This window comes from Sorex fumeus, unplaced genomic scaffold (genome assembly GCF_029834395.1).
Source record: "Sorex fumeus unplaced genomic scaffold, SorFum_2.1 ptg000122l, whole genome shotgun sequence".
NCBI classification, from domain to species: Eukaryota; Metazoa; Chordata; class Mammalia; order Eulipotyphla; family Soricidae; genus Sorex; species Sorex fumeus.
The window spans coordinates 224,312-296,400 of record NW_026606179.1 but is presented as its reverse complement, the minus strand read 5'-3'; positions in this window follow the sequence as shown (position 1 = coordinate 296,400).

The window sequence follows — 72,089 nt, the reverse complement described above, 5'->3', positions numbered from 1 at the left end:
GTATTAACTGGAAGAAGGACTCGTGTTGCTTTTAAAATTATCATGGGTGGGGCCCAGGATATAGGTCAGTGGTAGAGCACTTGCTTTGACTTGTAAAAAATTCTGTGCCTGATTCCAAGCAAACTCCCCATCACCCCCAAAATAATAGTAAAATTGTCCAAGAGCACTCATTAGTACACACTAAGGCATGAACTCTTAATTCCAAGTTTATAGAATAAAATGTATTAATTAGCTCAAGTTTATCCATTTGTATCCAGTCCCTTACTCCTCTAGAAGCTCAGAGCTCTTTAGCAATACCCAGAGGCCATTACACTGACTTCCTGTGCAAATGACTCCACTGAGCTGTGATTTAATGCCTTGCTCTCAGCTCTTACCAGGGGTCGATACACTGAACAAGTGTGCAGAGAAGGTTCCTGCGTCTTTCATAAAACTGTAGACGCTTGTCTGAATTTGGTTCATGGTTCTTCTCGTGGAGATCCCTCGATAGATTCCCTTTACATACTTTGTGAGAAGGCTTGGTTCTAAGATGCCTGAGTGTGCTTCCTGATAGAAGAAGTAGAATGAGGTCATTTATCTTGGTTTCTCTTTGCCTTTGCTGCTGGGAAGCTTAGAATCAAATTTTGTGCTCAATTAAGACAACTCCCTTTAGCCAAGTTTTTCTATCTTGTTGAACAATACCACCATCTATCTATTTGGCTGAAGCCAGAAGATCCAAACAACATTCTAGAATTTTCTGTGTCCTTCTGGCAGTTATCCGTGCTGTCTCTCTTTTATGTCTGAATTGCTCATATAGCCTCAATGGACTCCCTGAATCTCCACTCTACCCACAACAACATTAAAAGGGAGAGGTGTTTAATCATTGTATGATCGAGACTTAAACCTCAAAGCTTAGTAACTTTTCCCACAGTGATTCAATACATAAATATAAGAAGAAAAATAAATAAATAAATAAATAAATAAAATTATGGAAAAAAAAATCTTTCCTCCACATGACCAGGACAAAGCAGTGCTTCTAATGGAACAGCCTGATCTTGGTACAGATTTTTCCATGTTGACCTTCAACTCTTTTTTTTTTTATTCCCCAAATCAAGCAAGACAGTACTTGGGAAAAGAATGGAAGGGAGGGAGGGAGGGAGGGAGGGGCAGGCGGGCAGGAAGGAAGGAAGGAAGGAAGGAAGGAAGGAAGGAGGGAGGGAGGGAGGGGCAGGAAGGAAGGAAGGAAGGAAGGAAGGGAGGGAGGGAGGGAGGGAGGGGCAGGCGGGCAGGAAGGAAGGAAGGAAGGAAGGAAGGAAGGAAGGAAGGAAGGAAGGAAGGAAGGAAGGAAGGAAGGGAGGGAGGGAGGGAGGGAGGGAGGGGCAGGCGGGCAGGAAGGAAGGAAGGAAGGAAGGAAGGAAGGAAGGAAGGAAGGAAGGAAGGAAAAGCCCAACTCTTCCCCTTCTCTGCATAATCCCTCTCAACACTTACAGCTGCATCTTCCCTCAAGGCAGCCACGCTCTCAGTCAGCCACACCCTCCTGCCCAGGCCCCAGGATTCTGCCCTACACTCTTTGTGCCAGCCTCCCTCGGTTCTGATTAGTGTCTGGAGCCTTGCTTCAGGGCCTGTCCACCTAAGCCATCCTTTTCCCTTCCCCTGTTCCCTCAGGTGAAAGGGCCCCTGGCGGCAGGCCACCCTGCCTCCAGCTCCATCCTGAGAATGGAAGCTGGGTCCCAACCTGTCTCCTCTTCCACAGAGAATGGAAGGTGGGTCCCCAACTGTCTCCACCGCCACGTCTCCCACTCCTGGCATCCATGGACAGCACAGTGCCTGGCCCACAGCAGACCATGAACATTTGTGAAAAGAAATAATAAACGTAGCATCCTTCCACCCACGCCGCTCCCAGTTCCTCAGTATTTAGCAACTGCTGGTGCCTTACACCTTTCATTGTTTCCATGACCTTCAGCCAACCTGCATTAGATGGGTGATCAGAAACAACTGCTTCATTCTGTTTAGTAAATCCATGCAACAAATCCTGACAAGGGCAGGACCTAACTCTTCACCTTTGGATTTTCGTCCCCCACCACCCCCACTTCTGACATGGGGCTGATTGAACGTGGCGGCTTACAGCGGTGGGGCAGCCTCGCAAGCCTCTGCTCTGTTCTCGGAACAAGTCGGAGCTAGCCTGTGGGATGATGAGAGATGCACCCTGGACACGTCAGGCGCATCAGCCCCAAGGATCCCCAGAAACAACAGATGCCAGCAGAGAACGGCTGAGAGTAGCCCAAAACAAGCAACCTCCCTCTTCAGACAGACAAACGTGCAAGAGTGGAGTCGTGCGCCTCCGCCTCCCTGTGCTGCGGGTGTTTCTTACATCACACCTCGGTGCTTTTCCCTCTGGTAGCTGACCTCAGATGACACCTCCCCACACCACACACAGGATCATAAGTCAAAGTGGGTTGAGTTCATGCCCAATTCAATCAGCTAATCAGTGGCTGAATAAATAGCAGTACTCCTACATAAAAAAAAAAAAAAGTTGAAGTGGGGGTCAGAGAGATAATGCAACAGGGCAGATACTTGCCTTGCATGTGGCCAATCTGGGTTTGTTTTGCAGCACTGAACATGGCCCCCTGAGATCCACCAGGAGTGACCGCTGAGTACAGTCAGGAGTAAGTCCCTGAGCACAGCTGGGTGTGGCCTCAAAACAAAAAAAAACAAACATAAAAAGAAGTCAACGTCTTCAGAAGGTTTGGGTTCTTCTGACTGTTAGTATCGAAACACCTCCTGATCAGTTTCTTCTTTTTAAAAAGTGTTTTTTTTAAAAAAAAAAAAAAAAAACCCAAACTTTTGGACCCAGAGGGATGCCTCATGCATGGCTCATGCATGGCAGTGTTATCACCAAGGGACAGGACCAGGGAAGATCACAATGACCCCCAAGGGGGACTTATGTGGGGGCAAGAAGGAGCATCTGCTACTACATGCTTTCAGGGTCAGCAAGCTGGCCTGGACATTTGGGGACACTCGGGCTGAGGTGACCACGAAAGAACTGTGATGTGCCCTACCCAGAGTCAGGGAGGTGAGTGTGGGCATCTAAACCAGGGGGTCTGCCTGGCAGTGCTCAAGGATGTCACACATGGAGTCCCTGAGGAGGACAGTGCCTACATGCGTCCACTTCCCTCCGGTCAGCTCCTCCCAGAGCCCAGGTCTGGCACTCAGACACAGTCTTGATGCCTTTGGATGGTCCTGGACCTGGAGTTCTTGAAAACCAGGGGGTTAGCAAAAGAGAAAGGGGTCATGTGCACAGTGCAGTGGCAGGTGGCAGGAAGGTTCCCGGGACCGAGAAAGAGGGGGCCTGTGGCACCAGTGGGGATACTCAGAGCTGTTCTCCGTGACTTAGCCTGGGTCTTCTCCTGCGGAGACTGTCCGTCGGGCCTCCTTCAACGCCCCTGGGCTCCCCCCAGCCTCCCTGACAGACTCTTCAGGCTTCAGTCTCGGGTGAGTGCTTGGACTGGGGTCCCCACTGACATGATGGCAACCTGGATGTAGGTGCTCAGGGAGGCTTAGCAGAGCTGCCAATGTGGCAGGGCACCACCCCTCACCCACCCCAAACCTGTCCCTGATCCCCAGGGAAGCTTGTGCAGACAGAGCTCCCCGACGGCCAGAAAGTCTGGGACTGGACCAGCTTTCTCGCAAACTTTCTGGAGAGGTTCATGATGCTGCAGCTGCCTTGAGTGGCCCCGAGGTATGGGTACACTAGCCATGCAAGAGAATTTCCTGGGAACCCAATGCTATGTTGGGTCCACCCCTGCAAAGGCTGATACATGTTTGTTTAGGACAGAGTCTGAACATTGAAAGTTTAAACAATCCCCGTGGCCACCATCCTTCCCCACACTGACCGAAATTCTACTGAGCAACCTGGATTGGTTGCAATCCACTGGTTTGGTTCAGGTACCGCCTAGGGCTTCAAATCGGGATTCATACACACTCCAAGCCCAAACACTACTTACTGGCCAGGCAGTGCTGGGGATTGAACCTTGGCCTCAAGGATGCAAGTCAAATGCTGTTCTGTTGAGTGAGGTCACCCATTGACCGGGGCGGGGGGGGGGGGGGGGCGGGCGGTGTGGGCAATGTGGCTGAACAATAGCTTAAGTCAGGAGAGGTGGTGCAGGTGCTGGAAGCTGATGGTCACCTTGATGGTCTTGAGCTGGTTATCCTTGAGGTCAATCTCCTAGTGGAGAGACAGGCTGAAGATGGAGAGGGGGAGATGGCAGGGAACAATAGTAGATTTGGTTAGAATGTTTGCCTTGCACTTGGCAGACCAGATTTGATCTCTGGCACCACATATTAGGGACTTGATCCCTGAGCACCACCAGGAATGATTCCTGAGCACAGAGCCAGGTGTAAACTCTGAGCATTGCTGGGTGTGCCCCCCACCTCCCCCCCCCCCCCGCCACGAAAAAGCAAAAAAAAATTGAGTAAGGGAATACCTTCCAGATTGCAGCAAGATGGAGCCTGCAACCCTCGAACCCTCTTCAAGTGAGGCTGCAGCGGCAGGCGGTGTGTGTGTGTCATTGTCCTGGGTGAATTTAAATGTGCAGTCAAGTTAGCCTTGGCCTGCTGGGGCCCCAGCCTGGTTCAGGTTCAACGACACTAGTGGAGTATGAAGTTGGAGCCCAGGCTAGAGACTTTTAATTAGGTTTTTTCCTTTTCTTCTTCATACCCTTCAAGACAGTCCCAGAAAAAGGACTAGAGGTACTTGCCTTGTCCGCCCTCATTTGGGGAGAGGATGACTATAAAGGAGACCAGCATCCTTGTCAATGGACTTTAAAAGGCCAAGCAGCTCAGCAGGGATGAATGGTTTTTAAAAATATATTATTATTATTATTATTATTATTATTATTGTGAGTCAAACCTTCTCGAGTGAGAGTGACCACAGCTATTTAAATAATAAATAATAAATAGGGCTTTGTTAGATAAGTAACCTTGATCCAGTGGGAAATGGGGAGATGGAACTCCGAAAGGCAATTCATAGAGAGGAGCGTCATTCCCTGGATCCCGGCTGAGCACAGGTAACCTCTCCCGGTGAGGGAAAGATAAGAATCTCCGAGTGGGCCACAAGCTAAATGAGAATCAATAATGCTGTCTCTAAAAATAATGAAGTTAGTGTGCTACAGAAATAGCAACCATGAGATCAGAGCCCTTCTTCTTGAGGATGGGTGGGCTTGAAGGAAGGTCAAGCGAGCCTGGCCTTGAACTAAAACCACCAGGATGCGGAAGGAGAAAAGAGGGGCTTGGGAACGGTTGAAATTTCTTCCCGTTCACGCTTTTGTCGATGTAAAAACCCTGAGGCGCAGCAATGCTGAGTGAGCGCCTCACAACCTGAGCTTTGCTAAGAGTCCAGCGACTCAAGATCTTATTTTCTTTTCCTGTGATGTTTGTGGAGGGGGTTGGGCCACACACAGCTGTGCCAGGGTTTACTCATGACTCTGTGCTCAGGTATCACTCCTGGCAGTGCTCAGAGGACCATATGCAGTGCCAGGGATCAAATCAAGGATGGCTGCTGTAAGGCACGTGCATTACCTACTGTGCTATCTCTCTGGCCTGAGGCTCAAAATCTTGGAACAGCCTGTCCCTTACGTTTGGATACAAAAGAAATGCCACATGACTCAGTGTTAATCCAGGCCCTGCATGTGTAAGGCCTTGGATTTATCTCTATCATTGCAGGGAGGGAAGGAAGGAAGGAAGAAAAGGAAGGAAGGAAGGAAGGAAGGAAGGAAGGAAGGAAGGAAGGAGGGAGGGAGGGAGGGAGGGAGGGAGGGAGGGAGGGAGGGAGGGAGGGAGGGAGGAAGGAAGGAGGGAAGGAGGGAAGGAGGGAGGGAGGGAGGGAGGGAGGAAGGAGGGAAGGAGGGAAGGAGGGAGGGAGGGAGGAAGGAAGGAAGGAAAACCACTGAAGACTAAAACATGACCACAATGCTTTATGCCCCCCACCCCCAAATATCAATAATTCTCTACCATTTCACGCCCAGTCACTGTTCAAATTTCCTGTCAAAATAAATCTTCACAGTTGATTTTTTTTCAAAACAAGAATGAAGCTTCTCCCAATCCTCTCTTAAGTCTGGTTTAATCTTTAAGTGTTCCCTCCCTTTGTTTCATGCTGTTCCTTTGTTGAAGGAAGAGTTGGGTCACCTGCTCTGTAGATGTGCTACTTGTAGATCTGACGGATTGATTCCTGATGGCGATTTCAAACACCTTCCCGGCTCTTCACTGTGTCTGTGAACTGCCAAGCCAGATACCCCTTGGGTGCCGTGTTGCCAACAGCCCTCCCTATGCGGTCTTTCGCTGCATCACGCCAGGAGGCTCACTACCAGTGACAGCATCTGCCTGAAGTACACCCTGTGCCATGCATGAGGGCAGTGATTCTTATCACTGCATGGCTCCAACCCAGAGGATGCCTAACACCAAGAGTGAGCTCTAATGGACACTCGGACAGTGGGTGGTAGTGATGCAGCAATTGTCAGGACTGGGGAAGGGCTCACTGTGTACAGGGACAAGTGGGGGATGGGAAATCTCTGTACCTTCCCTTCAATTTGGGGGTCAGCCTATAACTGCACTGGCTGGAGAGATTGTGAAAAGGGTCGAGTGCTTGCTTCTCCTGCTGGAAGCTGGGTTTCCATTCTCAGCACCACACCGTCCCGACCACTGCCAGATGCAACCCAAAACACTAAAAATCAGTCTTTTCTTTCTCTTTTCTTTTTTTCTGCTAAATGAAGCAATTGCTTTATAAAATACCAGGGACAAGGAAAGCAGTGTTGAGGGAGGAAGTCGAAACAGAATGTCAAAAGAGGGTTATTGGACTAACAGGGGTGTGTGATATTCACATCTGGCTCTGCTTTTTTTGTTTTATTTATTTAGTTTTTCTTGTTGAGTTACACCCGGCAATGCTCAGGGGTTACTCTTGGCTCTACACCCAGGAATTACTCCTGGCAATGCTTGGGGGACCATATGGGATGCCGGGGATCAAACATGGATTGGCTGAGTGCAAAGTGAACACTCTACCCACTGTACTATTGTTCTCTTGTATATTTGAGGATTTCTCTTACAAAACCCAAACTTGATCCTGTGCCTCTAAGATGTAGCTGACAGTGCTGATTCTTCTTTTTTTTTTTTTTGGTGGGGGGTGTGTGGGGAAGCTTCTAGGACACACCTCGTGATGCTCAGGCTCAGGGGTTATTCCTGGTCTGTAGTCAGGAATCACTCCTGGTGGTGCTCGGGGGATTATATAGTATGCTGGGGATTGATCCTGGGTCAGCATGTACAAGGAAAACACCCTACACATTTACTGTGGCTCTGGTTCCCAGACACGGTTGCTTCTACCCAGAATTCAGGCCACTGCTGCCCCATTCTTTCACTTTCCTCAAAAAATCTGTTCTTTTTTGAGAAAGTTTGCTGGGCTCCTTGGTCAGACAAGGGAGGTGTAGCCTGGGCACAGCATTGTCTGCACAAGCCAGCCGGCTGCGCTTAGAGACATTTTGGCAAAGATTTCCACTGAGGAAATGCTCAAAAAACATCCCTTATGCTTGTTTTTGTCTTCAATGTTCACACCAAACCCATGAAAGCATTCCCACCCCCACCTCATAAGTAAATGTGAAGCCTAAATTAGAAGTCACAGAGCTCAGGTCTTTGGCTGACAAAGGTCAGTCTGTATAGTACACCCCACCTTCCCTAAAAAGCCTAGGTTCTTCCTTTTATTTCTGTATTTTGGGATTCTTCTTTGCCACACCCAGCTGTGCTCAGGGATTAGTCCTGGTTTTGCACTCAGATCATCTCCCAGCAGGCTCAGGAGACCATACGGGGTGTCAGGGATTGAACACGGGTCAACCATGTGCAAAGCAAGTGCCCTGTCTGCTGTACTATCTCTCTGGCCCTTTAGTTTAGTTTTTTTTTTTAATAGGGGACACTCCTTGTCATTTTTGTGCTGGGGTGAAGACTGGAACTTGGGGCCACCAGGGCCACCCAAGAGGTGTGTACTGAGGCAGAGGAGCACAGGACACCCGGTACCTAGCACAGGTGAGGCAGACCACCCGTGGTAATGCTTCCCCTGGCTTTTTGATTGTAAGCATTTCCTAGAGAACAGGTGAAAATCACAAGAGGCCTGACAATCTCCATTTAAGGAATTTTCCAAGCTCTGTTCACGGTCCATTAATGCCCATTGCTGTCTGGGTCTGGATGACAGAGACAGAGAGCTCAGAAGGAGCTGCCAGCAGGGCCCCTCCACTGACTCCTGAAGAAACCATCAGTGTCTATGCCATGTGCTGTGCTGTTGTGTGTCCACTACACTTGAGTGAAGAGATTCTCAGAAGCACAATGCTCTGAGGGGTGGATGCTCCGGTGCCTCCTGGGGGTCTGGCTATGCCAGGAGGGCTCTGTGACCTCCTCTCACCTGGGGAACACTCAACAGGTGTTTGTGGAGAGCACTAGGTTAACATGTTGATGCTGTCACTCTGTTAATTAAGCCACGTCAAGTGTGAGCCACCAGTGGTATTTGCCTGTGTCAATATCCACTCTGTCCTTAGGTTTGTGGTGTCGGTGCAAATGTCATCGTTCAAATTTAAAAGGTTAAAGCAAACCCAATTGACCCATGGAGCAGGTTGTGCGACCTTCAGGATGTGCTTTTGCCACCCTTGAACACAGGAGGTAAGCAATGAGAAGGGGGCAGTTGGTTTATCGTCCCTCCAGGCAGTTGGACCTGAGCACTCTGAGGCATCCATAAAAAAGACTGTGACCGGGGCTGCAGGGTGGGGAGATGAACTTTTTGTGGAAAAGTAGCCATTTATTAAGGTGCTTCTGAAACTGAGGGCATGGTGGTAGAATGTTGTATTCGCGAAACCTTAACACAGACAGTATTGTGAATCACTGTCCTCCCATTGTTCATCAATTTTTTCGAGCGGGCCCAGTAACATCTCCATTATAACAACTGTTACTGTGTTTGGCATATCGAATACGTCACGGGGAGCTTGCCAGGCTTTGCCGTGCGGGCAAGATACTCTCGGTAGCTTGTCAGGCTCTCCGAGAGGGGCAGAGGAATCGAACTTGGGTTGGCCATGTTGGCTGCATGCAAGGCAAACGCCCAACCGCTGTGCTATCGCTCCAACCCATTGTGAATCATGATAAATAATAAAAATTAAGAAGATTAATAATAATTTATAGTATTTATTATTAGGAAAATAAGGAGCGATAGCACAGCGGTAGGACGTTCGCCTTACAAGCAGCCAACATGGCCGACCCGAGTTCGATTCCTCCGCCTCTCTCGGAGAGCCCGGCAAGCTACCGAGAGTATTCGATATGCCAGACACAGTAACAACAAAGTCTCCAATGGAGACGTTACTGGGCCCGCTCGAGCAAATCGACGATCAACGGGAGGGCCTTTACCTTTTATCTTTTAATAAATTAAGAAAAATAATAATAAATTTAATTATTCCTCCTAAAGAAGAAGGGAAAGGAAGAGGAAGAAAAGAAGGAAGAGGAGGAGGAGGAGAGAGAGGAAGGAGAGGAGGAGGAAAGGCAGTAACAGTTCCACAGCTTAGCTGACTCCGTTTCCAGAAGGAGCAGCTCTGAGGGTCCCACCTCTAGGCTGGTCCATTCATTCTGAAGCTGTCCAGTGACCCTGCCCACGTGCTCCCTGAAGGACACGGTGGTAAGAGGGTGTCTTACTCGTCAGAGCCACAGTCTGTGGTGACAAGTGAAGGACAGAGCATGAACAGGTGCTGGCTTAGCTGTGAGAGGGTTATCTTAGGGGAGAGAAGGCAGAGAAGGGCAGTCTTCCTGAAAGAGGTCAGCCTCCAAAACTGACCCCTCAAGGGAGCTGCTTCTAGCAAGTTCCAGACTAGCATGCGCAAAGGCCCACCAGTGAGACAGAGAGTGACCTCTCTGAGGAATCATAGAGATGTTGCATGACACCTAGAAACAAAAGGCAAGAGAGATGGGCTCACCAAGGACCTCTGTGTCCTGGTGGAAGTTAGGAAGCAGACCTGAAAGCCTTGGACCACCATTGCTAGGTGTGCCAGGCAGGGTTTGGTTTTTTTGGAGAGGCACTTCAGGGTCAGTGATTTCTCTCTGTGAGCAGAGCCAGCCCCTGGCCCTGAAATCAGAGCTGACCTTTTGGGTCAGTACAGTGAGTGAGTCACTTGCCTTGCTTGCTGCCAACCCAGATTCATTTCCTGGTACCACCTATAGTTTCTTGAGCCCTGCCAGGAGTGATGCCTGAGCACAGAGCCCGCTGCACACTGCTTGGTGTGGCCCCCCAAGCCAAGATCAAACAAACAAAAAACCAAAACCACCTTCTGGGTAGAATAGCCCCCGTCGCCTCGCAAGATTACTTGTTGGCCAAAGGAACAGGGAGGCCCGTTTCTGCCCAGCTCTGAAAAACAAACATGGTGATTCTCCAGGAACAGGAGTGACAAGCCCCTGAGGACAGAGGCTCCTGGTATGCCCCCCACCCCACCCCCAAGGCTCCTTCGATATGCCCAGTTCTCCACCTTGCATGAAGCGGAAGTCATGCTTGTGGATGGATTCACAGAGGCCCCCACGCCCCTTTTAAATAAGGTTTTCCTTCTTTTCTAGGCCTGTGAACTGAGGAAGTAAGACCCATATTGAAACCATAGTGATCTGTGACCAACTTTCAATTTTGGAACTCATGAAAAGCTCACTTCCCAAATGGGATTCATCTCATTTATGTATTTGCTGTTTTTCTTGGGGATATATATATATATATATATATATATATATATATATATATATATTTGGGGTGTTTTTTTTTTTTTGGTTTGTTTGTTTTTCAGGGAAGATACCAGAGATCAAATCCAGAGCCTCATTCAAGGAAGGTATATGTACTCTGCCACAGAGCTACATTCTTTGACTGTAGTTATCTTATTATTTTGCTCAGATAAAATTAGTGAGAATGTGGGTCACTCAGAGAGTATGTTAAAATGCAGGTTCCTGGGACTCATCCTCTCCCTTGGAAATTCTAATTTGGTGATGTATCTGTCAGTTAGTATTTGTTGGTTCTACGGTAATAACCAAAAACTCTGTGCATCTCCATGACTTAATAAAAACAGGTCATTCACTTGTTGGCTATTATACTAAACCATAACAATTTAACTTGACCCTTAGGTTCTACTGCACTTTCTTTACATAAAAACTTAGGTTGATGGAATGGCCTCCCTGAAGGAAACCGGTTGCAGCAAATATGTACCATCTTCTGGGTGAAGAAAAAGTGGTCTAAGTGGTGTATGGGCTACGTATTTGTGTGTGTATGTGTGTGTGTGAGTGTGTTTATGTGTGAGTGTGTGTTGGGGTGGGGGTGGGGGGCTCCCAGGTGGTGCTTGTGATGCTCAGGGGTCACTGCAGGCAATACACAGCCCAGTTGTATGTCCTGATGGTTCAGAGTTCAGATCCAGCAGGGCCCCCAGCCAGTACTCAGGGATCCAACTCAGGGTTTAGCAAGGCATGTGCTCCAATGCTTTGCACTATCTCCCTAGTTCTAAAGACTAGGCTGTTTTGTTTTGTGTGATGCCACACCTGGCAGTGCTTAGGACTGGCTGTGCACTTAGGGATCACTGGCAGGACAGCACTATAGCACTGTCCTCCCGTTGTTCATTGATTTGCTCAAGCAGGCCCAGTAACATCTCCATTGTGAGACTTGTTACTGTGTTTGGCATATTGAATACATCACAGGGAGCTTGCCAGGCTTTGCTTTGCTGTGCGGGTGAGATACACTTGGTAGCTTGCCGGGCTCTCTGAGAGGGGCGGAGGAATCGAACCCAGGTCAGCTGGGTCGGCTGTGTGCAAGGCAAATGCCCTACCCACTGTGCTATCCCTCCAGCTGGCAGGATATGGGGCTGCTGGGAATCCAACCCACTTCAGCCGAATGCAAGATAAGTGCCCTACCTGTTATACTATCATTTCAGCCCAGGATAGCGCATTTCTAACACTCTTTGGGTGAATCTGTTGCAGGAGGCAACACTGAGGATTTCTGGGCTACCATGTTTGAGGCTAAAGAGAGACATTAGCTGAGTCAGTTTCTCAACATGCAGTTGGCCAGTCTCCTGCCTCTCTCCCCAACACCTGAATCTTTGTTTCCAATGTTTCCTTTCTCTTTATTGTTTCCTCTTCAAAGCTTTCCGTGCTCCACACTGCAGCCCTCTAACTCCAGTCTTTCTCCCAAAGCCCAGCTTTGTTTTCTGCTGAAGAATACAAATGCATTTGGATTAAAATCATAAAAATTATAATGTGTGTAAACAGACAAGTGCAGGTTTAGCTGTTCTCCTTGGCTGAGTAGGTTATTTGCATTTGAAGCAGGCAGGTTTTATGAAGCAGAACCCAGTGAGTGGTACAATTCTGAACAGTTGTAAGGGACAGTGACAGAAGCTGTCCTCACCCTCCCCCCCACCCCCGACTGTTCTAGACTGGTCTCTACATGTCTGTTTCTTTTGCTGGACGGTGAGGTCCTCGAGGACTTGGCAATAGCTTTGCCTTTCTTCTATACACCCTGAGAAGTGTCTGATGAATGAATGCATGTTTGTTACATGACATTATTGCAATCCACTTCTTTTCTTTTTGACGCATGGTCTGGGATGTTTTCCTGATTCCATACAACCCAACAAGATGGTGGCCACCAGCCACACATGCTAACAAGCAGTTGAAATGTGGCCAGTCGGAATTAATATGTAAAACTCCAGCATAAAGCATTGTATTTCAGTGATGCTATTTTGGAAATTTGTGCTGGAAATATTTAAAATGTAAATGATTATTTCATGTTTAATTATTAACATTATTAAAACTTAGCTTCACTCATCATTTAAGGTTTTCTTTCACTTGCATTAGTAGCTACCAGAAAATTTTATTTTATTTCCCCCCCCCCCCACTTTATTTAAGCACTGTGGTTTACAAAGTTGTTCATGATGATTTGTTACAGGCATTCAGTATTTCAACACCAATCCCACCACCACTATCCCCTTCCTCTACCATTGTCTCTAATTTTCCCAACCATCTCTCAAGCCTACCCCCATAGCAGGCTCACAATAATTTATTTTATATTGCTTATTACCAATAAATCGCTAATGGAATAATTTAAAATGTTTTTTTCTTAGATGAAATTTGTAGTATCTCATTATGGAAACATTGAGTCCTTGTACCAGAATTTTTTTTTTCTTTTTGGGTCACACCCGGCGATGCTTCAGGGTTACTCCTGGCTCTGCACTCAAGAATCACTCCTGGCGGTGCTCAGGGGACCATATGGGATCCTGGGAATTGAACCCGGGTCAGCCGCGTGCAAGGCAAATGCCCTACCCGCTGTGCTATTGCTCCAGCCCCCTGTACCAGAAAATTTTAAATGCATACTTTGACTTGCGTCACATTTCTTTCTTTTTCTTTCTTTTTTTATCTTTCCTTTTAAAAAATTTATTTAATTTTTAAAAAATCATGATTTGCAAAGTTCCTGATAGTTTTGGGCATACAATATTCTGACATCAATCCCACAACCAGTGTCAGTTTTCCTCTACAAGTGTTCCCATGCTCTCTCCTCTCTCTTTCTTTCCATACCAATTGGTGCTCAGGGCTTATCCACTCAGGACTTACCCCTGACTCTGTGCTCAGGGATCACTCCTGACGTACTCAGGAGACCATATATACTGATGTGGATCAAGCTGGAATCTGCCACATGCAAGGCATCAACCATCTTAATCCCTGTACTTTCTTTCCTGGCTTGCATTATATTTATAATGAATATGTGTATTTATATTCATTATAAATGGCTATATATAGATATATAGATATACATCACTGGAACGATAGCACAGTGGGTAGGGCATTTGCCTTGCACGCGACTGACCTGGGTTCGATTCCTCCATCCCTCTCAGAGAGCCCGGCAAGCTATTGAGAGTATCCCGCCTGCACGGCAAAGCCTGGCAAGCTCCCCGTGGCGAATTTGATATGCCAAAAACAGTAACAAGTTTCACAATGGAGACGTTATTGGTGCCTGCTCGAGCAAATCGATGAACAACAGGAGGACAGTGCTGCAGTGCTTCTGATCACATCTGCAAGTTTTTTTTTATTTCCCTTGAGGGATTTTATTTTATAGAGTCTGTTGGGCAAGGGGGTTTGGGGAGTGGTTCTCCCAGGCCGTGCTCAAGGACTGCCCCCAATAATCATTGGCTTGTCACTGCTCTGTAGATCCCAAGGAGTCAGGACCCAAATCCCAGCCCTCAGGTGCCAGGCTGCACTTTAACCTTCTGGGATGTCTCCTCAGTGCTGGGAAAGTCTTATTTTAAGGAACAAAAAAATGCCTGAAAGTCAGTTTTCCTCCCTTAGACCCAGCTCTCTGGGACAGTTTTTTTTCAGTCCAATTTCTTTGTTGAGGAGGCTTATTACCAACTGCAGAGCACAGTGGTAGGGCATTTGCCTTGCACGCAGCCAACATGGCCGACCCGAGTTCGATTCCTCCGCCCCTCTCGGAGAGCCCGGCAAGCTACCGAGAGTATCTCACCTGCACGGCAGAGCCTGGCAAGCTCCCGTGACGTATTCGATATGCCAGACACAGTAACAACAAAGTCTCCAATGGAGACGTTACTGGGCCCGCTCGAGCAAATCGATGAACAACGGGAGGACAGTGACAGTGACAGTGACAATTCAAACTATTGTTTATATCAGTACCAGGTTTGTTTGTGGGGAGCTGGGAGATAGCACAGAGGTTAATTAAGGCATTTCAAGCAACTGACCTGGGTTTGATCCCCAGCACCACATATAGTCTCCTGAGCCCACCAAGAGTAATCCTCGAGCACAGAGCCAGGAGTAAGTTCTGAGCTCCTCTAGGAATGATCCAACCAACCCCTTCCCCTCAAAAAAGCGTTTGCTGTTGTTGTTTCTGATTGGTTAAAACATAAAATCCCTGTTCTAGAATGACAGCTCTGGGGTTGGGGGGAATGTTGGGCACTATCCCTGGCAGTGCTCAGGGATCACTTCTGCTGCTCTGGGACCATATGCAGTGCCAGAGATTGAACCCAGCTAAGCTTGTGCAAAGCAAGTTCCTTAACCCTGTACTACGTCTCAGGGCCTGAATGAGGTTTTTTTTTTTTGTTTGTTTCTTTGGGAACCACACCCAGAAGTGCTCAGGGCTTACTTTTGGCTCTGGATTCGGGGATCATTCCCTGAGTGACAGTCACGAATGATAGAATAAGGAAAGAGAATAAAAGCCTTGTGTCAGGGAGTCTCTGGGCCAGAGTATTAAAGAATCTTCAATCAAACTTGACCAGAAGAACCAGTGCAGCTGGGTAGCAGATGCTGCAGCCAGCTTCCTCGTCTTCCTGTGGCCAGGCCTGTGTGGCCGCCCCTGAGTGTGGGGACTCTGCACCTTCCCTCTGACACACAAAGTGCAGCAGGTGTCCTTGTGGTCATGTGTTCGTGGTTACAGTGCAGAAGACATTGCTACAGACTCTTGCTGGCTGGGAGGAAACAAATGCTCATGGTGGGGTTATCTCCTGTGAGTTTGCAGGCCAAAATTAGCATAAGAGTAAAACTTCTGTCCTCGGCCAGAAGAAGCTGCATCCTGGCTCTCAAGAAGCACTGAAGCACACGCCTTCCTGAGCACCTTCCACGGAGCTGCAGCCCGCTGACAGCTGGCTTTCACCCAATGACACAGCCCAGCACAGCCCAGCACAGCCGCACGGGGTCTCCTGACAGATGGGAACTGAGAGAAAATCAATGCATGTTGTCTCAAGCAGTGAAATTTGTGGCAATATTATTACACAGTAATAGAAAACTATTACAGCACGAAAGGAGAAATGCAGCTTAGTACCTGACCTGCAGTGGGCTGTCAGTTGAAGTTTGTTGAATGGAAGCGCCTTATGAGATGGGGTTTCGGGACTGGAGTGATAGCACAGCAGAGAGGGTTCCTGCCTTGAACACTGCTGACCTAGTTCGATCCCCAGAACTCCATGTGGTCCCCCAAGCACTGCCAGGAGTGATTCCTGAGTGCAGAGCCAGGAATAAAGCCTGAACACTGCTAGGCAGGGCCCATAAAACAGAAACAAAAGATGAAGGCAAGCTCTCTGTCTCTCTGACTCTCTATGTCTCACTGTCTTTCTCTGTCTCTCTGTCTCTGTCTCTCTGTCTCTGTCTCTCTGTCTCTCTGTCTCTCTGTCTCTCTCTCTCTCTCCTACTTACTACACAGTAAAGAGAAAAATCAATGAAACTTAAGTCACCAGTAGATCTACAGACTGTGACCATCTGTGCTCACATTGTGCTTTGTCCTTTGTGCCTGTGTGTATCAGCTACTTAAAAAGCTACCAAGGATGGGTTACTTAAGGAACAAATTTATCTCTTGCAATTCAGAGGCGCAGGGTGCTGGGAATGGGGGGATTAAAAAAATTTTTTAATTGAATCATAATATTGCCACAGCCCTTACAAAGCTGTTCATGATTGGATTTCAGCCACACAGTATTCCAACACCATTGCCTCCACCGGTGTCTTGACTCTCTTTGGTTTCTGTTGTGATGTTCCTTTTCATTTCTGATTCGGTTTATTTGCACTCTCTCTCTCTCTTTCTTTGTGAATCCTGCTAATGGTTTATCAATCTTGTTTATTTTTTTCAAAGAACCAGCTCTTGGTTTCATTGATCTTTTGGATTCTTTTTTTGGGAATCCAGCTTGTTGTTTTCTGCTCTAAGTTTTTTTTGTTTGTTTGTTTTGTTTTTGTCTTTTTGCTTTTTGGGTCACACCCGGAAAAGCACAGAGATAACTCCTGGCTTTGCACTCAAGAATTATTCCTGGTGGTGCTCAGGGGACCATATGGATGCTGGGACTCGAACCCGGGTCGGCCGCATGCAAGGCAAATGCCCTACCCGCTGTACTATCACTCCAGCCCCTCTGTTCTAAGTTTTATTATTTCTTTCCTCCTGCCTGGTTTGGCCTCCTTCCATTGGTCGTTTTCTAAGACCTTAAGCTGTGAAATCAAGTTTTTCATGTGGGCTCTTTCTTCCTTTCTGATAAGCGCTTGCAGAGCTATAAATTTTCTCCTTAACACTGCTTTAGCTGTGCCCCACAAGTTCTGGTAGCTCGTGTCTTCATTCTCACCTGTTTCCAGTAATCTTTTGATTTCTTCCTTGATTTCCTCTCTGACCCACTGGTTGTTCAACATTGAGCTGTTTGATTTCCAGGTGTTTGATTTGATTCTCTGTTTCTGTGTATGAATCACTTCTATCTTCAGTGCATCATGGTTTGAAAAGATAGTTGATACAATTTCTACCTTCCTCTCCCAAACCAAGAAAATAAAGACATGTGCTTTGTACATGCTCTCCTGTGTCTGTGTGTCTGGGAAGCGTGATAACACCTGCCCAGCTACTCGCCTTGCTCAGCTTCTTGTCTCCTCCCTGGCTCCCATCTGCCCTTTTGAGGGCGTCTCTAACCGTGTGAGCTCCGTCTCACTGCTGAGGCCCCCTGTTTCTAATTCTCTCACCAACTTTGTCATTACAGGTGGGCTCTGTCCCACAGCCCATCCCTAGCCTGCAGCGTAAGATTCACCTGTGGAGGAAACAGTTCAAGAGAGATTGCTGGTTGGTGTCCAGGCCCAGCCTTGGCTGTCCTTCTCCCTCCCCCGCCTGGCCGTTCACCTCAGGGGATAGATGGAAAGGGGCTTGTCTTGTTCAGCCACCTTCTGGTTCTCAGAGTGGCATCCCAGGAACAGGGCGCTGGCGAAGAGACTTGTCAGCAAGCCCCGTTCTTAGGATCCAGAGTGACCTAGCAGCGTGTAGTGGCACAAGCCCTACTGCAGGTACTGACACTTGCTAGAACCTGGGACCCTGGGCTGATGACGCAGCAGTCCAGGCTGGGGTCATGGGATAAAAATGCTCCCAGCCGCTGGTGTGGACGGAGGCTGGTATGTCCACGCCACGCGGGCTCTCGGGGAAATCCTCTACAGGCATCATCCTAGTCAGAGCCTCTCAGTTTGATGGAGGCCTATCTACATCGGGGGGATTCTGGGAAGACATCCCTGTGCTTGGGCTCAACTCTAGAGACACGGAATCCTACTACTGGCAAGAAATCCCACTCGTATGTTTCCTCCCCAGTACAGTTCACAGGGCAGTTGAGAAACCTGCCTTTAGCTTCTGTCTGATTCTTGGGGTTGGAATTCTACAGAAAAATTCCAGTGACTCTCTCTGCCTCGATTTCTGCATCTGTAAAATGGGGTTGATGGTTCCAAGGCTGCTATCATGTGAGCTAAGTGCAATAGAGAGGTGAAATCTCAACACTGCTCTTAAAATTGGAAACCAGATGAGCTTAACACCACCTTAAGACTATGGGAAACACAGTATTTTTCTCAGGAAATGGGTCAGCAAGTGAGATGGGGGTTCAGGGGACATCACTCCCTAGTTCCACCTAATTTATATATATGCCAGTCTCACTTCCTCTATTCCATCCAGTTCTACTCTCCCTGAACTTTCAACTCAAGCTCCAAACTATGGTTAGAACAGGCTCAGCTGAGTAATGCAACAATAGCAAAGACCCAGCATGACCACGCAAATACCTTAAAACTGCAGGGAAGAGGCTGTCCATCATTTCTCCCTCTCAGTTCAGTCACTGTCCACCCCATTTGGCCTCTAACCACTAACATCTTGTGACCCTCTTCCTCCTCCCTAGCTTCCTGTCTTTACATTTAACTTGTTTGTTTTCTCCTATACTGTTCTTCTGCCCTCTATCATCTTTCTAATCTATATCTGCCTTGCCTAGAGGGAGTCATTGTCACAACCTAAAATTTCATCAGAGGTTTTGTTACAAAACCCCATGCCCTTGTTGGGTTGGGGCCATAGCTCAACGGTAGAACATTTTTCTTGCATATGTAAAGTGCTGGGTTAAATCCCACTCAAATTATTATTTCTTGGGGGAGGTCCGTGTTTCTTGGAAAATTGTTTCTATGAAAAGGAATTCTGGGCACATATGCTGCCCGAGCCCATGTACTGCTTGCGCCCCCATGGCAGAGAACATGCGGTGAATGAGCACATGTGTTGCCCGCATCTCCCCTCTTGAGATGTGTACTTTCATGCTTTCATGTCTAATGCTGGGATGTGTGTAGGGGCTCTCTTCACCCTTGGAGAAGCCCACGTTCTCTCTTGAACACGTCTCTCTCTCTCTCTCTCTCTCTCTCTCTCTGTCACTCTCTCTCTCGCTCTCTCCTTCTCTCTCTCTCTTTCTCCCACTCCACAACTCCAAAAACCCTCCAAAAATCTATTTACTTAAAAAAAAGAAGGAAAGAAAGAAAGAAAGGAAGGAAGGAAGGAAGGAAGGAAGGAAGAAAGAAAGAAAGAAAGAAAGAAAGAAAGAAAGAAAGAAAGAAAATGAATTCTGCTGTAACTTCTCCTTTCTTCTTCCCAAGAACTAAAAGAGGACCGACTTGAAAGTAGGTGCTCAGGGCTAAGGAAAAAGTAGATTTTCCCTGAGCTGGGAGCTGGCTATCCCATTCCTTTCAATCTCAGCTGTGGGTGCAGCTGGCTACACTGGGAGCTTATTCCCAGAGGCAGAGTCTCAGGACAGTCCTAGGTCTTCTAAGAAGGGAACCTGCATTCCAACATGTGAATCCCTCGTCCAGGCACCTGTGTGGCCCAGGTCACCTGGCCTGTGACTTCTATTTGCTCCTGAATCATCATAGCCCACACAGGGCTCTGTTACTTCCTCAGAGTAGTCCAAAAAGGGCCAGAGGGATATAGTACAGAGGGCAGGGTGTTCGCCTTGCCTGCAGTCAGCCTGGGTTTGATCCCTGGCATCCAACCCACAAGGTCTTTAGAGCTCCTCCAGAAGCGATTCCTGAGTGCAGAGCTAGGAGTAGCCCATGAGTATTGGTGGATGTAGCCCAAAGACGAAAAAGAAAACAAGAGAAAAAAAAACAAACAGAGTAGCCCAAAAGGATGAAGGCTGGAAACCTACTGAGAGCAGCAAGTTCAGAGAAGTTGGACGGACCCTCATGGAAGAGAGGCCCCTGCAGAAACAAAGGCTGTGATAGAATATGAAAGAAGACACTGATGCTCTAAGTTCTTTCCGTTGTTGACAAACGTCCTTAGGCACAGAGGCTTATCTACACAGAAAGCCCCAAGTGGGCACAGTTTTATAGGGAAAACCCTATAAAACTAACCACAAACACATGTGGTGTACATTCTCCATCGCATCGTGACTTTTCCAGGCACACCCTTTCTCACCCCATCATATTTCCTCAATAAAGATGTTTGACTTCACTATTCATCTCCTTCCTGAAATTAGTTTCTGTGACAGTAGACAATGGGCCTGGAAAACTGACTAGAGGTCAGGGCTGACTTACTTTTACTATAATCCTTAGCTTGTGCTGGAAGGCACAGCTCCTTGAGAATTCGGGGGTGGGGACCAGCTCCATGCTGTGAAGATCAAATGGATTCAGGTGTAACTTGACAACTGGTCAGTGGAGCTGGTGGGACAACAGCGTCCAACCCCCTTCCCGCACCTGCCCAGGGAGATCAAAGTGGGCCCAGCCTGAGGACAGCAGTGAGCAGTGTTTTCTCTCCCTGTCTCTCTGTGTCTGTGTCTGTGTCTCTGTCTGTCTGTCTGTCTGTCTGTCTGTCTCTCTCTCTCTCTCTCTCTGCACTATTATCCCTCTCACTCCTCACTTCACCCATGTCACCTCAGCACTAGGTGAGACATTCAGGAGTCAGGGGACACGGAACATTTCTTGAGTCACCCAAGAGACCTACTTCTTTGGGGGAGTTACTTGCCGCAGGGACATCTCCCAGGGCTCTCCTTTTCCCCTCTCCAGGCAAAGAGCATTTTCCTCTCCAGCCCACCAGCCTGGCCCCATCCTTCCATAAACTTGGTAAGAGCAGTCAGTGCCAACCTTCTTTAAAACTATAAAGTTTTATAGTTATGGCTGGGCCTGCAAAGGAGCTGCCCATCATGCTCCCCCACACCCCGTAACTCAGACCCTCTTCCCAACTGCCCTGAAAAACGCTGAAGCCACATTTGAATCTCCCACAGGCAGTGTCCATGGACCTCCAACCTGAAACAACTCATACCACATCATTCTTCTCCCCAGAAGGTCAAGTCTCCCAAAGAGAATGTTTCCTCCTCTTTCAATCCTTATTTCCTGCTATTAATGCCTGCTATTAATGCCCAGCACAAACTCTGTGCTTTTGGGGAAAAGAACAAGTCCACCCTCGTGGGAAAAATCCTAGGGTGTGGGATTATTCTGGTCACACACAGGCACACACACACACACACACACACACACGCACCCACATACACACACTCACAGAAAGAGGAAGTGACTTCTACTCCGTGGTTAATGACAGCCACCACCCACGAGCAGATCTCCTGCCTCCTCGGCCACATCTAGTTCCTGGGATTGGGGTTGAAATTCTGTCACCACGAGGAAATTTGCTCTGCTTGTGACTCTGATGCATGCGTCTGGCAAGCCACTTAATGTCTCTGCAGCTTAGCTTCTTGACAGTAATTGGGGACGATAATAGTTACCTACTTCATAGGGATATTCGGCAGCTCAATTAGCAAAAGCTTCTGCGGTACTTGAGTTCCAATATTAGTTGTAATGGAGTATGTCTGCCAGCGTTGGCTGAGCTGTGGGCTGATGGTGGAAAATGTTCTTTCCAAGGAAGAACTGTAAAGACAGGACTCAAGGGACAGGGTGGGGGTGGGGGGACGAAGCAGGGAGTGCACGTAGAGCAGGTAATGAGCCCGATGTTCCCAAACGTGTGCAATCTCTCCCTGGAATTTGACTTCTTCTTTAAAGAAGGATCACACCTAGTAGTACTGGGGCACTGGAAACAATTCCCAGTGATGTTCAATCCTGTGGGCTTTGATCCAGTGGTGATGATGGCCATGGGGGTATGGGTAGGGGGGTCATGCAGTGCTGGGGGACCAAGTGGTGCCAGGGGTTGAAAACTTAGGGTCTTGCCTGTGCTAAGCACAAGCTCCACCACTTGAACTGTCTCCGGATCCTGTCATTTGGATTTTAAGAGAAAATGTTGGTGTACTATCCTCAGCTGAGAAACTTTTGCCTCGCAAGGTGATGCTTGAGTTTATAGCTGTGGACAGACATGTAGGTCATCTGACAATCACATGAGATGAACTTGCTGAGGTTGAAAGGGAGAGCAAGAAGTTAAAAGGAAGAGACTGCCTCTGATACTCAGGTACTAGGAAATATAGTTGTGTTTAGATGTGTTCAAGCAGAACTCATCCCTGGTATTTGTAGGTGAGTATGTTTGTGAGGAGACAGAGAAAACTGCAGAACGAAGAGTTCCCAAGCTCCTGTGCCTTGTACAGTTACAAACAGCTTTTCTCTCATGTCCCTGAACTGGGGAACAAGTCAGGGTTGATTGGATTGCTCTGTCCTCACCACATGACTTATGCTTGTGAGAACATTTCTCACCACCTCCTACCAGAAAGACAGATAGAGGCACCAGGAATACACCGCTGCCCTTTTTAGATAGGGGCCATTCCCAGGGCAGCAGGGGTAATACTGAGCCTACAGGCCAGAGGTGGTCAGCAGGGCTAGACCCAGCAGATGGGATGCCAGATGGGACCCTGGGCCTTAAATTGGGGACTCCCTCATGCTAGGCACATGCTCTACCTGAACTGTCTCTTGGCCCATGTGCTCAATGTAGTTAAGACTAGAATTGAATCTAACATTACTTTTTCTGGCCCATTTGTCTAGAACTTATCTAATGGCCATGCTAACTGAAAGGGAGGCAGAAAATGTTTCTCCCAGGGCCTTGAAAGAAAGGGAGCCTGGCTGGGAGGCTGGGGTTAGCAGCGGTGGTGAACGAGAGGGGCGACTCATAGCACACCCCTGCACACTCTGCGAGACCAGGCAGCTGTGCACAAAGGTGCCATAGAATGTGTCAAAGCATCCAATCTAGCTGACTCAACAGGAACGGGAACAGACAGGAACACGACTGCAATCTACCAGGTGGCAGTGAGATGATCAGGCTTCCTGGAAGACTGTGAAGACAGATACTGGGTCCTACCTTGGAGACCCTTTACACCTCTTGGAAAGATCCATTCTCAGGCAGCAGAAGTGGCCTGTGCAGGAATCCCACCAACTCCAGAGCCCTCCTCTCCTCGCCCAGTCAGAGGTCTGAGCCCTGGTTCCTGGGTCATAGTTGGAAAGCAAAGTGGGAAAAGGCCAAAAGGTGCTATCGGAGAGAGCAGACAACTCAGCTTGAAGGAGGGCTTCTCATCTGTCCTTAAAGAAGAGGAGGCAGGAAGAGGGTTGCCGCTCTGTGACTGACCCGCTGAGTCTTAGAACGATGTGATTGGTGAGTCTCCCAACTGACAGTCCATTTGGTGGGTGAGAACACCTCTGGGTCGCTGAGGAAACCTCCGCAGTCAGCAAAGCTCTGTAACACATTGCCTCATGAAAAGAATTTGCTGCAAAGATTTCTGTTTAAACACCTCTTGCATTTTTTTTCAAAGACTGATTTTTCCCTCTGATCAACAACAAAAAATGCTAAGACCTGGAGGATTTATTATAAAAGATCACAAGATTAACCTGGGGGAAAGAGGTGAGATCAGAGAGATAAAATTTTTATGATTAAAAATTTAGACCAAATAAATAGTACAGAAGTTAAGGCATCTGCCTGGCATTTGACCAACCCTAATTTGGTCTCCAGCATAGCGCATGATCCCTTAAGCACTGCCAGGAGTGACTTCTGAGCACAGAGCCAGAAGTAAGCCTTGCCAGGTGTGGTCGCCAACCAAGAAATAAAACAAAAATTAATATATATACAATAAACACAGGGACAGCAGTCACCATCTCCTGCCCATTCTTGCCAATCCCACCCACTGCCCACTTTCTCCCCTACTTTCCTGAATTATTCTGAATAAACCCCAACATTAGATCATATTTTTATAAATAATAGAACCATGATATAGTATCATGCTTTAAAATGGCTAAAAATGTATTAGCTTCATCAAGTATCCCATCAGTGTTAAACTTCCTCCCAGTTCTCACTTCAACCTTCCTTGTGTAACTCTCCAAGTTCTACTTGTTGGGTCGAGTTGCTAGATGAGTAGCTGTTGAGTTTCTTTTCACCTAAAGGTTCCCACCTCATCTGTTTCTTCCTCTCTATCTCAAACTGTTCTGCCAAAGTCTGGAAGAGCCACAGATATCCCCCTGGTGTCAATCAATAAGGTCCTTGGCCACTGTGTTTCCAGGCTTGGTTCCCAAAGTGACTCTCAGCCTGGTGACACTAGGTGCAGATGGTTCTTATGTCAGGAGCCATTGCTCCTGATGAAGTGTTTGTTTGCTGTGACACTAGCATACAGGGATGGCCCATTGCTCCATCCACTCTTCCAAAATGTTATATTCCAAGTCCTTCGTTAAATTGTTATGAACTATCTAGACTGCACCTAAGGCAGAAACCGTCCCTCTCAGCTGTTAGGAGCTACTGTGAGGATCAACTCATCTGCCTGAGGCAGGGATCTTCCCCTTCATTTCACAGTTTTTAGAATAATGAAGTGTTTTCTTATTATCTTCCTAAAAGACTGAGAAGAGTTTGGCTTGTTTTATTAGTTGTAAAAGCATGAATTGCACATCTATTGCATTGTGATTCAGTCTTTTGCAGTTATTCCTGTTGATGTTCAAACCATCCTGCCAAGAGCAGTTCTGACAGGGGGACCCTAGAACTCTTTAGCAAGACCCAGAACCTCTGACCTCTTACTTGCTTTCTGAACATGACCAGATAACCAGACTTGTATTACACATGTCTCGCTCTAGACTTGGAATGGGTCATTTCTCTAGAAACCTGGTTTCTCTAAATGGTAATTACCCATTTCAAATATCATTTGAAATGCACTATCTGGGCAATTCTAACAGTCATTAAGATGCTACTTCTTAGAGCAGGGCATGCGGCTCAGTGGTACTCACTTGCAAGCATGAGCTCTGGGTTTGATTTTTTGGTGTGGGGGGGAAGAGCATCATGGCTTAGAACACCTGCCCTGTGGTCCTGGCAGCTTTGCCATCTGTGATCCTGTAAAGGGCTAACCTGATAACCTTTCAGGACCTGTATTTCAAAGCATAAGGTTCAAAAGGGGACAGAGAGAGAGAGAGAGAGAGAGAGAGAGAGAGAGACAGAGAGAGAGAGAGACAGAGACAGAGACAGTGTCTGCCATAGAAGTGGGTAGGGAGGCAGGAGGGAAACCTAATCATGAACAACGTTGTAACTGTGTATATCACTGCTATTCAAAGAAAAAAATTCAATTTAAAAATAAAAACCTTTGGGGCTGGAGTGATAGCACAGCAGGTAGGGTGTTTGCCTTGCACGCTGTTGACCCGGGTTCGATTCCCAGCATCCCATATGGTCCCCTGAGCTACCGCCAGGAGTAATTCCTGAGTGCAGAGCCAGGAGCAACCCCTGTGCACTGCCAGGTGTGACCCAAAAAGCCAAAATTAATTCATTCATTCATTAATTAATTTTTAAAAATAAAAACCTTTCTTGTTTTTGGGTCACAACCAGTGGTGCTGAGGGCTTACACTTTGGTCTGTGCTCAGGGATCATTCCTTGGGGGCTTGGGGGACCATATGAGGTTCCAGGAATCTAACTCAGATCAACTACATGCAAGGTAAGTACCTTCCTCCATACTTCACGTCCATCCCCAACACAATTCTTTTTTAAATCCATGAAGTGTAAGCATTGGAAATAAAGTAGAAGCCTTGAAAAGAGCCATTTTAATTTAAGGACTAAATGGAAAACTTGAACCAAGGTTGTTCCAGAATAACATGGTCTCACGTGCCTTTCTACAAATGATGGACACGCTTTAGATCCAAGGCACATGTGGTCACTGTAGCTGAATGTGGCCAATGTAGCTGAAAATCTGATTTTTAAAAATCTAAATTAATTTAAAATCTAAATAGTCATATTTGGTGAGTGAAAACTCTGTTGGACGGTGTAGGAAGTGGAGAGTCTAGTGGCTAAATTCCCCAGCCACACAGTCCCCTTCTGACGCTGGAGTCTCAGCTCAGCCGCTCTCCAGCCCTTCCCAGTGTCAGAGGCCAGGAGGGGGCTGGGAAGGTCAAGTCTCCCAGGGATGTTGCTTCATCAGGTTACGTAAGGGGAGGTCTCATCTATTCCTTCACTGGCCCGTAGGAGGGGCTTTCTAAGCACTGATTTAGTGTACTATTTCAGTAATCCTCCAAGTCCAATGCATGGCCTCACATTATCAATGGAGAAACAAAGGCTTTTAGAGCCTCACAGCCTGCAGAGGATCACACGCACTTGGCAATCACTTCGGAATTGGTCCTTCCCTGCCTACACAGGCAACTGGGCAGAGCGGTGGGGTGGGGTGGGGGTGGGGAACTGGAGGGGGTTCCCAGGGGAGGAGGAACCAGACTTCCATTGAGCTTAGTTGTGGTAAGGGGACATGTTTCCAACATGTAATTTCCAGGGCATAGTTGGCCTGAAATAAACAGTCTACTTACACAACAGACACACACACAGCAAAGTGTGTGTCAAAAAGAGAGACCTAGGGTTTATGGCATTTAAAAACTCAGCTTTTACAATTTTCCCCTCAAAGTGCTATTTTATTTAATTTTGGGTTTTCAGCCACACCCAGTGGTACTCAGGGCTTACTCCTGGCTCTGTGCTCAGGGATTACTCCTAGAGAGGCTCAGGGAACCAAATCAGGTCTGGGGGATTGAATTCAGGTTGGTCATATGCAAGACAAATGCGCTACCTGTTACATTATCTCTTGAGCCCCCAAAAACACTTTTAAAGGGGTGCTACAGATAGAAACTATTTCTGTCTTCACCTCAGAATATTGAAACTATGATATAAAGTCAGCTAATACACAAGCATATGTACACACAGCATACATAAATTTAAATTTAATTATAAAAATATGTCATGCATGTTTTGGGGTTATCTTTATACAACTACCAACTTCAAGGAAAGTTAATTTAGTATATGTAGTTTGGGAAAAATAAAAAGTTCTCAGTCTAAATTTGATGTCCCAGTTGTAAATGTGGGGATTTAGTGATTTCTCAAATAGAATGTTAAACTTTTAATAATCATGGTGGTTGTCACTTACATAATACTTATGATGTACAGGAACCTGGGCTAGTCTCCTTCTGTGCTTTTTCGCACCTCATCATCACAACTCTATTTCTGTTTTCCCATTTTGTTGAAGAAGAGGTAGAGGTTCAGAGAGATTAAACAACTCACCAACGTCACTAAGGTCACACAGAACCAGCTTTTGGACTAAGACTCTCTAGACTGTAAGATCCGAAAGGGTCAAGAAAGTTGTGTTTGCGGGTGAGGTACCTGCTGTCCATTGTAAGCGCCTGTAGAGTGGAGTGAAAGATGAATGAATGACAGGGCCTGTATTCTCAGGAGCCTGGCCCAGCTTCCTCCTTGCATGCTCTGCCCTCAGCCAACTCATTTAGGACCAGGCTTTCTCTGCATTTCTAGTAGAATAAATCAGACCCCTGTGCGCTGTCACCTTCTGTTATTGATTTCTGGGGAGATGTAGAGGATGTACAGGAAAGGCTGTGTGCGCGTAACTATGCAAGCGATCTGATGGAGGTGGAGAGGGAACAACCAGGCAGGTCCACCCTGGGTGTGTCTCCCAGAAAACTCTCAAACCTGAAGCCTCACTCCAGGTGCTCTGGATCTACATTCCAGGGAGAGAAAGAGGAAACAGTGGGACACCTCCCCCTGCATGGGAAAAATGTGGAAAATTCAGAAAAAAAAAAAAAGCAGAAGTTCCCTTTCAGTGCTTTGTCATAATACTTTAAACCTAAACTAAGAGTTAGTGGGTTATGTCAACCCCCACTCAGGACTGGCCATTTAGAGATTTGGGGTTGCAGTCCTGCTTTGTCCCTGATTTAGAGAAATCATGTTTCTACTTCAAACTTCAGTTTTCTTATTGCTAAAACTATCTTATAGGCTTAAGCCCTTCTTTGGGGGGCATTAAGCTTTCCAGCTACTTGGGGAAGTCAGGCAATGGGTGAGGGGCATTTAGGCACGTGCCGTGGATGCTAGGTGTACTCGATGCTTCTGGTCGCACAATGAGAAACTGTCTGCTTCAGACTCGAGATGATAATTAAGAACTGCTTCATTGATAAAGTACTGCTGTGATTCTTTTCTAGCTGTATCGATTTGAATCATCCAAGTCACAGATTAAAAAGAAATAAAAAGTGATAGCTACCATATGTCTTTATTTACTTATTTGTGATTTGAGGATCATATCCAGTGGTACTTCAGAGCTACTTCTGTCCCAATGCTGCAGGGTCACTCCTATCATTGCTCAGGGGACTATGTGGTTCAAGGGTCTAAATCTATGGTTCTTACCTGACAGCATGCATTCTGGCCCTCGGAGCCACCTCCCAGCTTCTACAGTAAATACAATTTGGGGGTCCACCCAAGAGTTGGACCCCCAAATTGAGAGAGTGTTGGGACCCCCTCCCTATAATTCTCAGCCAATCAGGCCGACAGTTTAGTGCGAGGGCCTGTAGATCCAGTGCTTCTCAGGGATTACCCAGACCATCCCAGCAGTGCTCAGGGCCTTGCAGGGCTTCATGTGCTTAGGGGACCATTGGTACTGGGAATCAAACCAGCCAGCGGTACAAGGCATGTGCCTTGACCTGTGTACTGTCTCTCTTCACCATCACCACCATCCCCCAATATATTTTAAACACCTCTCATTGTCCCTGGCTGTTCTCAGTTGTAGTTCAGTTTCTTTACCTGTGACCCATTCTTGTCCCTTGCAACAAAGGGGAGCTGGCAATGTCATGCGGCTGTTACCAGACAGGAAGGTTGAACTGACAGCCCTGGTGGCCTGGGGGAGACACAGCCCCTGTTCTGGAGATCAAAGGTTGGAATGGAAACAATCAGTGGGGAAGAAAGGACCAAGACCAGACTGAAACAGCGCTGAGGTGCTGGGTGGCGGGAGAGTGACATGGGGAGTGTCTCCAGCCCGGAGGAGAGGGGGGTGCAGTGCTCAGAGTAGAGTGAGCCAACAAGATGGAAGGAAATGAAAAGCTTCTAGCCATGGCTAAGGCAGAGGCAATATGAGCAAAAGGCTTCCTGAAGGACCTGGGGGAACCAAACACTTTTTAGCAGACATTTGTCATGGACATGTCCTGGTCAGACCAGAAAGACCCTTCTCAAAACCCCCGCCAGAGGCCAGTGAATTTCCCCTATGTGCAGTTCCTTCCCTACAAGCTGACACTAGTAGTGACACCAGTAGTGAAACTGTCCCTGTGCTCAGCTGCCGTTCTTGTGGTGGTGGTTTGTCAAGACAAACCCACATAGAGATGTGCACCGTGCATGGCCTCAGTGACTGTCTGTGCCTTGCACTCTTAGGTCCCAACCTCCCAAGCAAAAGTGTGAGTTGTGTCTGCACCCAGAAGGCTCTACCTGGCCAGTGCCCCACTCAAGACAATCACGTCTCAGGCCAGAGTGATAGTACAGTGGGAAGGTCTTTGCCTTGCAGCAGGCTGACCTACATTCCATATCTGACCTCCTCCCCATGTGGTCTCCTGAACCCACAGGATTGATTCCTGAGCACAGAGCCCTGAGCACTTCAAATTACGGCCCCAAAACAGAACAGAACAGAGCAAAGCAAAAGACAGCCATTTCTCAATGCTATTGCTGCAGGCCACTGTGGAAGTGGGGTCACCTTATAGACTTTCTGCCATGGGATTTCTTCACCCATATTACATATCTCAGTCCCCAACCCCACTGCGTCACTTGGGACAGCTCCCCTTCCTGAGTCTTCTTTTGTTTGGCTACCCCCAACCCACATATCCACTCACTCTCAAGGAAATTTGAGCTGTTCAGAGACTTCAGCCTAGGAGGGAGGAGGGTGGTACCAGAAATCTCTTAACACGAGAGAAACAAACCCAGAAGGAATTTAAACCTGTAGAAGAACTTTGCTCTCCTACTTTGGGCGAGGTTGGGGCTCCCTCTGTGGTGCTCAGGGACCACCAGGGCTACACCAGTAGTGCTGGGTGGTGGAGTAGGTTCTCGAGGACATGCAGTACCAAAGCTAGAACCCAGGGCCTCAGGGGTTCTACCACATTCCCCGCCCCTAAAAAGGACCATTTTAAACCACAGGAAAGGGAATGAACCTCTGACTAAAAGAGGGAGGTCAGATCTAAATAAGGCCAGAATTTTTCTTTTTTTTTAATCATCTATTTTGCTCATCTTTTAAACTGTGGGAGAGTGACTCCAGAGGTGGTACATCATCAGAAACAGAATTGCAATGGGCTACAAAATAATATTCTGAGCACAGCTGTGCAGACTGGCTGACCTCCGGCACAGCCCGTTCTGAGAACAGCTTGCTGCTCTGGGGAGGAGGGAACGCAGCCTACTGTGGAAAGCTGCCTCCAGAAAGCCCTGGCAAGCCAGCCCTGCAAACAGCATGCACCCCCCTCTGGCTCCAGGCAATGTTGTGTCTTTCGGCTGTAGCCTTTGATAAAGTCTGTCCCCCTCTTCTCCTGTCCCCATGAAACTGGCCAGACCTTCTGTCTGGGAGCCTTGTCTCTCCAATGTCTGTCTCTCTTGTACAGCCAAAAAACCAAAGGAGAGTTGCTGGTCTCAGGCTGGCTCCGGTTGCCCTTCCTCTCCAACTGAAAGGTCCTAGGAATGGGGCTTTCTTGAATCTTGAGGCTCGACTGACTCCTGTCATGGGGAGCCGTGGGCCACGGCTAACGCACACCGATCATGGGTCACCACCTGCCTCTGCCCTCCTCACTCCTCGAAGCACTCTCTCTGCACAGGTCTCCTGGGATGCTGGCAGCAGGAGTAAGAGCAGGGAGCTAGCTGGGTGCATGAGATCCCCACCCTCACCAAGTGGGCCAGACATCAGATGGGTCCTCTGAGCCTGTGGTGGCCTTACAGTAATGCCTTGCATCACAGACTTGCCTTGGAGGGTCCAATACCCAATCCCAGTTGCCTGGCCATGTGCTTTTCCCCATTCTGCTGCTCCAGACACAGTGGGGCAAACGAACTCTGTTTCCCAAGGTTCTCCCAGGCCGTCCTAACTGATGGGATGAGACAACCATTCTCAGAGCCTTGAGGAGAAACACCTAACCACTCCCCACAAAGTTGCATAATCCCTATCTAAACTTAGAGCAACAGACCAGAGTGCATGGCCCTTTCATGACACTCTGGCTGCTCACACCACTCTCCAACTTGATCTCTACTGCCAGCACAGTAAAAAAAAAAAAAAGTTCTGGTGCTCCTATGGGTTCCCTGATTGACTCTTTCCTCTCCCCACACCCGAAACATGTTCCTTCCTTGCTTGAAGATGCTGCAGGGACTCCTCTCCTGGGTCGAAGAAACCACCCGACTTAAGACAGGGCACTCTCAGAAGCCACGGTCCTGCCTCCTCTATTTCTCCCACACACTCTCCAGGTGGTTAATGGAATCAGAATTGGGGTCTTTCTCAGAGGCTCCCTCTCAACTTGTCACAGCACCCCAGAGCCTTTGATCTCATTTGGTAGGTGACCCACATTGTCCTCCTCACCTGTTGCTCCTTAGAGAATTGCATCATAGGGCAAACTCATCAACAGGCAGACAAATTGGCACCCACGAATCAAATAACTATCCCACGGGAGGAGAAACTGTCTCCAAGAATGATTCCAATGAGGAATTGCAAGCGAGTGGTGCAGACTTCTGACGCTGAGACCACATGATCACTGCCTCACTGAAGGCATGAAACAGAGCCCCATAAGCTATTTACTATGATGAATCAAAATAGGTAAATGAGGAGCCAGAGAAATAGTACAGGGACTGAGGCTAAGGTGCTTGTCTTGCATGCAACTCCTTTAGACTCAACCCAGAGCCCCGCATACCATGGTGTCTGTGCATCACCAGGAGTGATCCCTGAGCAGGAGTAAGCCCTGATTACAACTGCGTGTGACTTCCTTCAGCACCCCACTCCAAATACAAAAGAAGTCATTATGGCTCCTAATGAAAGCTGGACCCTTTTCCAACCTAGATTAGCTGAGACCCTAAGAAAATATACCAACTTAAATTCTGGCTCTGTGAGTGCTGTGCTATACTGGCAATGTAATTTTTTTAGCCAGTCCACCCCTAAATGTCCTCTAGGTTCCCCCTTCATGGGGGTGTTTGACAACAGGGAGCAAAGTTTTAAGAAGGAAAAGGGTTGAAGTGAGCTGGACAGAGACGAGAATGAGGCCTGTTACAGCTCTGGTTATGGCCAGTGCCAGTGAGCCAAGCTCCCGGGGCCCCCTCCCGCTCTAGCACCAGTGCCAAGTAGGTACCCAGGGCAGCATGACAGGGTTCTTCAGACATTGCAGTCCTTGCTCTTGCTCCTCCAACTTTCCAAGTTAGGTGAGTTTCTTATGATATTCTGGGGCCCTTTTGGAACCAGAAGCAGATTCCCTCCTTCCCACCTGGGTCCCGATAGCCTCGGCCATCTCTTCAGGTCACCACCACATCTGAACATGTGAGCGCAGCTTCACTCATGACACCTCAACATTGCCTGCACATCCATGCCAGGGGCCTTTGCAAACTGCCTGAGTGAGAGTATAGAGTTTCACCCTCCAAATCTCAGCTAGAAGGAAACCTGAGAACAGTCATTTTAAAATACAAACTGCTAGAGAATTTCCTTGAATCTTAGTTGGGAATGAAGAATGAGGTAAAGAATGAAGAAAAACCATATGCATGTGGGAAACATGTGGGGAGAATAGAAAACTATAGAAATTGGGCATTTTTGGATAAGAAAGTTTAAGGGGCAGAAGTTTTTTTTTTGTTTTGTTTTGTTTTTTGCTTTTTAGGTCACATCCAGTGATTCTTAGGGGTTACTCCTGGCTCTGCACTCAGGAATTACTCCTGGCGGTGCTTAAGGGACCGTATGGGATGCCAGGACTTTAGGTTGACCTTGCGACCACTCACTACTTTTGGACTAGGGCTGGAGTGATAGCACAGCGGTAGGGCGTTCGCCTTAAAAGCGGCCAACATGGCCGACCCGAGTTCGATTCCTCCACCCCTCTCTGAGAGCCCGGCAAGCTACCGAGAGTATTTGATATGCCAAACACAGTAACAACAAAGTCTCCAATGGAGACGTTACTGGGCCTGCTCGAGCAAATCGATGATCAACGGGAGGGCCTTTACCTTTACCTTTACCTTATGGGATGCCAGGGATCGAAACTGGGTCGGCCGTGTGCAAGGCAAATGCCCTACCCACTGTACTATCTCTCTGGCCCCAGGGGTGAAGTTTTAAATAAAGAGAAATAAAATAATTTTCCAAGAGAGAGAACAAACTAAAGGAATTAGGCCAGTAGAGAAGGTGCACATATTTGAAAGGAGGTTTGTGAGGTAGAATTTTTTTGAAAGGAATTATATATGACCAAGCTAAATGTCCTTCTCCTCCCCCTCCTTTCCTTGGGTGGCTGTGAGCACTCGGCAGTGCTCAAGGTTGCTCCTGGCTCTGTGCTCAGAAATCAGTCTTGGCAGGATACAGAGGACACTGGGGACGGAAGTGAGGTCAGCTACATGGAGGCAAGCTCTATATCCCTTGCACTCTCTGTCCAGCTCCAGATGCCAGATATTCGTTTCTTAAACCTTTATTTTTATAAAGTTGTTCATGATGATTTAATACAACCAATATTCCAACACCAATCCCACCACCACTGCTCCTTCCCACCACCATTATTTCCAATTTTCCCAGCCACCACCCAAGCCTGCCCCAGTAGTATGCCCCAAATAATTTATTTTATATTACTTGTTATAAATAATTGACTAAAAATGATCAAGAAAGGCTTCCTTAGAAGAAAGTGTGTAAAGATTGTTTATCTCACCCTGGAGCCGTTAAGCCCTTGTATAAGAGATTACTAACATGTTTTTACAGGTTAAGCTTTGTGTGTTAATATTTTTTTAATCGAGATTGGTTTTAGATTCTACTTTATATCCTATGCGGTGTGCTACTCCTTGTATACCAGTGGTGTAGAGTTTGAGATGTCCAAGATTTCTAAAATTTTGAATAGGGTGATAAAACTGGAGTTGAATTTTGAACTGGATGGTAACTTTGGGGTCTGGAAGAATCTCTGCAGCTTGTTGATCTCTTTCAAGATTTATTCATGAATCTCTGGATCATGGCCATGTATGTGGTTGGAGCGCATATGGCACCAGAGGCAGTTTATGGCATGACTGCCAGGTTTCCGAAAGAACAGGGAGATGATAGGAAGTAACCCATCCCCGACTCTGTGAGAGCCTGGAAATTTCTGTCACAAAGCCCACATACCTGTTTCAACAGATTCATTTCTGCATGAGGATCATCCCGAACCTGTGAAGTCCAGCTGTGCAATTGGAGTGTGGAGGTTTTCGGCCACAGGAGTGGGTGGTGGGCTCACTCACCCGCCCTGGGATGTCCCAGATATGAGACTCAGCCTGATGGCAGATACTCTTATACAATAGCTAAACCCTAACCCTGACTCTTTTTGGTCTCTAACCACACACATAAAATTTTCACTGAGTGATTGTCTTCTCTTAAAAATTCTTGACTGTATAGAATTCTCTTACAATCCACCTGAATAAGTCCACATCAAGTCCTTATGATATCACATCCACATCAGGTAAACTTTAGGGATATCCCATGTGGATTCATCTGTAAGATTCAAAACTTCGCCAGGTCCACCCCAAGAGAATGAGACAGGCATCATCAAAATTAATAGTACTGCTCTCTGTACCTATTCTCAAAAGGGCCAGGTAAGTATTCAAGAGCCCTTTCTTTCTCTTTAGTATCTTCTTCACTCTTGGCATCACACTACGACATTCTTGGCTCTTCACTGGGACATTATTTTTCATTTTCATTTCATTTCATCATCCTGTTATTCATGTTAATTGCCTTGAGCAGGCCCCAGTAACGTCTCTTTCATCCTAGCCCTGAGATTATATTCAAGGCTCTTTAGGAGAATGAGATCCATCATTGTTACTGGTATTTGGCATATTTGGTACGCCACGGGGAGTTTGTCAGACTCTGCCCTGTGGGCAGGCTACATTCGAATAGCCAGCAAGTTTGTCCAAAGAAGGAATGAGATAATAAGATGTCATAAAAAGATGTCCTGATAAGATGTCGCGCAGCCGCAAATGCGGCCGTGTGGTTCTAGAGCTGGATTTTATAGCCTCTGAGTCTTGGCCGTTGATGGGATTACACGGCACCAGGGGGCCAGGTGGTGGGTGTGACCCCCCGCCTACTGGAATTTGGAGGATCTGGGTGGAGGATGCTCGACTTCAATCAGAGTAGACACATATTTTTATATATTTACACATGGACATAAATATTTTATATATGGACCCAAATTAATCCTTTTGATTATGACATGAGTAGTCATTCCCAGTTAACAGTCTTTTCCTCTATTCCTAGGTCAAACATTCATATTCTTTAATTGTTGTTGTTGTTGTTATTGTTGTTTTGGGGACACACCAGGGATTACCACTGGCTCCGAATGCAGGGATCACTCCTGATGGCTCTCAGGGGATTAACTGGGGACAGAGATCAAATACAGGTTGGCTACGTGTAGGGCGAGCTCTTTGCTTACTGTACTGTCTCTCTGGCCCAGCATCCACATTCTTACGAGACAGCAATCTTGACATTTGTTCCTTGTCTGCTTAACCTACTAACCAAATGTGTTTCCTTTCATCTCCAGGCCCTCAGCCTATAGCTTGCGGTTCAGCCAGCCAACAAAACCAATATTTTGGCATGGCTCCCTCCCTTGCATCATAGCAACAGCTTAGGAAGCAATTTCTCTGCGTCTTAAATCAGCCTGAAGAAGTTTCATAAGACTGACCATCATCCACATCTAAAATTGTCATTGCTTCTCTCAAAGGGGGGGTTGCAGTAGGCCTCAAAATGAACTCTAAAATAACATTATGAGGGGCTTGAGAAATAGTACAGTGAGTAAGGCACTTGCCTTGCACATGATCAACCCAGGTTTAAACCTTGGCACCCTTTATGGTCCCCTGAGCCCTGCCAGGAGTAATCCCTGAGCACAGAGTCAGAAGTAAGCCCTGAGCACTGCTGGGTGTGACCCACAAGCCAAAATAATAATATTTTGAGGACCTTGTACGGACTGACTGACTGTAGGCACTTCCTTTTCTCAGAACATCTTGCTACCTCAGACACTAGGAAACACTGCCTACTGAGAAACCCCACATTTGCCTGACACCACCCCCTGCAAGTTGTAAGTTCCCCCTCTGCTCTAGGTGATGCCGCGTCCCCAACCCCCACCCAGGTACAGGCTGCCCTCCTGTCTCACACTGCCCACTCACATTTACCCAATACAGCTCTTTCTTATTTGCCTTTACTTTGTCTTCTGGTAAATTCTTTTACCCCCGAGGCACCACCAGCCAGACCCTGTGCCCATTGCAAAGATGAATTATAGGAGAATATTCAGAAGTTGTGGCCAATTAGAGTCACTGTCTCTAAGGGGGACTCAGGGTTATGCTTGTGCTGAACATGAGTCAGCAGTGTGCAGACGGGCTTAGAAACCACCAGCCACTCTCAGAAAACTGGAGACACTGCAGGGGTCAAGGACGCCTCCAGCTCTGCAGACTCAGCTGGTCTATCTTAAGAAAAACAGAAGGGACCTGGTTCTCAAATCATTTCAGTGACTTAAGAGATGACAAGCAAGTCCAGTGTGAGAAAAGCAAAAGAAAAGTCTCTCTACTATTCTTTAAAATGAGTATTTGGTGGCTGGAGAGATCATACAGGAGGTAAAGTACTTGTATGCTGCTGACCTTGGTTTTATCCCTAGCACCCTGTGAGGTCCTCTGAGCCCTGCCAGGTGTAATCCCTGCACACAGACCCAGGAGTAGGTCCTGAGCAACACCTATTGTGACCAATCCCTCATTCCGCCAGGAGTATTTTGGTGCAAGAAAAAAACTGCATGCAAATAACATTGGTTTGACCAATCTAGGTTCAATCCTGAGCGACCCCAGAGCACAGAGATGGGAGTATCTAGCCCTGTCTCCCTCCAGCACTGCTGAGTGTGGCCCTGAACATCCTCTCCCAGAAGAAAAGAAAGCAATGGTGTACAGTTATGGTTACTACGCACAGCTGTCACTAGACACCCTTAAGATAGGATTGGACTGGTAAGAGGATAAAGATGAGGGCTGAGGAAACCATTCAAAGGATTGGAGCACACGATCTGCATGTGCAAGACATCAAGTTCGATTCCCTGAGCACCACCAGCTATAGCTCTGGTGGTCCCTGAACAGTTCTGGGCCCAAGCAACACCTCATTGTTGGGCCCAAGCATTAAACCAACCAATTGGCCTAATGTCATGGGGATTGAGAGGGCCCCCAAGTCCCTGATCAGTGCTTAAGAGAAACACCCTGCCCCCCTCCCCCAACTCCCCCCCACCCCCGCCGGGCCAAAAAGAGACATTGATACATAGCACTGAGTGCCCTCGCCTCTGTGGTTCGCATCGAGTGTGCACATATAGAAGCATGCTTTCCCTATCCCTTGAAGACTGGCACATCCATGTGACTTGCTTGGCCAATGATGTGTGAGAACAAGAGACTTTTTGTTTTGGAGCCATTACCCAAGAGTGCTCAGGGATTACTCCTGGCTCGGTGCTGAGGGATCACTCGTGGCAGTGCTGGGGAATAAATGGTTGGCCATGTGCAAGGCCAATACCTTCCCCACTGCACTATTGTTCTAACCCCCGCAAGAGACCGTTAAAGAAAACCTTGATAAGCAGTGTGATTCCTCTCCACTGGCCCTCACCAGTCTCCTCCACATCAGCCCTCCCCCACATTGGCGGCAGCTACTTTAACAACCTGGAGCCCAGAGGCCACCTACCCTAGTCAACCCTTGCTTCAAGCCAGGGGAACTCAAGGTTATTCTGTTCCCCAGCACCACCTGGTCCAGACTTGTCAGAACCGGTCCACTGCTTGTCAGGGTTTGAGAAGTGAACACTTAATGTAACACAGGATTTCCATTTCATACCTCCAGTTTTAGGCTAAGGACAGACACTTTGGCGCTGATTCCTTGAAACCGCCTGTGGATTCTTTCTCAAGAATTTGAACTCTGGTCAGAGAGATTCTTCAAAGGACTGAGCTCAGTATGACCCCCAGAGCCGGACAGTCCACTGGATACTGCCACATGTGGCCCCCAAACAAAGGAAAATTGGAACTTAAACCCAAGAGGTACCAAGCCAATATGTATGACACGGTCATGTGAAGGATGGCCGGAAAAGTGCAAAGACAAAGAAAATGCAGGACAGACATGGACAGGAGTGGCACGAGGAGAACACTGAGGAGGAGAACAGACTGAGAACGGAGGGGACCCTCAGCCAACCCAGTTTTGATTTTCCAGCTCACCCTTTCAGGCTAGTTGTTGTGGTTGGTTTCATATTCTGCACATCTCTTGGTCCCTGTAGACTAACACTAACTCCCAAGCATATGCACCTTTCACTTGAATTAGTCCAGGGTGTTGCGAAGACCCTGGGGTGATAAAATAGCAACAGGAAAGGAAGTTAGAGTAACTGCTGGCAGTGCACACAGAAGATCGTGAACTTTTCTTGCCCAGCTAATTCTCACAGCCTGGTCTCAAGGTGCATGCTTTCTCTCTCTCTCTCTCTCTCTCTCTCTCTCTCTCTCTCTCTCTCTCTCTCTCTCTCTCTCTCCTTCCTTCCTTCCTTCCTTTCTTTCTTTCTTTCTTTCTCTCTTTCTTTCTTTCTCTCTTTCCCCTCTGTCTGTTTCTTCGTTTGTTCTTCCTCACACTTGGCAGTGCTTTGGGTTTTCCTAATCTCAGGACTGACTCCTGGAGGGTGAGGGAGACCATCTGCAGTGCTGGAGATAAACCCAGGTTAGTCATGAAAGGCAGCACCCTACCCATTGCACTATCACATCAGCCCAGGTGCATACTTGAGACAGCTTCCCTTAGATACAGAAACAGAGGCACACAGAGAATGAATGCCTGGTTCCCTACCACACCACTGCTTCCTGGTGTTTGCTCCAGAATCCATAATTTAAATTACTAAGCCCTCATAAACTTACAAAGGGAATTGGGTAATTTTGTTACTTATGAAATATTTAAGGGGAAATTTTTAAAAGTTAAGGTGCTTGCTTTGCATATGGCCTACCCCAGTTCAGTACCCCAAGCACTGCTAGGAGCACCCCCTGAGCCAGGATAGTCTCTTGAGCATTGCTAAGCGTGACCCCAAACTCCCAGAAAAAAAATCAAAAATTAAAAAAGAGAAAGTTTTGGGGCTGCAGCAATAGCACAGCGGGTAAGGCGTTTGCCTTGCACGCGGCCACCCCGGGTCCGATTCCCAGCATCCCATATGGTCCCCTGAGCACCGCCAGGGGTAATTCCTGAGCGCAGAGCCAGGAGTAACCCCTGTGCATTGCCAGGTATGACCCAAAAAGAAAAAAAAAAGAAAGAAAGAAAATTTTGAAGGATTGGGGGTGTGGGTCAGAGCTAAAGAATTTGCCCTGAATATGTGAGGTCCTGGCTTCAATCCCTAGTCCTGAAAAGAAAAAAGGGGAAATAATGAGAAATGTTGAGAGCTAGAGAGAGCGCAGTGGGTAGGATGCTTGCCTTGCATGTAGCTGACTCAGGTTCCATCCTCAGCACCCTGTATGGACCCCTGAGTTCAGCAAGGGTGATCCCTGAGTGCAGAGCCAGGATTAAGCCCTGAGCACATCTGGGTGTGGCTCCCAACCAAAAACAAACAAAAAAGAAGGAGAAATTTTGGAGGTCCTACTTTAATATCTTCAAAATTATTCTGACTTATTTTAGGTGTCATCGTGATATTTTTCAATGAAGCAGACTTTTAGAAATCCATACCCAAATAGCTGTGGATTGCCCATGATGTCCAGAACTTCTTTGAAATAATAAAGGATGCAAGAAGTAGCAGGGCGGCTAAGTAAATAAGGCATGATTAGACCCGAGCTGATCTGTGTTCAAACTATGTAAATAGATACCATAATTATTGTATTATTATTTCTACTTTTGTAGATGTCTAAAATTTTCCTTAATAAAATGTCAATAAATAGCGACAAGAGAAGGCATGGAAAGACTGGAATTGGTACAGAAATTGGGCCTTTTAAACTTTTACTATGCTATTTTAATTACAGAGCAAAGGTAAGCCAATGTAAGCTATGAATTTCAAAACGATTTTAAAATGTGCATGTTGCATGAAATTGCTATTTTAGTGTAGACCATGAAAACTTTGTTGGGACATAACTTTGTTGCTTATATTGTGTTTCAACTTGTTTGTATCTTGCCTCTCATGCCTTTCACACTGGGAAGCCAGAATTGAGTAATTGTGACACAAAAACCTAAAATATTTACTGTAGGTCCTTACAGAAAAAAGCTTGTTGACTCTTCTTTTGGAAGGAGATTTACTCATACGTAACTTTGAACTTTGTGTTGTTACATTTGTTTGGTTTTGGTTTGGTTTTGGTTGGGTTGGGTTTGGGGTTTTTCGTTTGTTTGTTTTCAAGACATACCCAGCTGTGCTCGGGGCTTGCTCCTGGGTCCGTGTTCAGAGGCACATATGGAGTGATAGGGACTGAACTTGGGTCAGCTGCAAGCAAGACAGATGCCATATTCTCTGCACCGTCTCTCCAGCCCAGTGTTTTTTTAAACCCAATTAACTGGGGACTGGGGTGGTTCAGCAGCAGTGATCCACCTTGCAGGCATGAGACAGAGGGGTCGACCCCTGGCACCAGCCCCTGTACCATGAGTGTGATCCCACTGAACTGCTGTGTTGGGTTCCCAGTGTGGTCTCTGGTACCCTGCAGCAAAGGACGTGCAGCTTCCAGTCCTTGCAAAAACAACAGTAAAGGGAAAGGAATGAAGGAAACAAAATAAAACCAGTGTCATTTTTTCCCTTTTTTAAAATTAGGGAAGCAAAATACACCATTGTAGTCTATACCAACGAATATAAAAGGAAATTGATTGGAGCCAGAATGATAAGACAGCAAATAGGGTGCTTACTTTGCACTCAGCCAATCAGGATTCAATCCCTGGCAACCGATATGTTCCCTCGAGCCTTCCAGGAGTGATCCCTGAGTACAGAGCCAAGAGTTAATCCTGAGCAAAGCTGTAAGAAGGAAAGAAAGAAGGGAAGGAAGGAAGGAAGGAGGGAGGGAGGGAGGGAGGGAGGGAGGAGGGAGGGAGGGAGGGAGGGAGGAAAGAAAGATTATTAGCTTCTGGAACTCTTTTCTAGTCTTCCCTTGTATTTCCTACCTACCAGCTGTTGACCAATGAAACCTGCTCCAGGTTCAGATAAAAGCAAAGATTGTCTTTCTGGTGTTTGATTAGACAAGGATTGTGAGCAAATATCAACTGTGACCCACACACAATGAGAAAGTTTGAAGGCTAACTAGGGTCCTACTGGCTTTAAATTGTACAGAACATATCAAATAGCATCCCTAAATGTATGTTTGATATACCCTAGTGAGATAACATCATTGTGACCATTTAGCATAGAGATGTTCAAGGAATGAATCCAACCAAGTTCCTAAAGGTGGGGGAGGGGCTTTTAAAAATTGACTTAAGGGGCTGGAGCCATAGCACAGCATGTAGGGCATTTGCCTTGCACATTGCCCACCCGGATTCCATTCCAGCATCCCATATGGTCCCCTGAGCACCGCCAAGAGTAACTCATGAGTGCAGAGGGAGGAGTAACCCCTTGCATCGTGGGTGTGACCCAAAAAGGAAAAAAAAAAACTGACTTTCAAGGCCTGAGCAACAATATAGTGAGCAGCATACCTGCTTTCCACAAAGTCAGTTTGGTTCAATCCCTGCCATTCCATGTGGTTCCTGAGCACTCCCTGAGTGCAGAGCCAGAAGTAAGCTCTGGATACTGCTAAATGTCACCCCAAAACAACAACAACAAAAAAAGTGATTTAAGGCCCAGAGCAATGGAGTGGTCTAGGCAGTTTCCTTGCAAGCTTGTGGTCCTGAGATCCAACCCTCTGGGTGCCACGTGTGCCAAGCACAGTCCAGGCGACCCTGCTGTGAGCTGGCAGCTCTGCTGTCTGCCATCCCCGCACCTCCTGTGGTTTCTGACTGCACCGCAGCCACCTGGGTTAGCACTATGAGAAGGGGTGTGACTCCGAGCTCGCACCACAACTAAAAAGATGTGCCAGCACCATGGCCTCCATGTGACCTCTGGAGAGCACTTGTCTGAGCACTGCCACAATCCCTGGGGAGCACCACAACCACAACTGGTGAGCCTCAGCCAAGAGAGCAGCCTCAGTGACGGCATGTGCAGCAACCACAACTAAAGAAGCGCCAACCTCAGCGAGCACCAAAGCAGAGCATGTGAATACCGCAAACAGAGGGTTGACCCCCCTGCTGAACACCACGGCTAAAAATGGAGGGGCAGGACAACTAGCCAACCCCAGTCACTACAACATCAACAGCAGTTCGCAGGCCCATGGCAAAAAATCTGCCTGAACTGGCATGGAGCCCATGGTAGGATACATGCTTTCTGTGTGTGAAGCTTGGGCTTTCGTGCCTGACACCAAATTCAAAAATGGACCTAACTCATGGCAGAGCTTCCTGGGGTGCCTAAAAGGCTCAAGTCCATCAACACAGAAATGGATTTTTTTAAAATGTGCTACAATGCTGGGAAATATTATTCAGCCTGAAATATAAAGGCTATTCTGACACAGCATAGAAAAACTTCGAGGTTTCATGCTAAGGAAACCAAGTCAGTCACAAAAGGGCAAAGACTGTGTGCTTCTTTCTAGACCAGGCACCTAGAATTGCCACATTCATCAAGACTGAAAATAGGGTAGTCTCTGTGAGAACCCGGAAGGTGCAAAGAATAAGAAATTAGTGCAGAGTTTCAACTTGAAAGTAAAAGTCTCTGGATATGAATAGTGTGATGGCTTCTCCCCAGTGATATTTAATGCTACTGAACAGTACAACAGAAAACAAGTCAGGGGATGGAGCGATATAGTCCAGCAGGGAGGACACTTGCCTTGCATGTGGCCAACCTGGGATCAATCCTCATCATTCCTTATGGTCCCCTGGAGTAATCTCTGAGGACAGAGCCAGGAGTAATGCTTGAGCATCACCAGGCATGACCCTAAAACCAAAAGCTAACTAATTAACAAATAAATAAATAGAAAATAATTCCAATGGTGAACTTTCTGCTACGTATATTTTACCACAATTTTTCAAAATAGGCTTGAATTTCAAGAAGATGACATTTAGTACTAACATAGGTATAACACAAGCAAAGAAAGTGAAAAGAATTCACATTTCGACAGGAAGGAGTTCAGCAAACTTAAAGAAATCTTGAAGCTGTCGATTAATAATACTGAAAGGTGATTCCTGAGGAAGGATCCAAGAGGCTGGGCTGACCCGAGGGTATGCTTTCTCTGCTTGACAGTTCAGGAATAGATCTTCCTGGGAAATCAGAGACTTGATCCTCCCAGTGCAATGATTTTATAATAAAACCAAGAACAGGATCTGAAGGAAAAGCCAGAGCTGTCACCAGGTCCATTAGCTACTGTCCATTGCTGTGACTCATTCTTCATGACTTTCACGCAGATGCACAGCCCTGACAGGGCAGACGCCCCTGCTTCCAGACGCCATGGTCCAGGGCCGCTCAGCTGAGACAGCTCTGGGGTGCTGAGCCTGTGCTCTTCGGAAAGGGCCAGTTGGTCAGCATGGTTGGCTGTGGGAGGCCCAGACCTGGCTGACTTGCTTGCATTATGCATCACAAATGCCAAGTTACACCTGGCCAATGTTGTGGATGTGTCATAAGAAATTCCAAGGGTAGGGCAGCCTAACTAACTGTGGTACTTTGCCGACCTGAAGATCAAACTGCTCTACCTCTCAGAAGTTGGACCGACATCTGTAAATATCATCTTCACCTTTGTAATCATATTCTTGTATTTATTTGTTTGTTTGTTTGTTTGTTTGTTTGGGCTGGAGCGATAGCACAGCGGTAGGGCGTTTGCCTTGCACGCAGCCAACATGGCTGACCAGAATTTGATTCTTCTGCCCCTCTCGGAGAGCCCAGCAAGCTACCAAGAGTATCTCACCTGCACGGCAAAGCCTGGCAAGCTACCCGTGACGTATTTGATATGCCAAACACAGTAACAAGTCTCACAATGTCACTGGGCCCACTCAAGCAAATCGATGAACAATGGGAGGACAGTGACAGTGACAGTGATTTATTTATTTGGGAGTGGGGTCCCTTGGTCCACACCAGGATTATTTCCTTACCTCTGGCACCACCTTGCCTCTGTTACAATCTCCCCAATCATCTCCCCGATCTTCATGTTTATTTACTTATTCTTATTATTTGGTTTGGGGCCACACCTGGCTGTGCTCAGAACTTACTCTGGGCTCTGAGCTCAGGGATCAAGGAACCATACATGGTGCAGGGAATTGAATTCAGGTCTGCATGTTGAAGGAAAGCCCCTTACAATCTGTACTATCTCTCTGATCCAATCATTTTCTTTGAAAAATAGTGTTGCTCAGCCAACAGATAGTACAATAGTTAGGGTGCATGCCTAGCAAGTGCCTGACGCAGCTTCAATTCTCAGCACTACATGGTCCCCCTAGCATTGCCAGAAATAGTCTTGGAGGCCCCCAGTATAACTGGGGTGGGTAGTCCAAGTATCTCCCACATTGCAGGACCAAAGTAGAATTGCCTCTCCAGATCGTTGTTCTGAGCCATCTGCTGAGTTGGTCAAGAAACACCACTGGGGCCCCCAGACCCCCTGAGATAGCACAGAAGCCTCTCCCCACCACCCTAGCCAATCACTACCATCAGAAAGTGCTCTCCTGTGCTTTGTTATGAGCACTTTGGGTAGGAGAAAAAGAAGTTTCTTAGACCTTTTTATATATATATATATATATATATATATATATATACATATATATACATATACATATATATATATATAAAAGGTAAAGGTAAAGGCCCTCCCGTTGTTCATCGATTTGCTTGAGCGGGCCCAGTAACGTCTCCATTGGAGATTTTGTTGTTACTGTGTTTGGCATATCGATACATCACGGGTGGCTTGCCAGGCTCTGCCGTGTGGGCGAGATACTCTCGGTAGCTTGCCGGGCTCTCCGGGAGGGGCGGAGGAATTGAACTCGGATCGGTCATGTTGGCTGCGTGCAAGGCAAACGCCCTACCGCTGTGCTATCGCTCCAGCCTAAATATATATATATATATATATATATATATGTCAACATATATATATATATATATATATATATATATATCAAGGCCATTTTTTAAAAGCAAGCACTGTGTATCAGAAAAAAACAAGTCCCGATTTGAGCCAGGCAGCTACAAAGCATGCCCATTCAGTGCTCTGATGAGCACTGTGCTCTGGTTACCAGTTGTGTGACCAGGGGCTGATGGCTGTGTGGCCTCAAAGGGGCCCTGGCTAGACGCACGTCTAGATAGTACATCTGATGCCAGATGAACCTGTTCATCAAGGCCTGCATCCCCTCTAACGGGTATAGTTCATCTCTCAGATTGGTGAATGCACGCTTGGCTGTGCTCTAAGTGTTTCTCAAATCACCGGCCAGGGATCTCCTTCAGAGTGTTTGTCACAGCCTCTAGCATCAAAGCAACTAAATGCGAAATGCTTTGGCTTTAGTTTAAAATGTGGAGTGGCCATTTAACTGACCCCGAATTTCTGACTCCGGGGGCTTTAGCAATGTGTTTGCACTTGACTTTGCTTAAAATCTGATAAGCAGATGGAGCATTTGCCTTGCACAGGCCTGATCCAAGTTCAAGCCCCAGCATCCCATATAGTTCTTCCCCCAAGCCCTGCGATGAGTGATCCCTGAGCACAGAGAGTGAGTAAGCCGTAAGCACTGTCAGGTATGTTCGCCAGCACCAATCCACCCACCCCCATTCCCTGCCACCAAAAAAAAAAAAAAAAAATCAGATCATGAAGGCTGGAGAAATAGTTTGCCTTGCATGAGCCAAACCTGGATTCAATCCCTAGAATCCTGGATGGTCTCTTATGGAGCAATAGTACAGCAGGGAGGGCACTTGCCTTGCATGTGGCTAACCCAGGTTCAATTCCAGCATCCCATCTGGTCCCCTGAGCTCCACCAGGAATAAGTCCTGAGTGTAGAGTCAGGCATAACTGCTGAGCATCTTCAGGTGTTTCCCCCACCAACCAAAAATCCATAAGTTCCCTCAAACCTGCCGGGGGTGACTCCTGAGCACAGAGCCAGGAGTAAGGCCTGAGCACAACTGGGTGTGCCTTCCCACTCAAAAAATTCAAAGACAAGAAAAAAGAATCATAATGACCTTTCAATACTTAAAAACTGCAGATCTGGAAGGGTGTGGACAGAGTTCTTGTGGAGTGGTAGTGAGCTGGGATCCCCCTGGCTTACACAATGAGACTCAGGAAGCCCTTTATTCGAAGTGTTCCCCAAAACTACTATCAAGGAAAGGCACTTTTGCTCCTCCTCACAGGGCTTCCTCACTTAGTTCAGGAAAGGTCAGCTGAAAAGTGGTACTGGAGGGCTTACTGGTGTGAAGATCACGAAAGCCAGGGTTATTTTCCCGAACACTGTCACCCTCATTCTTCCTACCTACTTGCTTCAAGAGTAATCTGGAGCCAGAGCAATAGCACAACAGTGAAAGCATTTGCCTTGCATGCGGTTCAATCCCTGGCACCCCATATGGTCCCCAAGCCCTGCCAAGAATGATCTTTGAGGGCAGAGCTAGAAGCCCTGAGTACAGCTGGGGGTGCCTCCCCCACCAAAAACTAAGAAAGGAGTAATCAAAATCCATTCATCATGCGATGGCAGGCCAGGGAGAAGGGAACAGAGATGCTTTCTATCAAAAATGCCTGAATTCTAAGTGCTTCTCCTTTGCCAAGGGAACTATATCTATCTCGAAGTCCAGAAACTTGACTAACGTTATTATAGGCTTTTATTTCTGTTGTAAAATATTCATGAAACTCAGACTTAATCTGTGCCTGAATTTTGTTTGCCTTTTAGAGGACAACTTTGGTCATCATTTTTGGAATCACCTTTCCCTTAAATGCTTTCATTAGATCATAGATTATCCCTGAATTGGAGTCTTAGGCGAATGTCATTTCATTGAAGAGTCAAAGTCTCACATAAATTTCACTTTCCCTGTTGTTTAAAACAAGGAGCAAAATTGCATGGCAACCTTAACAGAAAATCTTCAGAGAATCATTGCTTTAGTCTTCTTTATTGCTCCTTTCAACTCAGAAAAAAAGAAAAATTTTTTTCACTTCCAGAAGATTCCATTTGGATCCAAATAATGTCTCACACCTTCTAAAGCCATAGCAATGGAAGCATTCCTTGTGAAATTTGGCTGTTTTGTTTCATCACTTTCCCCAAAGAAGATAAAAAGGCAAACTCCAACTTACGGAAGGTTGGATAAACACAAATTCCAGCTTTAAGGAATCTGAACTAATATAATTTTACAGAATTTTTCAGCCACAAAGGATCTACCACCCTAATTCCTGGGGTGCTGGGTGCTTGTAATTTCAATACAGGCACATAGTATCATTCCCCAGGGAAGAAATTATGATAAAGATTTCATTTTGGATCAACAGACAAAATTAGAAAATCTCTTGAGAGAAATGTCATGCATTATTTACAAATGTACATAATTAAAGGGGTATAATATAGAGAGAGAGATTCAGTATATATAGCGCAAAGCTTTAATTATAAGTGGAATTCCCTGGTTCTCACCAGGTGCTTGCCCCAAACACATATTTACAGCCTACAATTTAGGAAAAATAACCTAAGAATGTGCATCAGGACAAATGTTTGTGTTTTTTCTCTGTGAATTGAAAGATATGGTTATTGAGGGACATGTTTGACATGACATAAAGGATAGTTTAAATCATAAGTATAATGGTTATAGACTAGGCTTTTTTTTTAAACAATCCTTCCTCCATATTCTCTTTTCTGTATTTTTAAGATTTCTCATCAGATGGTTTGAATATGCCTGTCAGAAAGTTGACTAATAGACCTCCATAAACTCAACAGGCTGTAACATGGTGCAGTCCCCAGCCCCACACAACCCCAAGAGTACCATGAGGAGTAGCCCATGTATGCCCCCCAAATTAAATTAAATTTTAAAAAAAGACAAGCAAAACTTAATTAGGGCTGGAGTGATAGATGGAAGGACTGAAGTACTTTGTACAAGGAAGACCCAGGTTCAATCCCCAGCACTGCATGGCCCTCCAAATACCATGGAGAATGATCCTGAGTACTTTCTAGGAGCAGTCTCTGAGCACTATTGGGTTTGAGCCTCAAAGCAAAAACAGAGACAATAAATCAATTGTGTGTGTGTGTGTGTGTGTGTGTGTGTGTGTGTGTGTGTGTAGGATTCAAGTTCAAAGGCTGGTGGCAGAATGGCAGATTTTTCCCTTCCACGAGGGAGATGAGTCTTCTGTTTTTATTTAGTCTTTAATTAATCAACTAAAACCCACTCAAAATGAAGGGCAATATTCTCTAATGAAGAGGCTCCACTGATTTAAGTATTATTCTCACCCCAAACACTCTCACATGAACATCCAAAATACTGGTTCACCAAGAATCTAGGAACTGTGACCCAGCCCGAATTAACCTATAAAATTAACCACCGCAATGGGAACTAGACATGAAATTTCATACTTACATAGGATTTGGTTGTGGCATGGAAGGAAGTGTCAAGTGGAATCCTCTTTTCAAGAGACAGTGATGGTCAAAGGGTTACAGAGATAGCACAGCCAGTAGGGTGCTAGCCTTACACATGGCTCGCCCAGGTTCCATCCCTGGGATCCCATGTGGTCCCTGGAGCACCGCCAGGAGTAATTCCTGAGTGCTGAGCCAGGAATAACCCCTGAGCATCATCCAATCTGGCCCCAATACAAAACAAAGAATAAGAGGTTCCCGCTCAGGAAGCTGAAATGGCAGCAGTGCTGTGACTGCACCCTGTCAGTAGGCCATATGGAGTCTGATCCCAGCACAGGGCATTCACCCGGGGGGGTGGGGGGGGGTCTTGGTGTGGAGGTGCCAAGCCTCATTCTGCACCTTAGGATGTCACTTGTTCCTTGAGTACCTGGTGTTTTTATTCCTTTTTCTTTTCCCTTTCATTTTCTTCTTCTTTTTTTTCTTTTTCTTTCTCTCTCTTTCTGTGTCTCTTTTTTATTTGGGGGAGTGGTGGTGTCACACCTGGCAATGCTTGGGGCTTACTCTTGGCTCTGCACTTAGGAATTGCTCCTGGCTGTGCTCAGGGAACCCTATGGGATACTGGGGATCAAACAGAGGTCAGCCATATGCAAGGGAAATGCCCTGCCCATTGTATTATCATTCCAAACCCATCTTTTTCTTCCTGGAAACACTTATCAGTGCTTGGGAGCTACTTCTAGGAGTGCTCAAAGGACTTTGAAGTGCCTGGGATTGAACTCAAGACTCTGCAAGCAACGCCTGTACTCCAATCCTTTGAGACATCTTCCCGGTCTGAGCCTTCTTTCTTTGTTCCTTCTCCTTTTTTTCCCCTTTTTCTTTTCTCTTCTTTTCTTATGTGAGCCACACCCAGTGGTGCTCAGGACTTACTCCTGGTTCTGTACTTAGGCATCACTCCTGTGAGGGCTCAGGGAACCATATGGGATTCTGGGGATTGAATTCAGGTTGGCCACGAGTGATTTCTTTCCTGCTTAAGTTAACCAGAGTAGATTTTGTTGTTTCTAAGAATCGTGGCACTTAATATTTTTTGCATGAATTACCTATTGTTGCATTTTAAAAATTCCTCCAAAATAAGTGGCTTGAAACAATAAGCACATACTATTTCACACATTTCCTGCAGATCCAGAATTTGGGAGCAGTGTAGCTGGGTGGTTCTGGCCAGGGTCTCTCACGAGGTTTCAAACAAGTTGTTGGACAGGGTTGAATCATCTGACAACTTGGCTGGGACTGAAAGCCCCACTTTCAAGATGGCCTATTCTGGGACCAGAGAGATAGTAAGAGGGTAAAGTGTTTGCCTTGCATGCAGCTGACCAGGGTTCAATCCCCAGCATCCCATATGGTCCCTTGAGCCCATCAGGAGTAATTCCTTTGCATAGAACTAGGAGTAACCCCTTAGCATCACTGGTTGTGGTTGCAAAACCAAAATTTAAAAGATGGCATATTCACATGACAGGCCAGTGATGTTTAGTATTGGTGGGAGACCTCAGCTCTGCTCACGCTAGCCTCTCCTTAGGGGTGCACATGCATGCACATAGTTTATGCACCCACCTGCCTAAGAGAGTGACCCCACAAAGAAAGGCAGATGACACATGCTTTTTATGACATGTCTATGTGTAGTCACAAGCCATCATTTCCACCCTATACTATCTGTTTTGAGAAACATGACTAAGTCAGGCTCTTACTCAGGAGGAGACTATGAGTTTCCTCTTTTTGAAGGGGGAAATGTCAAAAAAATTGTGGATTTATTTAAAACTTCCTGTGGTGGCCAACCTCAAGTTGGCCTCCAGGGATCACCACATTCCAGGAGTCCAGCCTGGTGTATATATGCCTATACTTAAGCTCATTGTTCTATGAGCCATGGCTTGTAGAGAACAATGGTATATGTCACTTCTGAAACTGAGTTAGAGAAAGGCACATTGTCAGGGGCCAGAGAGATAGCACAGGGGGGACAGAGACATAGTTCAACTGGTAAGGTGCTTGCCTTGCACGTAACCAACTTGGGCTTGATCCCCAGCATCCATATGGTCCCTCATACTGCCATAAGTAATGAGAGTAACAGAGCCAGGAGTAACCCCTGAGTATCATTGGATGTGGCCCAAAAACAAAAACAAGACAAAAAAAGCAGAGAGATTGTATAGAGGGAAGAGCTTGCTTTGCACAAGGCTGACCTGGGTTGAATCCCTGGCACCCCATATGCTCCCCTGGCTCACCAGGAGTGATCCCTGAGCAGAGATCCAGAAGTAGTAAGCCTTGAGCACTTACAAGCAGATGTATATGCAGTCCAGTTGTGGTCCACATACCCAAAAAAGTAAAATAACAAATAAATGAAAAGCTGTATTGTCAGAAACAAATGATCATGTGGTGAGCAACCTTATAAGAAAAACACTTGAGCCCACCCAAGACTGGCCAGCACACACCAGACACACTCATGACCTGGAAGCAGATCTTTCAGCACTAGCAGAGTCTTCACAAAACTACAGTCTCAACTGTTTGCACAGACCTCACAAGCACTTTAGTCAGAATTCCCCGGCCAACCTGCTCTGGATATCTGACACTCAGATAATAGTTATCTGTTGCTTTCAGTTGTTTGGTTGCAAAGCCACAGAAAATGAATATATAACCATTCAATATAACTCATTAATGAAAGATGTGTCTATGTATTTATGTGTGTTTGGTATACATAACAAGGGCACGTATATGCATGTGCTTTGTGTCCATCTGTGCATAGGTGTATAAATTTGAGAAGTGATTAAGAAAATAAGATGTACCTCAGTCTTCCAGGGGACCATGTTCATTTTTAGTCGTCACAAAGCAGTTAGCTCCAGTTCTCAGAGATTTGCTAAACACGTAGAAATTCTCTAACAAATATTGGTAGCAATTGTTCGTAACAAGGCTGGCAGCTGCTGTCCATCAAGCCGTAACCAGCTGCCATCTTAACTGTGTCTAGCATGAGCCCCAGGAAGCTTGCTGGACACAGACACATGAACTCTGCTATGTTAAGGTACACTTTCATACTAACAACAACCATTCTTTTAAATTCTTTTTAGTCTGTATTTTGCTAAGTCTAGAGATGGGAACTACAGCAAATATCATGGGTTATTCAATCGTGTTTTTAATTAGATAGTGAAAGCAATCTACATTCTATCCATTCCCCGAAGGCAGAGCAAAATTCATTTGGTCACTAAGTATTTCCGGAGCCCCGGGCTTCTTCAGTGGCAGAGCACCTAACTTGCAGGCAGAAGTTCAGTCGCCAGCACTACCTGACATGCCAGGTATAATCCTAGCATCATGACCACAAATAAGTAAATAAGTTAAGTGTCCAGGGGGCCAGAGCAATAGTATTGCAGGGAGGGTACTTGCCTGGTACCCTCCCTACCCGAGTTTGATCCCCGCACACCATATGTTCCTCTGAGCCCCACCAGGAGTGATCCCTGAGCACAGACCCAGGAGTCAGCCCTGATTAATGCCTGGGGTGGATCAAAAAGATCGGAAAAAATTTTAAAAAGTGTTCAATCTCTAACTTCAGTCATATTGCAACTAAAAGAGAGTGACCCCAAATCATCGTAACAACAAAGGGAAGGGAAAGATGGAAGCATTGCTGAGCCCCTCCGGGGTACCAGCACTGGCCTAAGCCCACGAGGGCACTGGATTTAACGGTCCTCAGGCCAGTCAGGAAAGGGCACATTTCATTGTTGCCAGAGAAAAACAATCATAAGAAAGCGGAAAGCCTTTTCCTCTGCTTAGGGCAAGCCTGCAGTCGGTCTCCAGGGAGCCCCGTCAATGCACCCTGGTCCAGGGTCATGAGACTTTTCAGGCTGCACACCAGGAACAGGGAAAGACTACTCACTTGTGCTTGGTTCTATTGCTATTGCTGAAAGTAGAAAAGCCAATTCTTTTGCAGTGAGAATTCTATCACAGGGCCCACTCTTGCCCACAAGCCCTATCTCAACTTTCCTCCCACCTGCCACTGTTGCTCCAGCTTTCACCATCCTTCCATCCTTGCTCTGAAAAATGCTCGGTGAACTTGTCTGAAGAGCCAGGCATGGGGCTGAGAACTGAAGAAACCAGCAGAGTTCAGTGGCAGGGCACCTACCTTCCAGGCAGTAGTTCAACCCCCAGCACCATCTCATATGCCAGGTGCTGGCAACTCGATCACATATGCACACACAAAAAAATAAGTGTTCAGGGGGCCAGAGCATCTAGTCAGAGGGTGAGAGGTAATCCAAAACCAAAATATGAACACGGGTAAGCAGCTCACTCCCCTTTTTGTTTTAAGTCCTCAAGATTCTAATGACAATAGTCACACACACACAGACACACACACACACACACACACACACACACACACAGAGTACACCAAATTTCAGAGGATTTTCTGTCTTCCTAAACCCACCTGGGGAGACAGAGAGCAGAATCTGTTCCTCTACTGGCAGGTCTACGTGGGAAGAAACCAAGTCAATCTCAGGGGTGGCTTGAAATGAAATAAGACTGTTTAATCGGGCACACTAAATACTCAGGACATCAGGCTAAGGTTGTCTCCAACACACCTTGCCACTCCCATCACCAGCCCAGTTGCCCAGTTTCCTGAATGGAATTCTGCCCACATGACTCAGTAAACCTCATTTTGTCCACTGGTCTCTCTCTGGAGAGGCCAATACCTTGATCTGCTGAGACCTGCATAAGGAGCCTTGGTGTGGGACAGTGACCTTTAGTGGCAGGCCTTGGGTCAGACTTTGGCATCTCTCAGCTATGACTCATCAGGGACGCGTGACAGGGCTCAGCTTCAGGGGACTGCTACATCTTCCTTTCTTGCAAGTTCTTGGAAGTGTCCTGTTTGGGGATTTTCCCAACCAATTCTGAAAATAAGACAAGACAAAGGGGTCTCATATAAAACCTCTCCAGCCCACCCCTTTCTTCTCCATGACCCAGTGCACTCGATCAGCTTTCTGTAAAGGAGGAGTGTCTAAATACTTTTCTTCTCTTTTGCAACGCCTCAACTGTTGCTGATGCAGAGGGAGGGCCTAGATTATACACCTCTGGATGAGCATAACCAGGGCCCAGTAAAGCCTTATTTATAAGCAAACAAACAAGCAACAAAACTGAATTGTTTTATTTATTATTTATAAGCAAACAAACAAACAAGACTGCAGATTTGGCCTGCAGTCAGCTGTGTGCTAACCCCAATCTAAATCATTCTCATGGTTTCCCCCCAGTTTCCCTCTTCTCCTCCCCCACCCCAACTCTAACTTAATGGTCTCTCTGAAGGATTCGTTTCTATTGTGTTTCTTTCTCCTTTTTTTGGTCTTTTAGGGCACACCTGGCAATGCTCAGGGGTTACTCCTGGTTCTGCACTCAGGAATTACTCCTGGTGGTGTTCATGGGACCATATGGGATGCCAGGGATCGAACACAGATCAGCCACGTGTAAGACAAGTGCCTTACCCACTGTGCTATCGCTCCGGCCCTCCGTTGTGTTTCTGAGGATATAGACAGGCAAATCCAAGAAGATCTCTCCATGGAGATTTGGAGATTGTTCTCTACGAGAAAGGAACAGAAGTTTTAGGTGCCAGGTCCTTCCAGTCTCCACAGTGCAAAGAAGTGGGTAAGAGAGATCTCAAAGGAACATGGGAAAACATTCTGCAGGTTTAATCCAGAGAACAGAAAATCCCATCAAGGTACAAGGAGTGGTTAAGAGCTCTTATTCTAAAATTAGATAATAATAATAATTATAATAATAATAGCCTGACCCAGACAACTATAAACATTTACCATGTGCCAAACACTCTTTTAAGTGTTTTTCTAAATGTCATATATAATTCTGCATTTGCTGAGTGATGTCATAACCTCTCCAAACCTCAGCTTCTTCATCCATTAAGCACAAGGTGTGGGGACACTTATGAAAAGCACAGGGTGGGGTGCCCGGCTCCTCCCAAGCTCTCAGTGCAGGTAGAAGCTCATTATTTCAGTCAGGAGGAGGAGTCAGGTTTGCTCTTCAAGCACAACAAGCCAAAAGCAATAAAGCCATTAGGCAGAACCTTCAGGAAGATAGTCCAGCCCCAGCACTTCCAAGACTCATGGGGCTCTTGGGGTTTGGTAGATGATCCTCTGTCAGCCTCTCTTCTTTCTTTCATTGCTGTTGTTAGAATATTTGAGACTTTGCCTCTTCTCTTCACACAACAACAACAACGACAACAAATTTAGGACATTTTTGGGTATTAGAAGAAGCTACAAAGGACTGGTCTGAGGCTTGGCGGTTTAGAGTGTATAACCCACTCTCCCTAGGAGAAGCTGCCCATTGCATTATATTGACTCTTGATCAGATCACAGTGGAACCTTAAGAATACTTTTGCACTTGTTTTGTTAAGGACTCCAAGATCCTGGCCTGCCCAGCACTGGCCAGTGGAAACTGTAGCTGAGTTAGGCAGCACTTTCAGTCTCCTTGGTCTTCATCACCTTAAAAACAGGTCTCTGGGGCTGAAGAGAGTACAGCATGTAGGGCACTTGCCTTGTATGTGGCTGGCTCTATTCAATCTATGGAATCCCACATGAGTACAGAGTCAGGAATAATCCCTGAGCACATGAGTACAGAGTCAGGAATAATCCCTGAGCACTGTTAGGTATGACCCCAAATAAAAACTAAAAGATAAAAGTTAATGAGGCTGGAGAGATAGTACAGCGGGTAGGGCATTTGCTTTGCTCATGACCAACCTCAGTTCAATCCCCGGCAGCCCACACGGTGAACACTGCCGGAAGTGATTCCTGAGTAAACCCTGAGAGTCAGGAGTAAACCCTGAGAATCACTGGATGCGGCCTAAAAACAAAACACAAACAAAACAAGAACAACAAACAGGCCCTTGGTAACATCTCTCTGCCATTTTCCAATTCTGAATATCTAAACACTTCTGGATATTGACCCAAAAACATCCAGCAAAACGACATATGCACATGATATTATTTGCTACGGCACTCAATAGCTAAAATACGGAATCAACCCAGGTAGATGAGTGGATCGTGAAGATGTGGCATATATACACAATAGGAATACTACACAGCTATAAGCAATGATGAAATCACACGACTCACTACAACACAGATGGAACTGAAGGATATAAGATATTGTATTAAATGAAGTAAGCCAGAAGAAGGACAAACACAGGATGATTTCACTTATATGTGGTATATAGATAACTGCTGGAGGGAATGCAATGGTTGGGAAGGGGGTGCCTAGAGCCTGAAGGCAGAGTATAAGGAGAAGGAGAAGGAAGAAAAGAGAGGGGAGGAGTAGAGACAGACCAAAAACAATGGGGGGGGGGTCAAGGGTCAAGGGGATTCAGGTGCATCTGTGATGTGGCTGAATATTGAAATCACAGAGTCAATAACTCTGAAAACATGAGATTCAAAGTTCAACAACCAAATTGAAAAATGTGCTTGTGGAGGAGACAGGCTGTGGCAGGAGGGAGCCAGGGACACTTTTGAAGGGATATCAGCAAGGAGTCAAGAATGGGCCCCCTCCCACCACCTCCCTGTGCTTCCAGGTACTGCCAAGCACGCCCATGAACCACCTCTGGGTACCATAATCCCATAGTGGTGGTGAAACTGATGCTTGAATATTGTACGTCTAAAACCCAACTGTGAACAACTTTGTAAATCATAGTGCTTTGATAAAATGAAATTTTTTAAACCCCCCTAGTGACATTTTTTCAATATTTTTTGTACAAGCAACATAAGTTCGTTTTGTGTTCCTCAGTTTTGTGTGGAGTATGTATGAATTTTCTTTAAAAATGTACTAGAGAGACTCACAAATAAATACACGCTGCAGAGATGTCTCCTCACCTGGCGCCAGTCTGATTTCATCTGGGTATGTTGGAGGGGGGTGAGGGTGTCCCTCTGCCTGCCCCGAAAGAACCCCGGCAGCCACAACCCTCCAGAACCCAGTTGCTGCCATGCTCATGGCTGACCTTCACAGGCTCATCCTGAGCCCCCCCCCCCCACACACACACACCTGAGAATGAATTCCCTGAAAAAACCAAACACCCGGGTTTTGTAACTGAAACCTCCAAGCTCCCAAGGAGTCAAGAATGGGCCCCTTCCCCCCGTCTCCCTGTGCTTCTGGGTACTGGCAGCCATGCCCATGAACCACCTCTGGGTACCATGTAAGTGCAATAATGGCCATGATCCAGAGACTCACAAATAAATCTCAGAAGAGAGCAGCACACAACATGCTGCAGAGATGCCTCCGGACCCCAAAATCACCATCCAGTTAAAAATTTAACTCCAGCTGTATCACCCTATTTAAAGTTATAGAAATCCTAGAGCAACATTTCATACTCCATACTACTGATGAAACAAGAGTAGCACACCACATTTGAGGGGGTGTAAAGTATAAGGCAACCAATCTTGATATATATATATATGTATGTATGTATACATATATATGTGTGCTAATATATGTATTAGTACACAAGGCTCAAACTGTAACAGCATGTTAATGATCTCTTATACAGGAACTTAATGGTCCAAGGTGAGATATAAAAATTTTCACACATTTTCCTCTGTGAAAACCTTTTTGGATCACTTTTAGTCAATTATTCATAGCAAGCAATACAAAATAAATTATTTAGCATCTACCTTTGGGGTAGGCTTGGATGGTGGTAGGAAAATTTGAAATAGTGATGGTGGGAAGGTGCAATGGTGGTGGGATTGGTGTTGAAACATTGAATGTAATAAATTATTGTGAACAACTTTTTAAAAAAATAAAATTTAAATTAAAAAACACTGTCCTCCCGTTGTTCATCGATTTGCTCGAGCGGGCCCAGTAACGTCTCCATTTTGAGACTTGTTGTTACTGTGTTTGGCATATTGAATACAACACGGGTAGCTTGCCAGGCTTTGCTGCACAAGTGAGATACTCTCGGTAGCTTGCCAGGCTCTCCGAGAGGGGCAGAAGAATTGAACCCAGCTCGGCTGGGCTGGCTGCGTGCAAGGCAAACCCCCTACCGCTGTGCTATCGCTCCAGCCCTTTAAATTAATTTTTTTTAATTTAAGTGTTTTCAGGAAAAGAAAAATCAATGAAAAGAAATGTTACAAAAAATAAAAAATACATATTCACTAAAATAATGTACTAGAATATGTACAAAGCTGTTATGTCACTATAGCTCTGCTGGACATAAAACCATAGTCCTGCCCCCTCTTTGAAGATAGTCTCTCCAGCCATGCTAGTGAAACCTTCCCAACTGAAGTCACTTTCATGCTAATAAAGTCTCTTTTCCACTCAGCAGTTCCTGTGCTTTTTCTAGGTTACCAATGCAATGACCAGGGGGTCAGACATGCTTGCTGGAGGGTGCGCCGAGGTCCACACACTTAGGCTGTGAATTTCATACACGCCTACTTGACTGTAAAAGATCAAATGCTCTGTGGTGGTGCCAGGGTCCCAGATAACTGAATCCCCAGGACCTCTCTGGGTAAAAGTGGATGGTTCCTCGGGTCAAAGGCATGACCTCACACTTGTAAGGCAGGTGCTTGCAACCTGGGCCCGTGACCTGCGTCTTGGATGGCTTCTGAAGAGAGTATTCTGTAAATCAAACCAATCTGGGAAATTCTGAGTGAAGCAAAATCAAAGACATTTTTTTAATGACTGTGTTTCTTAGAGTCAAGAATATATGAGTCTGGGGCTGGAGCAATAGCACAGCGGGTAGGGCATTTTGCCTTGCCCACGGCCAACCCAGGTTCTATTCCCAGCATCCCATATGGTCCCCCGAGCACCACCAGGAGTAATTCCTGAATACATGAGCCAGAAATAACCCCTGTGCATCACTGGGTATGATCTAAAAAGCAAAAAAATAAATAAATAAAAATTAATTTCCTTTAAAAAATATATATGAGTATGGGATAAATTCACACACATATTCACTATGCCAAACACAGTAACAACGAGTCTCAAAATGGAGACGTTACTGGGCCCACTAGAGCAAATCGATGAACAATGGGAGGACAGGATGGGGTAAACTATCTGAGATGGTCATAAGCTATCTTTTCCGAATGGATTTAGCTTCCCATTGTATCTGCCCCTATGCAGATTAACTAATCACCCAAGGGAATGTCACAGAAAACCCTTCAGGAAAGTGCAGCTGGGGTTATCTGAGAGCTGCATTGGCTGCTGCGGGTAGTGATGCCTCATGGCCTCACTGCAGGGGTGTGCAACAGGCGGAAGGAACTGTCTGCTTCTGACATCTCAGTGACAAAAAACTTACTTTGCCTTCAGCTCAACTAATGGGGATTTTCTACATGTTGTACTCAAGCGCTTCCTCTTCCCATTATTAATCCAAAGATTTGAGGAGGTAAAACACACCATTTGTCATTCCACTTATTTTTTTTTTTTTTTTGTGGTGGGGAGGCACACCTGGCAGTGCTTAGGGCTTACTCCTGCCTCTGTGCTCAGTAATTACGTCTGACAGGGCTTGGGGGGACATATGGGGTGCTGGGAATCAAACCCTAGCTGGCCACGTGGAAAGCAGATGCCCTACCCCGCTGTACTATCAGTTTGTCCCTCACCCAGCTTCTTCCTTCAGATCTGGGAGACTTTCTAACTCTCTCAGACTGTTGGAGACATTTCCCTGCCACCCTCTGTCCATGCTCTTGTCTGTCTGTCTGTCTCTCCTGAAAAGTAGGGCCTGAAGCAAAGGTGGTGAACAGGCCTGTTACTTCGTACTCCCACCCCTCCACTTCCCCCACACTCCTCCTCCCCCTCCCCAGCAGATCTTCAAGGCTATTCCCCTCCACACCCACACACCCCCACCCCACTCCACAACCACCCTGTTGAGCAGGTTACGTGTTAATTATAGTAATAGAAAGTATCTTACAAATGCATAAACGTTATCTCCTGCTCTATCTAGTTCAGAAGATAAGGATGTCAGAAAACTGTTATTTAAAGTTCAACAAAACAAATGGTCCTGTGATTACAAGGTTGAAATAAGGCCTAGTTTGGGAAAAGCCTGACCTCAGAGGCAGAAAATGACTTGAGACTGAATGTGGCTGTGACGGGAACTTGCTGGGTTTCTTGGGGACATTGCTTAACATCTCTGAATTTCAATTTCTTTAATAAAAGTTGGATAAATTAGATTGCAGATTTTTTTTCAAGTCTTCCCAGCAAAAGAAATACCCATCTCTTGAGCATCTCCAATTTCATGCCAGTATAGTGATATCTGTGACCTACCAGCCACCCCCTCCACTCCAGGGCCTAGACCTGGCCAATCACTTCTGGGCCTCTGGACAGACAGGAGAGTGTAGGCCCCAGTGGGGGAGGGAAACACTCTCCCGCCTTTGCTGAACTGAAATGAGGCCTCGCTACCCTCGCTCCCGCCCTCTTCATTCCTCTGGCCCTCCATGACCTCCTTCCTCCCTTTTTTCTCCTGAACTGGGGTGAAAATAAAGCCGATGCACAAAAAGAGGCCATCTCCAAGGGGAGGGGGAGGTTTAGCTTTCTTTGGAATTCTCTGTGGTAACTATTATTACTTTCTGGTTTTGTTATTTTAGAACAAGAGGGGGCTTTAAAGGTCATTGAATCCACGGTTACTATTTTCTAAAGGAATAAAATGGGGTGCAGAAGGGCAGACTTTCCCCCAAGCCAACCAGCTTCCAAGTTAAAATTGGCCTCCCAGACATCAGTGTTCAAGGCCCTGTGGAGCTCGGTTCTCTCCAGGGTGCCATGTCCGTTGCTTCTTATACTGTGTGTCATGTAACTGAATGTGGAGGCCGCAGAGTCTTTTAAGATAAATGTATGATTATCGGCAAATGTCTAATTAGATACGATTTTATATACCAAGAGTGGCGTAAAATATTCTCAGATCAATAGGGGGCTCAAGCCAAATGGGCCAAGAGTAGATAACTCTCTCTGTGTTTAGTTCCCAAGTCACTGGACGATGTCACCCAAAACCCACTGCCCCCAACCTGATTTGTCTCCTGTCCCTCATCAAACCACAGTATATAAAACACCATCTTGTATCCATTCCTTCCTTGTTTCTCTTCTTTGTGTTTCTTACAGGAATGGGAATATAAACAACTAATTTAGACAATGGACAATGACTTTCTTTTAAAACATTTTAAAAAGTCCTTTAGGAGGCAGCAATAATCCAATGGGTAGGGCACTTGCTTTGCACAATCACCTGGGTTTGTTCCCCCGGCACCCTATATGGTCTCCTGACCCCCACCAGGAGTGATCTCTGAGTGCAGAGACAGGAATAATCTCTGAGCAAGCACCACCAGGTGTAGTTCCAAAATAAACATTTTTAAATCCTTTTTTTTTTTTTTAATTTGTTACCCTCGTCCACTTCCCTTCACGGTTGTGGTGTTCATGAAGACTGGGAGTGGCCATTTTGCCTGGCTGTGATGCTCACTGATATTTGTGCTCCTTAAGTTTCGATGCTCAATCATGTGCTCCCTGGGACTTGCAGACAATCCGGATTTCATCCTTGGCATTCCATATGGTCCCCTCAGAACTAACAGGATTGATCCCCGAGTGCAGAGCCAGGAGTAAGCCCTAAGTATTAATGGGTGTGGCCCCCAAACAAACAAACAAGCGAACAAAAAAAGGTAAAGTCATATTCATTGAAGTCACGTTTAGTTGAGTACTTTCCCTTATGAGGTACTGTTGCATAACATTGGGTTGTCCTTGCTCCTTCCACAGGGAGCTTAGGTTTATTGAGTTACTCCCACAACAGTGCCCCTGAGGCACACCCAATTCCACCAAGCACTAATAATCCTATGTTTCTTTTCTTTTTCCTTTATGTCATTTGCATGGTTTTTTAGCAATGTCCCTTTTGTATAGACACAGGAAGACAGTTGATGCGATGCTTTTGTAACATGGGAGTTAATTGACGCCAAATAATATTTACTCCTGGGCAGCCATCATATTTACCTGACTTAAGCCTCAGTTGCCTTTACTTCCTACTACCCATAAAAGGAAGGTCCTGATAAAGGGACTGGATGGACCCAGGGCAAGCTGTAAGCTACCCTGGCATCGAAAGGGGACAAGCTAAGCACCACAAGTATAATAAGTTAAGAACATGGTCATGGAACAAACTCTGTCATGACCCAAAAAGAAGTAACTGAATAAGGACCCTGCTGGGGTTAGAAAGACTAACCTGGCCCTAGCACTGTGGTCTGGTATATATAGCGAGATGTCCCCAGAAAGAGCCAACCTTTAAGCTTAACATATCTCTTATTGTGTTCATACAAAATGACTAGACTTACTATAAGAAGTAAATTCACTATGATTGTTTAAAAGGATTACTAGCTGAGGAAAGGAGAAAGCAATACACCCTAGATTGAATCCGCTCTTGAGCAGAACTCCTAGTAATCTGGAGTGCTGAACCCTCAGATGAAATTTTGTCGTTGAGTTAATCTCCTAGAATTTCCCCTGAAGGAGTGGCTTTACCTCTGCTTGTTGTTATGATAACGCTCAGTCTCACCTATGTGTACCCCCCTTTCATGATTTCTATGTAACTGTGCTGTAAGGGATAAGAAGGGACTTTGAGGTCTCCGAGGAGACTTGGATGATAGAACAATGATGACTGGGACTAGGATGATAGAACTATGATGACGGGGACTACAACCAAAACAATGACTACAGCTGTGCAGTAAGGGAGAGGTCAGACCACGATGGGGAAGAGAGAGAAATGAATGGCCTGCTGACCAGTCTTGGTGCCTGTTTCTCCATTTCCCCGTCCTTTGTTCGTCATCGTTGTTGTCCAGCCTGAGGAGGCAGCTCTCGACCATTGAACACTGTTGTCCATTGGGACTATGTCTGTACTTACTAGGGGCCTCCAAAACATTACCCCCACCCTGTGGAACATTTTAAACCAGGTGAAAAGTTGGAAGTCACATGGACCATCAAACATTGTGAATCCTGGCTACAAATCCCACATGCCAGGCCTGAAGGACTATGGCTCACCTTTAGGATTTGGGGTCCCTGTTTTTATGGAGACAGATTGTCCCCATTGCTTTCTGCCTCTTTTATCCCACAAGACCATCAAAACAAAACTTGAAATTGTTAGAAACAGCTAATGCCAGTGATTAAAAAGTGGCTTCCATGTTCTGCTTATCTCTTTGGGTTCCTATTTCCCTTCAATTTTGGCCTCGTAATGTCTTACTATATAATTAATTCTTAAGTGATTTTGAGATGCTCAATTTATCCAGCAAGTTCCCCCAAAGGAGGGTTGATTCAAATAAACTAACCTACCATTAGCGGAAACGGAAGTTTTTCCTCATGCTGTCACCAAGTTCTAAATTGCTGCCTAAGCGGTAGTGCTAGCATCCTCATACTTGCCTCTCTCTCTCCAAGGGTCTCTAGTGTCTTTATTGGTGCCTTCTGACTGCCTTTTCCTATATTTTTGTTCTGTTTTCCTGATTTCTGCTTACTCCTGTATGTTCATTGACTGGGCTGCCTAGGACAATTGTCTTAGGTCCACTCACCTTGATCCTCGAACAGAATCTTCATCCAGGATTAATGATTCTTCCCAATCTCATCCCTTCCTTCTGTATGCGCTTCCTGACCATGCATCTGGTCTTCACTTTTCTAATTCATTCTCCTTCCTCTTCTGGAACCACTTGTAATCTGAGCATCAGCTACTGTATTCACAGCACTGTCTTGGGCTTCCCTTGATTAAGTGTGTTAAAGAGATGTGTTTGAGGCTGAGTCTATTTAATTATCTTTGTCGAATACTAGACCACACTGTGGGGGACCTCGTGAGTGTTTCATAATAAGCAACTTTTAAATTTTAATTATTCTCTAAGATATAGTAGAGGACCAAAGTTGATGATTAAAAAAACTGAAAATGGTGATAAAATCAAACTCATTCTTTCAGTTTTTATTTTAATTTTGAGAATCCTTTTGGCCATCTGCAATAAATAAGCAGTTTAGAACAGTGATAGCAGGCATCGTTTTACAAATCCAGTGGACTCACATATAATCCCATTGCTATGCCTTATTAATTGTGTGAATTTAAGCAATTCATTCTACTCTTCTTAATCTCTATTTTCTCTTCCATAAAATGGTGCTAGCATTGCCTTCTTTGTGAAGATGGTGGGGGAAAAAGTAATAAAGGCCATGTTTCACACAGTACCTGCGAACTATAAGCACTCAATTAAAGCCATCATTATCGTTATTACTATTAATGGAATTAAGGTCTGCCTTTCTACAAATGTTTCACCATCTGGGTTGTCATGTGACTGCTCATCCTCCATCCTGTCCTGAAATCTCCACCATCTAAAGCTTGACTTCATTAAGCAACAGTGTGGGGGTAATTATTCCCAAATGGCCCTAGTTAAAACACACGTGTTCCTCTGGATTCTTACATGGTCAGGATTTGTTTAATGAGGTGACTAGTTGAATCCAGTCCTACTTGATGAGGTTGGGGGTTGTAACATGACACAAGTTATATTCACAGTTGAAAAAACATCTTTGTTCCTCATGTAAAAGAGTCCTGATATAAAGTATTGATGCAAAGTACCCTGACATACTTTAAGTATCTTTGGAATGAGCAGCACTTGTGAGAGGTTAAGACTAGGACAGTCCAATTCAGCCTCCTCATTTGGCAGATGAGAAAACCAATACTCAATAATATTGATTAAGTTATCCGAGGGCCACAGCATCAGTTGAGAGAAGCCTGGACAAGAATCAAGGTCCTGGTTCTAATGTTAACCAGCCAAGTGACAGATTTAAAGTATGTTCAACTATATTCTTAATCACTTAATCACTTAACTTCCCGTTAGTCGTCGATTTGCTCGAGCGGGCACCAGTAACATCTCCATTTGTCCCTGTCGCGTGCTAGTGTAGCCCAATGGCATCTGTTCGCTCTGGGAACATGAAGAGCCTCAAACCGATCGTTCATGATCTTGACGAAGAAGTCTGACCATCTGGTAGGTGGGCGGCCACGCGGTCTTTTGACATCCCATGGAATCCAGTCAGTAACAGCTCTAGTCCAGCGGTCGTCTTTAAATCTCATTACGTGACCAGCCCATCTGATTTTTGACACCTTGGCAAACGAGGCAGCCTCCCTGATTCTTGATCGTCGACGGATGTCAGAACTCCGGATTCTTTCTCTCATTTGAGTGAAACGTGATATTCCAAGCATAGCTCTTTCTATTCTTCTTTGGGAGACCTGAATAGCGTTCTCATCTATATTCACTCATTCTTAATATTCTTAATATTCCTCCTTTCGAAAGGCAGACTGAATCCTCTTCTTTCACATAAGTTAGAGTAGGAAGTCCCTGCGAATGCACAGAACACAAGGAAGGGACACTGTGACTTCTAGGGTGGATCAGATCATAAAATACACAATCTGGGACCAAGGAATGTGGCTCAGTAGTAAAGCATGTGCCTTCCATATGTCAGGTTCTGGGATCCATCCTAGCATTGAAAACACCAATAATTGCTCCTGGTTCTCTTCTGCTTGTTTGGTTGTTGTTTGGTTGATTGGTTTGGGGGCCATACCCAGTGATACTCAGGGGTTAGTTCTGGCTCTGCATTCCTGGAAGTGCTCAGGGGACCATAAGGGATGATGGGGATTGAATCCATGTGCAAGGTAAGCGCCCTATTCTCTGGCTCTTCCTGAATCATTTGCTGGTCCTGCTGTCTTGTTTCAAAGTTACTTCCCTTGGGGAAGGCTGTGAGGAGGAGCTAAGGTCCCTTGCCAAAGGAGTCCTCTCGCAACCTGTCCAAACTTGCCAGACACATGAGGAAACCACTCAGAAAGCTGATTTCCAAGTCTCCCTTTGGATGACTGCAGCTCTGGCTGACACCTTGACCTCGGCTTCACAAGAGAAGCTGGACCAGAACCACACAGCTAAGCTGCTCTGCTCTCAAGTTCCTGACTCATGCAAACTCTGGATGTGGTAACACATGCTTCTTATTGTCATAAGTTACCAGGTTCAGAGAAAATGTTCATCAGTGACAGATAGCTAATATACTCGGATAACTAATATTTAATATAAATATTTACACAGGACATTTTAAGTTAAAAGTGATACGAAACAAGTGGGGGAAATTGATTATTGCTCCTGTACCTAGCAAGAGCAGAACTAGCTACTGAGGATACAAATGATCCATCTCTACTGGCTTCTTTCCAGAAACTCTGCTCTCTCCCGCTAAGGAGATGCTGCTCTCTCCTGCTAAGGGAATGCCTTCTTTTTATGAAGTGGGAGGACGGCTCAAAGGGTTGGAGCACCTGCTTTGCATGCAGGAGTCCCAGATTCCCTCTCAGCACCCCCAAGGCCCCACACACCACCAGGAGCAGTTCCCAAGCACCATGCTGGAAATGTCCCCTCAGCCCAGCCAGCTGATTGTGGTCCCCAAACAAAATAAACTAGGAAATTGGCCTCGCCAGAGGGAACCAGGCCTTCTTCATTCCCACTTGATGGTCCTTTAAAGAGAAAAGACAGAGGACTTTCCTCCTCAGACAGTCATCTGTAACCCCAGGGAAGACTCTAATTGTCTAAGTGTAGTTCCTGCATCACCAACCACTATGACAAAGGAAATGGCATACTGGGATTGTATATCAGTATTTTTCTTTTTCTTTTTTTTTTTTTTTTTGCTTTTTTTGGGTCACACCCGGTGACTCACAGGGGTTACTCCTGGCTCTGCACTCAGGAATTACCCTTGGCGGTGCTCAGGGGACCATATGGGATGCTGGGAATTGAACCCGGGTAGGCCACGTGCAAGGCAAACGCCCTACCCGCTGTGCTATTGCTCCAGCCCCCATCTATCAGTATTTTTCATCACTCTTGCTTGATCCCCTTTATAGTAAGAGTGAGGAGACAGAAAAACAAGAGACGAACTCATTTTTCCTGCCCACGACCAGCAGGAAAGCATCACCTTGGGCCTTGTTTGAAATGCACATTGCCTCTGAACTCTCTGAATCAAAATAAGTATTTGAATAAGTTCTCCAGGTAATTTATGTTTGCCTTTGTATTTGAGATGCACTCTCCCACTAAATATATTTCCCAGTTAAAAAAAAAAAGTAATCTTGGGCCAGAGCAATAGCACAGCAGGTAGGGCATTTGCCTTGCACGCAGCTTACCTAGGTTCGATTCCCGACATCCCATATGGTCCCCCAAGCACCACCAGGAGTAATTCCTGAGTGCAGAGCCAGAAGTAACCCCTGAGCATCTCCAGGTGTGACCCAGAAAGAAACAAAAAGTAATCTTTCCTACTTCTTATCTCCTCTGTCAATCCCCCCCATCTTGATTCGCATGTTATTTTTGACTACTAACCTTCATATATGTTTGTGTATATAGTCCAACACTTTTGGTCCACAAAAACACAATCCTGTGTCTGATAGACAGTGTTCCACATTTTCCACTTCAGCAAAATTCCTCTTCAGTGTATGTAGACCATTGAGCTATTGACATACACAGATGGGAGTTGGTTCTCTTCCCTAAACTCTTCCCCTAAAAGTGCTTACCAGGCATTGTGCTTTGGTCTTTTTGTTATGTTGAATTTTTTTCTTGTTGAATTTTCACAATAAAGTTCACAAGTATGTAAGGGAAACAGATGTTGTGCCAATGTAGGTGTTGAATCAATTTCTAAGTATCTGTTGGTAGAAATTGGGAAGTGGATTAAGGTTACAGCACTAGTGACAGGAATCCACAACTATTAACAACTGGCCTAGTTCTTCGTAGGTATTCCACACTATGCTGCAGAATGAAGTCCCACAACCAATATTGCTAGATGAGACAATAAAGTTCTGAGGTCCCTGAAACCAGGAGCATAAGGTCAAGGCCAGCTCAGGCCAGGCAGATGTTCTACCTGAGGGCCAGCAACCAGAGGAGGAAACTGTCCCCTCAATCTTACCACAAAAGGGGTCAAGCAAGAGAGATGATAAATGGCGAGTGACCTTCACCTCAGTGCCAAAGGAACAAAAGGACAGATGGAGACCCTGGGAGTGGAGAGCACAGAGCCCATCTGAGAGGGCAGAGGCCCCCTCCTCCCAGGCACTGTCAGTGATGACCCCGACCTCCACCCCCCACAACTCTGCCCTAGGACCCAGGCCCAGCAGCCAACAGATGGGACAGCATTCAGTCACATAGGGTTAGATGTTGGGGTTTTTGTGTAATTTTGTTTTGGTTTAGGGGTGGGGGGCACCCCCAGCTGTGCTCAGGACTTACTCCTGGCTCTGAACTCAGGAATCACTCCTGGTGGAGCTTGGGGGACTCTATGCAGAGCTGGGGATCAAATCTGGTCAGCAATATGCAAAGCAAGCTCCTTTCTGGGCCAGAGAGATAGTAGAGTGGGCAGGGCGTACGACTTGCACACAGCCGACCTGAGTTTCATCCTCAGCATTCCATACGGTCCTCCAAGCACCATCACAGGTAATTCCTGAGTGCAGAACTAGGAGTAACTCCTGAAAAATCACATAGGTTAGATGCTTTGAATCTGATCTCCCAGCGGGTGGATAGGATATTGTCAGATTTAATTTTTCAAATAGTCAGTTATATGAACTTTCCTTTTCATTTTGTTGTTGCTTTGGGCCCACAACTGGCAGTGCTCGGGGCTTACTCCTGGCTCTATGCTCAGGAATCTCTCCTGGCCACGCTCGGGGCAATATGCATTGCCAGGAATGGGTTGACCACATGCACCACAAGCACCTTACCCTCTGTACTCCAGCCCCAGATGCATAAACTTTTATGTAAAATCCTCAACTTTTAAACACTAGTGACTCATTGGTGGGGTTTTTGGTAAGTCTGAGATGTGGAAAGGCTGGGAGAGTGGTGGGAATCAGTGGGAATCACCTCTGCCCTCGGCTTGTCAGGGAAACCTCTAGTATGCTTATTTGTTGAGGTAAGATGAGAAGCAAAAGAAGAAGGACAAAAGGAAGGAGGGACAGGAGAATTGGGTACATGGAGGAGAGAGGGAAGAGAAAGTTGGCCTGGTGATCAGATACTCAAACAGTAACTAAGATAAAGACAGCTTTCAACAGAGGTGGGGCTCTTGTGGCCACAATTGTCCTAAGGGCCCTGGCCTCTAGTGGGAAGTTTCTTCATCCTCCCAGGGCCACCAAGGGCCAACCCAGCTAATCAACTTTTTTTTTAATCACCTTGGAGGCCCTCTTGGTCTTTGTTCAGCTGTAATCTTTCTTAATTAGATAATTGAAATAATCATCCAATTATGCTGGTTCGCCTGGCCCCTTGCTTGAGGACTAGCTGCATCCAGCTGGCTTTTCATTTCCACTGACTGTTCCTTGCCTCCTGCGGGGCTTAAAGCAGGTTTCAAGCTGTTTTCTTTCCTCTCTTTTCAGTTTGCCATTTCAGTTCATAAGAGACTACAACTGCATTTCAGTGTGGGCTAATGTCCGAGGAGAATCCGGGCCACTAAAAGCCACGCATCAGAAGTGGCGTCAATAGGGTGGGGGAGGAGGCACCAGCAGTAGGGGGTGAAATTTCCCTGCTCTGGCATTTACTGACAGGTGGCCTGGGACAGGCACAATGACCTTTTCAGATCCGTGTTTTCCTTCTGTGCAAAACGGGGATGCAAAGACGGACGGACACACACACACACACACACACACACACACCCCTGCCAATGTACAGCTAGGAGTTGTCTGATGCAATGTGGACTCAGGAACACCCTGAGCTCATCATGTAGCAGGCACTATGTGCAAAGAGGCTCAGATAGATAACATCACTCATGAACTGTGGAAAAAGAAAAAGAAGAGGCCGGAGAGATCTAGCATAAGAAGACATTTGCCTGACATGCAGTTACGCTGGCTGCGGTCCTAGTTCAAGTCCCTGCTACTACATATGGTCCCTTGAGTACCGCCAGGGATTACTCTGAATACAGAGATAGGAATTGCCCTGAGCTTCCCAAAACCAAAAAGAAAAGTAGCACTATAGCACTGTCCTCCTGTTGTTCATCGATTTGCTCTAGCAGTACCAGTAACATCTCACAACAAATTGTGAGACTTGTTGTTTCTGTTCTTGGCATATCGAATACGTCACGGGTAGCTTGCCAGGCTCTGCCATGCGGGCGAGATACTCTCGGTAGCTTGCCGGGCTCTCCCAAGAGGGGCGGAGGAATCGAACCCGGGTCTGCTGCGTACAAGGCAAATACACTACCCGCTGTGCTATCGCTGCAGCCCAAAAAGAAAAGTAAGAATGGAAATCATACCAATTGATATGATACAATGTTTCTGGGACTTTTTTGGTTACTGGGTACTCCTCTATGGTCTTTGCATGATAATCTGACACCTTGGGCGGGGAGTGGGGTGGGCTTGGGGTGGAGCAGGAAACCACCTCCAAAATAGTGCTCAGACTTACTCTTGACTCTGAACTCAGGGTTTGTTCCTGACAGACCTTGGGGGAACCATATGGGGTGCCTGGGATCAAATCTGAGTCACCTGCAAGCAAGGCAAACACCCTACTCGCTGTCCTATCACTCCACGCAACTAATCCAGCCTTGACTGATTCTTCCTCCTCCTTAACTCTGGAGCTGTCTTTCCCTTCAGATGGTTTCTCAACAAATGACAGTTCTAGGCAGCATCCCTTCATTTTGCCCATCTGAATGAAAGGACCCTGCTTGCAGGGTCTGTGTTACAGGGTCTGGAAGGATGATGGATTGTTAAACAAATAAATAAAGATTGAGCATAGAGTAAGGGTTCTTTAGAAGGACATCTGAGCCAGCTTCAAACAGAAATACTCTAATTTGGGGGGTGGGGGGGTGGTTGGTAGGTTTGGGCCATACCTAGCGTACTTGGGGGTTGTTCCCAGAGGTGCTCAGGGAACCATGCAGTGCTGGGTATCAGACCAGGATTGCCACATGCAAGACCAGCGTTTTGGGGGCTGGAGAGATAGCACAGTGGGTAGGGCGTTTGCCTTGCACACGGCCGACCTGGGTTCGATTCCCAGCATCCCATATGGTCCCCTGAGCACCGCCAGGAGTAACTCCTGAGTGCAGAGTAAGCCCTGTGCATCGCCAAGTGTGACCCAAAAAGAAAAAAAAAAAAAAACAGCATTTTGATCCCTGTGCTATCTCTTTGGCCTTAGTTTAGTACTTTGTTTTATTTTGGTTTGGGGGCCACACCCAGCAGTGCTCAGGGCTTCCCCCTGGCTCTGTGGTCAGAGGTCACTTCTGGTTGATCTTGGGGGCACATATAGGGTGCTAGGTATCAAACTTGGGTCAGCTGCCTGTAAGGCAAGTCCCTCCTCTACCGTCTCTCTGGCCCTAATACTTCAGTATTTTAAAACAATAATATAAGATACACAATGCATGCACCGAGGATAGAGAAAGACCTTGAGAAGAGTATTTCTAGCATCACTGAAGAAAACAGTTCCCAATGTCCAGCCTGATCTTAGCCTGCTCCCTCTGCCGATCCAGCTGGAAGCTAGGCCTCCAGTGAGCACAGCAGCTGCTCCTCTAGCCCAACCTCTGCTGCATTTCACTCTTCAGTTATTCCAGACCCAGAAACTCATTTTCCTTTATTTCAGGAGAGTTAGGTATCAAAAGAGAATGATGGCAGGCCTGCTCAGAGGGTATTTTAATGCTTTTTAATCTTTTAAACATTACACAAGCAGTATATCACTTTTTTATGTGAAAAAATGCCTGTGAGTAAAAAGAAAAATGAATTTTCAAAGATTGTTTCTTAATGGTGCTTCTTTTTTTTTCCTGGAGTATAATTTTTTAAAGTGATCATCTTCAACTTCTATATTAGGCAAGGATGTGCCTTACAAACAGTGCGTTTGGCAAATCAGCAAACCCCAAACGTCTTCTTAGCTCTAGAGTTCTGCCCTGGGTAAGAGCATTCAAATCCCCATTTCTCCACACACGTTCACTGGATCCTGATCTTTGGTACTGCATGTTTGGACTTTGGCCAGAAACCTTTTGGGGCTGAGTATAGTGGAAAGTTTCTAAAAGGTCCAGATAGCTGCCAAGTCCTTTGTGAGCTTGTTTCTGCTTCTGTGACCCAGTGCACAGTGCACATTCAGTGTGGGAGCCAGTTTCCAAAGACAGTCTTAAAGGATACCCACCTCCAGGAATTCTCACTTGCATCAGGCCATCTGATACAATAATGCTGGGCTATGCCTAAAATAAAGTTAAATTTAAATATCTATTGTTCTAGATAGGATATTGTTCTTGGTGTTGCAGAAATGATGAAGCACGACTTCCAAAGTCAAAACCTCAGTCATTGTGCTTCTTTCTGCTCTCTCTCCGAGTTCATGCTTTGGAGGATGCCAGCTGCCAAGTTGCGAGAACATTAAAGCAGCCACATGGAAAGGCCCTTCTTTTGACAGCACGGGTCGTAGTGAGTCACTGTGGAATCAGACCTGCCAGCTGCCACCTGCCACCATGGGCTACAGCCTCAAGAAACATCTCAAGGGGCCGGAGCGAAAGCAGAGCACTCAGCTG